This window comes from Polypterus senegalus, chromosome 1, assembly GCF_016835505.1.
Source record: "Polypterus senegalus isolate Bchr_013 chromosome 1, ASM1683550v1, whole genome shotgun sequence".
Classification (NCBI taxonomy): Eukaryota; Metazoa; Chordata; class Cladistia; order Polypteriformes; family Polypteridae; genus Polypterus; species Polypterus senegalus.
Genome location: NC_053154.1, coordinates 99,244,999 through 99,317,087, shown reverse-complemented (window position 1 = coordinate 99,317,087; position 72,089 = coordinate 99,244,999).

Sequence of the window (72,089 nt, the reverse complement as noted above, 5' to 3'; positions counted from 1 at the left end):
TATCATCATCATATCTTATCATACCACTGCTGTATCCAGGTAGGAGCGGCATCATTAGCATCCTTAAGATCTTCATTGGTGCATGGTGAGCCTTGGGAATATTTACGGAGAATGTGGTCCATTGTTTGGGTGGGTTCACCACAAGAACATTCATCGCCTATTGTGACGCCCCATACAAATAGGTTGTCCCTTGTTTTGCCGGCTTTTGACCTAGCTCGTTTAAGTGTGACACAATCTTTGGGTTGGTGCTCTTGAGGTTTAGGAAGAGCTTCATTGGGAGTGCCACAGTCAGTCTCTAGCCATTTCTCAAGCCTATTTGTTGTGGACTGCTCTGGATTGAGTGGTTCCACTGCGACAAAGTTCCGACAAGATGGTAGTCGGTGATTTACTTCCTATTGGTGGTGGAGTGGGTATCTGGAGTCCATCAATTGCTTGAAACTTTCTACTCTTGAACTGGTTTCTCGTCGTTTATGGAGAGGTGAGATCCTGGCCAGCCTGTATAAAGAAGGAAGGCATGTTGTTTGCAATTAGTTTTATGATAGTGCAGTAGTTGGTTCTTTGGCTTCATGGATCCAGTGTCCTGGGTTCATATTCTGCGCTTGAACTTGCATGTTCTTCTTGCATGCAGATTAGTTTAGCTGATGACTCTGAAATGGTCCCAATTTAGTGTACAGAAACTGAATGTTTAAAGGGGTCCTGCAATGAATGAATGCCATTCCCAAGACCCTTTCCTGGTCCCACTACACTAAAATTGGTTAAACAAGTTTGCAAATATTTGTACAGGATATGCAATTTTACCTGTATAAGAGAAAGGGGTGAATGGAATATATTACTTTTTTTTAAATTTTATTGATTTTATTGTAATCATTCCATACAAATAGATACATTTTTACAAAAAATAGGATTGAAAACAAATCAACCCCCACCCCTGAGAAAGAGAGCATGGCCAACGGAGTAAGACTTAAAGCTTGTAAAAATACATAAATTGATGAGTTTAATAGGCGGATGAAGATAAATGTAGAAGAAAAACAAATGGGAAGAGAATCTACTTCCTCAGTGCTTTAAGAGCTTATTCTAAAATATTATTAATTAGATCCTGCCAGGTTTTGAAAAAGTTATGCACAGGTCCACTAACTGAGAATTAGATTTTTTACAATTTCAAATAGTATAAAACATCAGTTACCCAGTGACTTAAAAGAGGAGAGTTAGGATTCTTCCAGTTTTACAAAATAAGTCTGCATGCCAATAGTGTAGTGAAGGCAATCACAGTTTGTTTATCCTTCTCCGCTTTAAGCCCATCTGGAAGAACACCAAACACAGCTGTTAATGGGTTAGGAGGGATTATGACACCAAGGCTGTCTGAAAGGTAATTAAAAATATTTGTCCAGAATGATGTTAATTTGGCACAGGCCCAAAACATGTGACCCAGTGAGGCTGGGTCTTAATTGCAGTGTTCGCAGGTTGGATTTTGCCCTGGAAACATTTTGAACAGTTTTAAGCGAGACAGATGTGCTCGATATATAATTTGAGTTGAATAATTGTATGCTTTGCACATATGGAGACTCAAATGAATTATCTGCATTGCTACCTTCCACTCCTTTTTTTTTTTTTTTTTTTATTTATTTATTAATTTTATTATAATCAATACATAGCAATCAAGTTTTACAAAAAAAAAGAATTATGCTAAGAACAGATCGATCCCCACCCTTGAGAGAGAGAGCAAGCCAAACGGTGTAAAATTTAAGGCTTTTAAAAATACCTAAATCAACAAATTCTCTGTGCTTTATAAAATCATTTCAAAATATTACTGATTAGATCCTGCCATGTTTTGAAAAAAGTCTGCACAGATCCTCTAACTGAGTATTTGATTTTTCCAATTTTAAATAATATAACACATCAGTTTCCCACTGACTTAAAAGAGGAGAGTTTGGGTTCTTCCAGTTTATCAGAATAAGTCTGCGTGCCAACAGTGTAGTGAATGCAATCACAATTTGTTTGTCTTTCTCCACTTTAAGACCCTCTGGAAGAACCCCAAACACAGCTGTTAATGGGTTAGGAGGGATTGTGAGTCCAAGACTGTCTGAGAGGTAATTAAAATTTTTGTCCAGAATAATGTTAATTTGGTGCAGGCCCAGAACATGTGACCTAGTGAGGCTGGGGCTTGGTTGCAACGTTCGCAGGTTGGATCATGCCCTGGAAACATTTTGGAGAGTTTTAGTCGAGACAGATGTGCTCGATATATAATTTTGAGTTGTATAATTGTATGCTTTACGCATATGGAGCTTGAGTGAATTCTCTGCATTGCTACTTTCCACTCCTTTTCTGATATATTAATTGAGAGGTCATTTTCCCAGTGTCCTCTTGGATCTTTGAAAGGAAGGGATTGTAAAAGGATTTTATATATTGTAGAGATGGAGTCTAACTCCTTGAAATTGAGCAATAATTTTTCCAGCGTGGATGAGGGTGCAAGATGAGGAAAATCTGGAAGGTTCTGTTTAACAAAGTTCCTGATTTGAAGATAGTGAAAGAAATTTGTAGCTGGAATGTTAAATTTGGAATGTAATTGTTCATAGGATGCAAAGACGTTGTCTATATAAAGATCTCTAAGCAAGTTAATTCCAAATTTTTCCAGATATTAAAACTGCATATGTTTGTGAGGGTTGAAAGAGGTGGTTCTTTTGCAGGGTGCCACAGAAAGAAGCTTCTCCGTCTTAAAATGCTTTCTACATTGGTTCCAGATTCTAAGTGAGTGGAGCACAATTGGGTTATTAGTGTATTGCCGATAACGTGTGTTTATTGGAGCACAAAGCAAGGAATACAAAGAAGTACTGCAGGATTTTACTTCTATTGCGGTCCATGCCTGTGTATGTTCTTCTATTTGTGTCCAGGTTCTTATCGACTGTATATTTGCGCCCAGTAATAAAACTGGAAGTTAGGTAGAGCCATGCCGCCTTCTGCCTTTTGTCTTTGTAGGGTCGCTCTTTTGATGCGTGGATGTTTAGAATTCCAAATAAATGAGGTTATTGTTGAATCTAATTGCTTAAAGAACGATTTATTAATGTATATTGGTATGTTTTGAAATAAAAAGGAGCTTAGGAAGAATATTCATCTTAACAGTGTTAATTCTTCCAGCTAGTGTGAGATGAAGGGTTGACCATCTATGCAAGTCTTGTTTAATTTTTTCCATGCAGACGAAATTTTGTTGATAAAGAGCTTTATGTTTACTTGTGATGTTTACCCGAGGTATTTAAACTGTTCTGCAATGATAAAAGGAAGGGTGTCTAATCTAATATTATATGCTTGAGAATTCACGGAAAGAGTACACTTTTATTCAGATTAATTCTGAGACCAGAGAGCTTTTGAAATTCTGTGAGTGCTGCTAAGACTGCAGGCACAGAATTTTCTGGGTCCGATATATACAGTACCATGTCATCTGCATATAATGAGATTTTCTGTTCCAGTCCTTCTCTGCTAATCCCCTTTATCTGATCAGTATTTCGACAATGTATTGCCAGTGGTTCAATGGCAATTGCAAACAGCAGTGGTGACAAAGGGCATCCTTGTCTTGTGCCACGTTCTAGTTTAAAGTAGTCTGAGCAAATGTTATTGATGCAAACTGAAGCTTCTGGGTTAGTATACAGTAATTTAATCCATGCACAAATGTTGGGCCAAACCCAAACTTCTCCAAAATAGTAAAAGGTATTTCCATTCAATCATGTCGAATGCTTTTCTGCATCCAATGATAATAATATTTCTGGGGTGTTTGATTTAGTTGGTGAGTATATTACATTAAACAGGCGTCGAAGATTTGAAGATAAGTGTCGGCCCCTAATAAATCCAGTTTGGTCTTGTGATATTACTGAGGGAGCACTTTCTCCATCCTTCTAGCTATGATTTTAGAGAGTATTTTAACGTCGTTATTCAGAAGTGAAATTGGTCTGTATGATGCACATTGTAATAAGTCCTTATTTTGTTTTGGAAAGACAGTGATTAGTGCTTGGCGAAAGGTTTGTGGAAGAGATTGGTTATCTCTGGCTTCTGTAAATGTTGCTAATAGGAGGGAGCTAGCTGAGCGGAGAATTTCTTGTAAAACTCTGCAGGGTAGCCGTCAGGGCCTGCTGCTTTTCCACCTTGGAGTGACTTTATAGCATCCAGTAATTCTGATAATGACAGAGGTTTATCGAGTTCCTCCACACTAAAAGCGTCAATTTGTGGTATCTGTAATGTATCCAGAAATGCATTAGATTGTATATTGTCTTCTTTAAACTCAGTAGTATATAGGGATTTATAGTAGTCTCTAAAAGTGTACATTATATTTTTGTGTTCGATGATTTTATCTCCGTTCGTGTTAGTAATTACGAGATTGCGTTGCTACATCTTGCTTGTGAATTTGTTGCGCTAAAAGCTTATTAGCTTTCTCTCCATGTTCATAATAATGATGTCTGGATTTGTAAATTAGTTGTTCGGTTTCTTTAGTTGTCAAGAGGTTTAATTCTGAATGTAGAGCCTGCCTCCTCTTATGTAGAGTCTCGCTTGGTAGTCTGGCATGTTCTTCATCTATTTTAGTAATTTCGCTTTTATCTCTGCTACTTTCTTCGCTTCGGATTTATTTCTGTGGGAAAGATATGAGATAATCTGTCCTCTTAAGAAGGCCTTAAGAGTTTCCCAGAGTATTCCTGCAGAGATCTCAGGGGATGTATTTGTCTCTAGAAAGAATTCAATTTGTTTGGATATAAATTCAGTACAATTCTCGTCAGCTAATAGAAGCGGATTGAGCGCCATCTGCGGGGTGAGTGTATGGGGCTTAGTAATTTCAGCTCCAAGATCATCGGAGCATGGTCTGAAATAACAATAGCATCGTATTTACAAGATTTAATCTTAGGCAAGAAGTTATTATCTATAAAGAAGTAATCAATCCTTGAGTAGCAATGATGTACTGGTGAGTAGAAAGAATATGTTCTTGAATTTGGGTTTAAAACCTCCAGGGATCTGATAAGTTGTGATCAGTTATAAACTTTGTAATTATCTTTGCGGTGTTAGTTGCGTTCCCCTGTGGAGGAAGTCTTATCTAAAAGTGGATTTAGAACACAATTAAAGTCCCCAGCCATTATAAGTTTATGAGTGTTCAGATTGGGAATGGATGCAAATAAATTTTGTATAAATTCCTTATCATCAACATTAGGTGCATAAACATTTATCAAAATCATTTTACAGTTAGATAAGTCTCCCATGACCATCACATATCTCCCTTCAGGATCCAATACTACATCTGATGCTACAAATGGTACTGTTCTATGTATGAGAATTCCCACCCTCTAGTTTTCTTTGTAAAACTAGAATGGAACATTTGGCCAGTCCAGTCTTTTGCAGCGGAACTGATCCTTACTTAGTAAGTGGGTTTCCTGTAAAAATACTATTTTAGCATTTAGACCTGTTAGGTGAGAAAGTACTTTCTTTCTCTTTAATTCGTGATTCAGGCCTTTAACATTCCAGCTTACGAAGTTAACTGTCCCATCATGGAGACACTGATTCTGAGTTTTTGGTGTCATATTATAGTCTTAACTGGAAGTGAAATAGTTTAGGTCTTAATTTCCTATTCCCCCAAGAGTTGTTGCCATGCAGCTTATTATTACGTTGATAGTTATAATTATAAAGATTGAGATGATAGATTAGATATAGATCAAGCCTGCTCTCTTTCTCTTCCCCCCTTAACCCCCACCCTCCCTTTTTGCCTCCCCAGGTGAGGCTAAAACCCACTTCATGCAGTCCCAGTCCTCTGACATACCCAGAGACAGAGCACGTCCAAAGCACATCAAGCCCCATGCAGTGGCGCTTTAAGGTTAAAAGATAGAGATATCTGTTACCAATATAGTCTTTAAAAGAGGAAAAAGAAAAAAAAAAAGAAAAGAATTTTGCACTTAATATATATATATATATATATAATCTTCATCAATTTTAGTGCATTAAGATGATATCCCCAGATAATAAACCCAGGTGATGGTGTTAAAGATGTGTCCAAAACAAGCATAACAAGTCTTAATGCAGTAATAGCAATAACAGCAAACCAAGGGTATGATATTGAACAGTCTCATTTAGGGTACACATGAAATAATTAGAAAAGAAAAAGAGGAGGAAAACGTAATTAAGCACAATAAAACATAAACATTTAGCCCTAGTAATACTAAGTAATGATAAGTAATAAGTAAGTAATAATAATATAAGAATATGAGAATATATGCTGATAAAAACCCGTATTTTAAAAACAAATAGATCAGACAGTAGATTATTAATCCTAGCTTTATCATTTACCGCCATGACTCACAATTATGTATCAGAATAGTCCCGGGATCAGCTTTCTTAATTCATTTTCTGCCTCCTCCTTGCTAGCGAAAACATAGAAATGACCCTGCCATTCCACTTTCAGTTTTGCGGATACAGGAGGCGTATTTGACATTGGCTTGCCGTAGCGCTGTTTAATATTATAGAAGGCGGCGCGTTTGATAGCTGTTGCTGGAGAGAAGTCAGGGAAGACGCGAATGTGGCAATTTTCATATATAATATCTTCCTTTTTCCTGAGGAGTTCCATCACCTCTAACTTAAATGATAATCGTTCAAAACGAACTATAAAAGATCTTGGTCGGGGTCTGACGGTGTTTGATCAGCGTCGTGTAAGCCGCTGCTATCTCAGATTCTGCTTTAAAGTCGCCCCGATTATTTTAGAAAAAGTTCAGTTTGCGAATTTCACAGGGTTTAAACTTTCTCGATTCTCCGGCAGGCCTTCAATTCTGACATTATACCTTCTATTCCCATCTTCTAAAGCAGCCAGTCTGTCTCCAAGTTTTTCTCCGAGTTTTTACATTCCGAACTGACATTTACTGCTCTTTCCTCGGCACTGGCAGCTAGATGTTCGGCTATTTCGATCCGATTCGTGAATGTCTCACTAAGATGCTCCAATTGATCAGCAAGCGTGCTCAGTTTAACGAGTTTTTCTCAATGCGCTCTTCAATTTTACCCAGCACCTGTCGAAGTTCAAGTTGTACTTCTTGACGCAGCCTTTCATTTGCCTGTTGGATTTCCTGTCGCAGACATTCATTGGCCTGTTTCATCTCCTGTTTTAATTCCTGTTTCAGTCTCTCAAGTGCCTTTGCCGTTGCTTTCTCATTAGCCTTCTCGCTTTTCTTTATATCTTGCGTGAGCTCAGCGAGCAACACTTTCAGTTCAGATAGCTCAAATGTGCCTTCTTGTACGTAGATGAAGCAGCAGACTCTGCTGAAGCGGTGTCCCGCTGCTCCAGTCCCGCGTAATTGCGTAACTGAAGCCGCGGACCTCCCGGCCTTTTCCAGTTTCAGGTAATCCTCTCCAATCGGCGAGCTATCCACATCTGCACTCACGATCGCACCTTCGCTCCCCTTTTCGCTCTCAGCCGGCGACGATGTAGCGGACCGTGGTCCCGAGGAGTCTGTACTTTCGCCCATCTGATCCAGGTCTGTCTCTGAGAGGCCGTATCTCGAACTAGGGCTTGCTGATCGCAGCTTGGATGTAGCTTTAGTCTTCGATTCTTTCGGACCCCCTTCTTGTTGGCCATGTTTATATGTGTTTACATATACTGTAGCGGTCCCTCTCGGGTTGAATAAATACAGGATATCTCAGAATAATAAGCAAATAATATGAAAAATAGCACCACTGCTAGCGGAGCTCCACTTCAGACGTCCATCTCTCGCATCGGACGAAACCAAATCCCCTTCCACTCCTTTTCTGATATGTTGAGTGATAGATCTTTTTCCCATTGTCCTCTTGGATCTTTGAAAGGGAGAGACTGTAAAATAATTTTATATATTGCAGAAATGCTGTCCGAGTCCTTGAAACTGAACAATATTTTTTTCAGCATAGAGGAAAGTGCGAGATGAAGAAAATTGGGCAGGTTCTTTTTAACAAAGTTTCTAATTTGAAGACAGTGAAAGAAATGTGTTGCTGGAAAATTTAATTTGGAATGTAATTGTTCATAGGATGCAAAGATGTTGTCTATATAAAGATCTCTACGCAATTTAATCCCAAATGCTGAGGTGCCACAGATAAAAGATTCTCCATCTTAAAATGCTTTCTACATTGGTTCCATATTCTGAGTGAGTGAAGCGCAATTGGGTTATTAGTACTGTATATTGGCGATAACTTGCATTTATTGGGGCAAAAAGCAGGGAATGTAAGGAAGTACTGCAGGATTGCTATTGCGGACCAAGCCTGTGTATGTTCATCTATTTGTGTCCAGGTTTTTATAGCTTGTATGTTTGCTGCCCAGTAATAAAACTGAAAGTTATGTAGAGCCATGCCACCTTCTGCCTTAGGTCTTTGTATGGTCGCTCTTTGGATACGTGGAAGTTTTCAGTTCCAAATAAATGAGGTTATTGTTGAATCTAATTGCTTAAAAAAAATGATTTATTGATGTATATTGGAACGTTTTGAAATAAAAGAGAAGCTTAGGAAGGATATTCATCTTATCAACGTTAATTCTTCCAGTTACTTTTAATGCTGCAATTGAATACAGTCATTTTATTTTCACAAGCATTCATAAATGAATACAGTCATGACCAACAACTTCCCATGATGCTTACATGTGTACAATCAGTTAAAGTTAGAAATGTGGCTTGATGACAGAAGGTCTGTTAACCAGGTAGATCTAATGCTAATCGCAGGGCATATGACAGACATAGAGCATATGAGTTAAGAGGGATATTAGGAAAGAGAAATATTGCATTAAAGGTAAATGATGACCCAAAAAGATTCATTCAATATTTTAGTGGGGAAAAAAGGTCAGAGGGTATTAATGCCCCTGGTTCTGTGATTTAAAGAAGTCAGGGTGCTGAAGCAATAGATCTGAAATTGATTAAGCCTGACAAGCTAGTTACTTCGCTATTGTTTGGCGTGGATAACTTTGCAGGACACTCCACCAGAAAGGCAGTGGCAGATACCTCTTCTGGAGAGTCAGATCAGGTTTTTCAGGATTTATTTTCTCTGTGTGTGTTTCACTATTGTGTTTTGCCAATAATAACATTTCTATTTTTGTTTATTTAATTAAGATTATTTTTATGATTTTGCTTAGCTTAGCACACAGAAGTGCTTCCTTTGGCACTATACAGATTTCTTTTGTCTATCACATTGAACAAGAGCAACATGACCCTGAGAATTTTGTTATTCTATATAACCACAGCAGTGTACTGGCACCATCTTCATGCTTAGCTGCATTGTAGAAAAATGGTTATTAATCTTTATTTTGTAAATATTAGCGTTACAAGCCATTCAAATGTAACAATTATGATTACTGTTGTCAAAAGATTTGTACAGTTTGTTCTCCTGTTTGATGCATTCGTGTGGAAACGTGCAATTAAAATTTGCCAGGAGAATAGTCTTAAGAAAAGCGGTTCATGGTGTTGCCTTTTTAGAAGAATGAAATTGAACATTAAACATTTACAAGTTTAGTTATTGTTTCATCTTTTCATTAACAGTTACGAAAATTATGATTTGTGTCTACGCCTATATGCAGTAGTCTGTGAGTGTATGACGCCCAGGAGGAGGAGAGGAGGGCTTGCGTCTCCTCCAGACCGCGAGGGGGCGTCCGTCCTGGTTATGTTGGGGGCCACGGGTACAAGGCTTGGAAGCCCAGCCCTGTAGGGACCTGTGGTCACCGCCAGGCGGCGCCCCGATGCCGGTTTACCCCGTGTGGTCTTTGGCCGGGGATGGAGCCCGGCCGGGACGCCTTGGAAGACCAGAGGAGGGCTTGTGCCTCCTCCAGACCGAGAGGGGATGTCCGTCCTGGTTATGCAGGAGGCCTCGGGTAAGGGGCTTGGAAGCCCAGCCCTGTAGGGACCCGTGGCCACCGCCAGGTGGCGCCCTAGTGCCTATTGATCCCGGGAGCCCGGCACTTCCGCCACACCAGTAAGTGCCGGGGGGAAGACGACAGGGGAGACACGGACGGCTCCGGGGTGCGCAGCCGGCACTTCCGCCACACAGGGGTGTGGCCAGGACTAAGTGCCGGGAAGCAGCTGGAGCCCATCCGGGTTCCCATAAAAGGGGCCGCCTCCCTCCAGTCATGGGTGGAAGTCGGGAGGTAGAGAGACGGAGCTGGAGAGAGGACAGGAGGCGGCCAGAGCAAAGGCACAGAGACTGTGGGCCCTGGACTTTGGGGGAATTAAGTGCCAGGGGAACTAGGGTGTGAGTGCACGTGACTTTTGACATTGGAAATTGTATATAGTGTAAATAAACGGTGTGATGGGTGAAAACATGTTGTCCGTCTGTCTGTGCCGGGGCCAGTGTTCACAATGATTATATTAAGAATAGTTATTAAATCTGATTCCTTCCAAGACAGCTGGCAACTCAAAGACTACCCATTACCAATCATTTTGTTTTGTATCATTTTTGCTGTGCTTGATGGATTTAAAAAGCTTTTATCAAATTAATACTCTATCCATCAATCCATTTGCTCACCTGCTTACCTAGTTCAAGGTCATAGGGAGCCAAACCAGTCTGGTTTGACTTGTTAGTTTAATGCAGGCCATCCGCATTCACCCACACAGAGCTGATGTAGAGTCACTTATTAACCCAATATACAAGTCTTTAGGGTGATGGAGGAAAAACTAAATATCCAGGGAAAAATCCATAAAAATGGAGAGAGTGTGCAAATTCCACAGAGACACTGACTGTGTCTAAGAGTTGCCCCCTTCTATACACAGATCATGCACTGCACGTGTGATCAGAGGACTGGACTGATATGAAGAGACCCATTGGGGGTTTGCAGACCTCTGTGATTCAGATGCTTCACTAGATAGCCAATTGGACCGCACATTTTTGTTACTTGGTTTAAATGACCTGAGCTAGATAACTCCTTCCACAACCCTAATCTTAACATCACATAACATCACTGATATATGATGCAAAGCAACAATCTCCTCAACACATTCAGCAATAGAAGTAGTAGCAGATTCCTCTTTGAACCCCAGTTTGGCTAGGAGTGGTACTATTGGTCCTGGAATTAGAACTGATGAATTAGATATTATAGCACAGCACTGTTAATCACTTTGATACTGTGCCATCCTGTGTTTTTTAACAGAAACATCACTGCCCTGTATATTTACAACCTTATAACCTCTACTCCATTTTCATCTATACCCATCTCTTGATGGATGTGCTATTAATTTATGTATTTTTGAAATACTACCACCGAGAAATTAATGTTTTTTTAATGAACATGAAATGATTCAAACCATGTAGTCGCAGGCTTTTAGCATGGTTGAGTAGTGTTGGCATGCAGCCAAATGAGTGCAATACAACAGAACTTGTAGCGTGAAGCAAAGTAATCAGCCATCTAGAGAGGCCTCTTAGCTACTGTAGTATTCAGGTGATCAGTAATTACTTTGTAAGAAAATAGAATTTTTGCAGTGCTTTTTGAAACTTGAATTTAAATGTATTATTCAAAAATAGGATAATAATCGACATACATAAATGTTTTTGGGCTTATTCCAAAGAATAGCAAGGTGCATGTCAGGTTAAGGGGAAACTCTGTACAAAGAGCCAGTATGAATGAGCATGCATTTGGGCTAGAGTCCAGTGTTGCTTACTGGCATGCACCAGACGCTGTTTGCAAAGGACGAGTGCCCAGCTTAGGACTGCTTAACGTCTTTTGCCTAAAGATTTGATGCCCCAAGTGCCTGGAACACATTTTAAATGTTCTGGCATCATTTACAGTTGCTACTAATTGATTTTATAACATGTTTATATTTTTTGTCTTTTCTGAGGAAATCATGTCACTGTTTTGTCAGTTTGTTTTTCAAAGGTGTGGCCATGCTCGTGAAGCTTGGGTCGTCATACTTTTGGTGTCATCATGTTTACATTATAAAAGTTGGCCACCCACATTAGATTGTAGCAAAACTTAAAGCTAAATTTTTAAAGCAGGGGAATCAAATTCAGATCCTGAAGGGCCACAATGGCTGCAGAGTTTGGAGTGCCCTTGACAACTTAAGTAATATGCTGATGAAACAGGCAGTGGCTCTTGAGTTTCTGATAAATTGTGCACAGTTTTGAATCTGACTTGGCAACGACGTGACTTTATGCATTCTCTACTCAATTTGCTACAGTAAAGAATGAGCTTTTTGGATAGTTATTGTCATGTTTCAGCTAAGGTTCCTCCCCTGCTGACATTTAAATTACTCTTTTATATCTTTTTTGTTCATTTTTAATTGCTTTGTTTATGTTGTCCTTCAGTATCTACAGGGGTATTGGATCAAGGACTCCCTGTGCATACTGAAATTTGCAGATGCTCAAGTCCCTTATATAAAACTAGCAAAATACCCGCGCTTTGCAGCGGCGAAGTACTGCCTCAAAATTTTTATTAAGAAGAAAAGTAAACCTTTTTAAACTGAGGGAAAATATACCAATAATTATTTGTTAAGGATCTCTTTGTATGCCACGTTGTCAGTTCGGCCCTCCAGTTGTAATATGACCAAGCTGTGCGCTGAGCTTACTCTTGAGCATGCAACATACAATTGGCCATGTGAACAGTAATCTTGTCTCAAATCTCACAGCTTGGATTGCTGCTGTCATAATGGTTTCATGGTTTGTTTCAATTAAGTTAGTATTTGTAGGACTTGTTGTGTTGAAGTGAAATTCGGCATCTGTCAAGTGTTGTAAGCATACACCCGGTTTCATTGATAACTTCGCATCCAGCTTTTGAGAGTTTAAACATTCACAAACATCAAAGTGTCCACTACTCAAATCGCCACCTGTGAATCTAAGATGTTTAAGAGGCATTGGCGGTTGTCCAAAGGTGTAAAATATTTGGCCATTTAGGTACACTTGAAAGTCGACAACCGAACAATTCAGCGGCAGCCATTAACTCACATGCAGAACCATAGGTGATGGGCTTAAGCATTTCACTCTTATAGTGCTTGTGTAGTATAATTATCTCCTGTACCGTCATCAGTCCAAACCTTGAACCTGTCCCAGTCATTCAATACATAAGACAGAATGTTCCTCCGGATATCAAGAGTGAGCCTGATATGGCTGTGCAATATGTAACAAAGAGAATGGAAAAGGTGATCACCTCGATAGACATGTTAATGGGGGTATGGTTGGAATGATAAAGAAAATGGGTACCTGAACAATGTAAACTAAGTCTAAAATACCTATAACACAATACAATAACTATAATCATAATAAACGAACAATAAAACAGCGAAGAAGCCATGGATTAAATAAAAAGGCTGCAGTTATCAGCAGGGAGACGTGAATACCGTGGCGAAGCAAGGAAGAGAATGAAGAGACCGGAGCGACGGACGGCCTTATATAGGCAGGCAGCCAACAACATGGGGGACCCAATGCTGCCTCACACAGTGACCGAGCTGCAGGCTATGGATGTATATATGTATGTAAGTAGGATTCAGTTAGCGTTGGGAACCTGCGTACCAAATTTATTGAAGATGGGCCCATAGGTAACAAAGACCATTGGAAAAGTTCGATATGGCGACTGAAAGTGGCGTCATACCACCGAAATAAGTACGTACATTTCGGTTAGCGCAGGGAAGCCGCCTACCAAATTTCGTGAAGATGGGGCCATAAATAAGAAAGTTTAACATGGCGGACGTTGTTGACCGCTATGACCGTTATGCATAGAATTTCTAAATGAATCCTGTGTATCTTTTGTAAGTAAGCTGTAAGGAATGAGCGTGCCAAATTTCAGCCTTCTACCTACATATGGGAAGTTGGAGAATTAGTGACGTTGGAAAGTTCAATATGGAGGCCAACATTGGCTTCATACCACCAAAATAAGTACATACATCGGTTTCAGTTAGTGCAGGGAAGCCGCCTACCTAATTTTGTGAAGATGGGGCCATAAATAAGAAAGTTTAACATGGCGGACGTGTCGACCTTTATGACCGTTACACGTAGAATTTCGAAATGAAACCTGCTTAACTTTTGTCAGTAACCTGTAAGGAATGAGCCTGCCAAATTTCAGCCTTCTACCTACACGGGAAGTTGGAATATTAGTGATGAGTCAGTCAGTCAGTCAGTCAGTGAGGGCTTTGCCTTTTATTAGTATAGACTCGCAAAATACCCGCGCTTCACAGCGGAGAAGTAGTGTGTTAAAGAAGTTATGAAAAATAAAAGGAAACATTTTAAAAATAACATAACCTGATTGTCAATGTAATTGTTTTGCCACTGTTATGAGTGTTGCTGTCATCAAGGATTTGATTACCATTATTTCTTTCAATCAGGTTCGTATTTGGAGGACGTGTTGTTTTGAAGTTACATTCTGTGTTTGTCAACCGTTGTAAAGATAGCAGGTTTCATTCATCGAAGTGTTCACTAGGCATATCGCTTTTCGTGAATGTAAGATGTTTAACAGGCATTCCCGGTATTAACTTGTGCTAAACATACCATGGTGTGACTTAAGGGGAGCTGACTATAAAAATGCAAGGAGCCGCATATTTTAAACGTAAAGGGAGAAGACAGCGAAGGAGCGGAAAAGTGAGAAGGAAAACTGTTTAAATAAAGAGCTAGCAATGTGAATGGAAAGAAGCAGCCAGCAGTAAAGCAAGGAAGACTTCGTAATAAGGACGGTTGGGTGCACATAGAAGGTGTAACAATAAGATTGTTAAGCCTTATGATAATGTTCCCGCACGGAGGATTTAGAGAGACGGACTGGAAGAAGTATAATCTGAACCTCTCTACACTTTCGTTTATTTTCGGGTTGTAATGTTCATGAAATTTATGTATCATCTGGTCCAGTGGCGGACTGTGCATTTCACACCTAGGCCTTCAGTAGTGCTTCATCTGAATCAACCCGCCTCTCAAAAACTAATTTATGGCTATAAAAACCATCTTAATATGCAGAAATACAGTATAAAGAGCCGCTACATTGCAGATAGATAACTCCTGTAGCCACAATAAATGCCTTTATTGAATAGACAAACCAGGGGTGAACTTGTTCCTTTCTACTGCAGCTACAGCCGCACACACATAAAAAACATCAATAATAACTCATAAACTTGCAATATTATTTAGGAAAATCGCAACATTTCACTCACCAAAAATTCGGATTATTTGTAAACAAAATTCATCCTCCTCTCTTTTCTCAAAAACAGTTCAATTACTCTGTTGTACAGATTATCCGTGCGCTTCACTTTCATCAAAAAGTCCCTTTTGCCATCGAAGCTAATGCTGAAAGTCAAACCTGCCCTGTCGTATTTCTGGCATAAGTTTTAATTCGCTTTAGGGCTGAAAATGTCCGCTCGACAGAAGCAGTGGATGCGGGAATGGTCATCGCCAAATATACCAATGTGTACAGCTGCCTCATGCTCTCATTCAGATTTTTCTGATGAAGGAAGTGAAGGAGATCAGTGGGAGATTTTCCTGCAAAATCATCCATAAGGAATGAGCCTGCCAAATTTCAGCCTTCCACCTACACGGGAAGTTGGAGAATTAGTGATGAGTGAGTGAGTGAGTGAGTGAGTGAGTCAGTCCAGTCAGTCAGTCAGTCAGTCAGTCAGTCAGTCAGTCAGTGAGGGCTTTGCCTTTTATTAGTATAGATGATTTATTATCTGCATATAACCTATGCATCGTCCCATATGCATCTTTAAATTACTTATAATACCTTATACATAAGCCAATGCCGATTCTGTCCTCATCTTTAAGTTCCTAAGGCTGTAGCACTTTACATAGCAAGCCAGTCATCATTTTCTAGCCTTACACTCCTTCCTCTTGCTTTCCTAGTGCTCATAGAAGCTCAGAGGTTTTTCACACATAATTATGTTATCAACAGAGATATGCTTATGTACAGTAATGTCCTCTGACCACACATCCTTTCTCAGTCTTTTCAAGCACTTATTTAGTAACCAGAGAGACCATTTTTGTGTTAGTAAGGTTAGTAAGGGCAGCACTAACACTAATTTCAGCTTCTTTCTGCTTTATCGTGCAAATACCCAATTCGCTCTTACCTGCCTTTGCAGCAACATGACACTGTTCAAAAGATTTATTTACTTTAGCCACGTAATTACTTATTCAGAGTCAGCAGTTCCTCACTAGACAGATGCATATTAGGGAACAGAAAGCTCACTTGTTAAAAGAGACTTCCTCAGCAGCTGAGATTGATGCAACTCGACTTGGCAACATCAACCCTGTGCCATGCAGCTGGCACACTGGGCCAATGTGTATTTTATCCCCGCTCCTACTTGAGACAAGAACGATGATGGAATCAGGATGTTTCAGCCATGCAGGCAGGTGCTCAATGCTAGATCACCTCCGTCGTCTGAGGCAAGTGTCAACATCCATAACCTCTTCTTTGGCCTTAAGAAGTAGTTGTTATTGGGGATTCAATTATACACTACCTTAGTATTTCATGCCCTAAATGTAAAACTTTTGTTTCTTGTTTTTCCAGTACCGAGTACGAGATATTTCTAGAAGAGCCCAGATAGTCATCAAGAAGCACAAAGACAGGTCTGCATCCAAACAGATTTGGCGTGCATGTCCTCTCTGACAATATCTTGAAGGTATCTATCTTTCTTTCTTGGCTACTTTCATTTTAGCAATTTTAGTCCTAATGTTTCTTATAATGCAGTGTTAGGATTCAATAATTCTGGAGTGAGTTCACCTTCAGATGTGCACTGTATTAGTGCTATAATAACAAATAATAGTCTAAATAAAAAAAACCTGGGAAAAGTGGTATAAATGTGAATAATTGAATTACTGATTTAATTATGTACTGTATTAGAATGATAACAGATTATAGATTTCATAAAAAACTCACACAAAGTGGCATAAATACAAATAACTGTTTTAGCAGCGCTACGGGGTAAAGAACTACATATTTCAGCTGCCCCAGCGGTGTTGCTCTTGTGGACATTTTCGTAGGGTGCAATGGTGGCTCGGAAGAAGACTGAGCCAACGGGAATTTTTAAAAGGGGAACTGGCAAAATACTGAGGGAATCGTGATCATTCATCTGCCTAATAAAATGACGTTTCACACATTTGGATTAGCAGTTTACTGCTTTGGATTTCTGTTCCTGTCTGGATGTATAGTCTGTGTAGTGCTTGCCTGTTTGTGTGAGTTTATACGGATTGGACATGCCTCCCAGTCACCTCATTCCACGCCAGATAAGGGGACCGGCAGAACAAACTTTAGATTGCTTACAGTGAATATTCACAGGATTTTCCACTTGCCATCATCATCATCTGTGGCCGCTACATTTGGACTGTGTTTTGGACATTGTTGTGAGTGTTTATTGTTGGGTGCTAATTGTTATTGGTCATTGCTGTAAGGGGGTAGGAAGGATTAACCGTTTACTTATGCTTTATATACCTATTTCATTTAATATACAGTATATTCTGGCACCTTAAACATGGTTTTACCAAATATTCAGCAAGACATTTTTCATTAACAATATTATCAGTGATAGGAAAATTGACTTTCTTTCACTAAGTGAAAATGGCTCAGCTCTTATGGTCCGAATTACAGCTTTAACCATTCATTTCACAAAGGCAAAAAAAAGGCAGCAGTTTAGCAAATATTTACACAAGCCAATTAAACAGTAAAAATGCCAGTTCAGGTGCTTTTACATCTTTCTAGTATTTTGCCATGGTTATTCAAGGAGTGCCACAGTCTCTCATATTGGCCGTTTATAGACCTCCAAAATAATATTTATAGAGGAATTCTAAAATTTGGTATCTATAATAACTAACTATGACAGATTCCTATTTGTAGGCAATTTCAGTTTTCATGTGGATAAGCAATGTACCCGAAAGCAGGAGAATTCATGAACTTATTTAATTCCTTTGATCTTAGTCAGCACGTCAGCCAGCCCACACATAAGGGAGGACACACATTGGATTTAGTAATTTCAAAAGGATTAAAAGTTGATGTGAGGCAGGTATTGGTATAACAGACCATTTTTGCATGTTGTTTGATATAGAAATACTAATAACTACAATTAATGAGAAGTGTATTTTTAAAAAACATTGTATTGATACATCAGCAGCTTCAAAGTTTGCTAATATTTTTTAAAAATCAATGCAATTGTAATGCTTACTTTAATAATACTAATAGTGTAAACAGTAAGGTAGAAAATTTAAATACTAAGGTTAGGGCTGCAGCTGACATACAGTAGTGGCCCCTAAAAAGACTGCTAAGAAATCCTCCAGCACTATTATACCTTGGAAGACCCAAAGACTGTCTGATTTAAAGAGAACATGCCAGAGAGCTGAGTGTAAATGGAGAAAAACTAAACTGATAGTCCACTATGAAATATTGAAGGCACAAATAAATGAATAACAACACAGTCCACTTTGCGAGGCCGTCCTATTCCTCTAATATTATAAACGACAATGCTGGTAATCCTACAGTACAGTGTTATTCTCAGCTATTGATTGTTTTCTAAATTCAGCACACTCAATGGAATGCATCCTAAAAACTACTAGTGAAACTTGAGGCTTCTGCTATATTTTTTAAACACAAAATAAATATTAATAAATAATATAGTACATCCGCCCAACATTAATCCCGTTGAACTCTAGCATGTCCTTTTAAGGAAGATATATATTTTCACTGGAATAGATCCACCCAAACTACGTAGAATGATTCCTCAGCTGAAACCATCCACCTGAGTCCATGACCCAGTACCAACATGCTTTTTAAAAAAAACCTCAGAGGTCCTTACTGATAAGTGTGCTTGACATAATGAACTCCTCATTTGATATGGGGGTCTTCCCTGACTGTCCAATGATTGCAGCTGCTAAACTTCAGTTGTCTTCAGCAACTTTAGGTCAATTTCTAACCTGCCTTTCTTAAGTAAAATGATTACTTAAATAGACATTCTTAATAAGTTTCAATCAGGCTTTAGAACAAATCATAGTACAGTAAATGCACTGGTTAAATTAGTAAGTGGTTTGCAAGTTAAGGCTGTATATTTGTTCTTGTTCTCTGAGACTTCAGTACAGCATTTACAGTGACACCACTGACCACAGTATTCTCATAAATTGCCTTAAGCAATGGGTAGGTCTCTCCGGCAATCTCTTAAATTGGCTTCAGTTTTACTTAACAGGTAGAATATTCTTTGTTAGTTGTGGTGATTGTACTTCAGAACCCCATGATTTTGTATATGTTGTACCACAAGGATCTGTTCTGACTCTGCTGCTTTATTCAATCTACATGCTTCCATTAGGTCAGATTATCTCAAAGCATAAGGTGAGCTACCACAGCTATGTAGATGACCACGACTATATTTATCGATATGACCCTGACTAGACTACAATAATGAACTTTTAACTGGACTGCTTAAGAAAGACATCAATCAGTTACAATTAGTGCAGAATGCAGCAGCCAGAATCTTAACTAGAAAAAGAAAATCTGAGCACATCTCCCCAGTTTTAGTGTTGTTACATTGGTTTCCCATGTCATTCAGAACTGCTTTTAAAATATAATAATAATAATAATAATACATTTTATTTATTCTTAGGAGCCTTTCTAAACACTCAAGGACACCAAATAATAGATAAAACACAGATTATAAACAAAACAAAAAATACAAAAACTTAAATCAGACAGAGCAATTGTAGTCAAAGAGAAAAAGCAGTCTTAAACAAATGAGTTTTAAGATTAGATTTAAAAAGTGAGAATGATTCATGACTAATGATTTATAAACCCTTAAATAATATTGCTCCATCCAATATTTTGGAATGCTTTCCAACCCCCCCAAGCCGTAACCTTAGATCTTCTAAAGATGGTCTGCTTTTAATTCCAAGAGCCAAGTTTAAGCCAAATAACTTTCTCTTTGACATCTTATAAAGCACTTTAAGCTTGTTTGTTATGAAAATGTGCTATATAAATAAATGCTGTTGCTGTTAATGAAAAGCATAACACAAATAAGAACAAAAAACAAAATAACAGAAAGGCCTCAAAAATCAATTAAAAAAGAGAACAAGTACATTCAGTGCCTGTAGATCCTGCCACTTTGTAGTTACCGTAGAAGCAGCCCAGACATTTATTAATTTCAATTTTCTACAGGCCACTGAATTATGATAATTGCAAATACAATTATGTTTAATAAAATATGTCAATGTGAAGAAGATATTACAAGTGTTGGTTATTTTCACTTTCGAAACATCAACAGAACACCTAATTGCTTAATATAGCTCTTTTGCCACATAACACTCGCTCTAATTATTTATATAATAAAAATCTTACCAAATTCAAACTGGATGACACCTAATCTGTCTCTGCTGCTCAGTTATGGACTTCTATTGTATTGCAGGACTAATTCCAAACAAACGGCAAGAATCATATTAATTTAATTCATATACCCTGGTGATGAAAAGAAAAATATGAGTTAGAGTCACTTTCACTGTGAGTCAGACTGTACAAATTGTTTTTGGAGATCATTCATTAATCGCCGATCTGTCTCTATCAAAATAATTTGACATCTTAAATCATCACATCAGTGAAAAGAGAGAGTGTTAATGTCTTATTCAGGTCTTGATTACCATTATTCAAAAGATTTTTTCAGGCACAGTAATGTATAGCATAAGACTCAATCTGGTGCTAGATGACCATTAATTGCAACCGATCACAAAACGAATGTTTTGTTTTTACAACGTCTTTACACCTTCCTCCTTTCTGACATGCAGAGATACATATTAACTGATTATTCATTAAAGTGAGAGAAGATGAGAGCATAACACAAAGATAAATAAATATTCAGTTTCAGTGAAATTGGGGTATACAGTTATATAGTTTGTGCAAGCAAAATGTTGTGGAATTAATATAAACCAATATGGTGGTTCAACAGTTCAAGCAACCTGGGTCACTTTTTGGCTTTAATTTTTTTGTTCAGTTGTAGGGGGCTACTGATGAATAACAGCCAAAAATGCTGGGCTTTAGAATGAGCCCTACAGTTTTTTTTTTTCCCTCAGGTCCTGTCACCAACCCTGTTTGACTCCTGTCCAATCCAAAATGTTGGGACTGTACTGCATCAGATTGGATTCCTTGTTATTGTCTAATGTAAAATTAAGAAAAAAAAAACTACAGAAAGCCCCCTAAAAACAGAACTTTAAAATAAAAAGTAAATCTTAGTTTTTAAGTTTGTGCTAAAAACTACTGTATATCAAGATGCATAAAAGATTTTTGAAGGTAATGGAACTGTACCGCTCAGTGAATATGCTTTAGATCAACATCAAACAGATGTCCTTAGAGGAACACCTAGAGCCCATGATAATATGTCACTCTTAAGTTCACGTTCCCGCAAAGATTTCACATCCCTAAAATCTGCACTTCCTGTAACATTTATTTGTTTGCAGGGAAAAATGTTTATTCTACTTACAAAAAAGAGTTTAGAAAATAATAACGAGTTATATAATCTTTTGTAAGTATACTGACCTTTTACTCTATCTATCTGTTTTGTTGTTAGAAAAATAATGTTAATTTTGCGATGTTGCCATTTTGTATTTTGTTTTGCCACCTTTTTGTGATTATTCTTAGTGGTGGTGGCTATTTTGTTGTAGTAACAGTGATCACACGTGTGTTATCTGCAGCATAGAGCATCATTCTGACTCCAGGCTTTTGGAAATTACAAATCCACCAAATCCCCACAATCTATAAAAAGGATTACAAAGCATTTTGACCTTGTAATGAAAAAGCACAAACAAGTATAAAGAGTTGGGGCACCCGCAGGCAAACCCTGTGTAAGTGAAGAGAAAACACAGATTTGAGTCTCCAGAGTGACTGCTCCCAAGATGGTAACACTTCTTGCTAAGTACAGGCCAGGCAGAAAGGGGCGGGTCCAGGTAGACGGACACTGTAAGTGATGTCAGTGGTGGTAGGGCTGTTGATCATTCGGTCTGTTTAGGGAGGAAACACCGTTAGTAAACCACACCATCTTGTGTAGCAGTGAGGGATTACCACCACCAGAGCCTTTAAGCTGTCCCTAAGGCTCACATGTATGACACCCTTCAGCTTTTACTTGGTGTATGATGATTTCCCATTGACTTCCTGGTTCATAGATTTTGTCTGCTGATTTCACGATTCTTTTGCCTGGTCCTTTTCAATACCTTCATTTCCTGGTCCACTCTATTTTTTATTCTTCTTCTGTACATTGTTATTCAAATCACAATCATCCAGCACAACTCATCATTGTTATCCTTGTTATCCCAGAATAACATTTCTGCTTTTTTCACCTTCCTTTCTATATTTTCTCACTTTCTTTTTCACTTTTCTGAACTTTCTCCATGCTTGGATAAGTGACCAATTAAATGCAGTAGGGAATGAATAACAAAGCAAAGTAATTTAAATAAATATTTACATTAACATTGCATCAACATAAAAGAAAGTTAGAATTTAGTATAATTCAGGAAACTTCTTCCTTTTATTTGGCAAGTATAAGAAAAATATAAATAAACCTTATTTATAAGGAAAACTAAATTTATTGCATATCATTTGAGCAATTACATACAGTGCATCCGGAAAGTATTCACAGCGCATCAGTTTCTCCACATTTTGTTATGTTACAGCCTTATTCCAAAATTGATTAAATTCATTTTTTCCTCAGAATTCTACACACAACACCCCATAATGACAACGTGAAAAAAGTTTACTTGAGGTTTTTGAAAATTTATTAAAAATAAAAAAATTGAGAAATCACATGTACATAAGCATTCACAGCCTTTGCTCAATACTTTGTTGATGCCCCTTTGGCAGCAATTACAGCCTCAAGTCTTTTTGAATATGATGCCACAAGCTTGGCACACCTTTTCTTGGCCAGTTTCGCCCATTCCTCTATGCAGCACCTCTCAAGCTCCATCAGGTTGGATGGGAAGCGTTGTTGTTTTTAAGTCAGATGTTTTAATTATTTCACATTTTGTTTTAAACAAATAATAATCAGCTGATTATTTTGTTCATTGTTCCGATAAGGCATGACCCTGTGGAAGTGTTGTGTCGTGAAGCCTGTATTGCAATATTTATTGTATTATGATTAAGTGCGTCTCACACCTATTAAGGATATTTAGTGAGGCGGGTTGGGTGGCAAAAATGCATCATGCTCTCAGTGGCAGCATTTAATGTGCCAGCCCTGACTAGAGCAATACTTATATTGACAGTTGTACGAGAAAATCTGTACAGGGACAAACTTTAAATGCAACTAAAAAATAAATCAACAAACTTGTAAATCAACAAACTCAAAGCATATTCTCACACTGTGAGTTAGAAGAGATATCTCAGTCACTTCACGTATGAAGCTCTGCTTCAGCATGGGTACTCCTTTAGATTTTGTGGTGCCTTGTTTTGGTGGCTATGATTCTATAGACACTGGCATTTTGTTTTTCCCTTCTTTATTGGTAGTATACTATCACCCTAAGTTTTTTAAATGTATAATTTGTATAATTGTATAATCTGCTGAACTACATATTTTTAATGTACATATAAGGTGTTTTTGTATTTTGTCGTATATTACAATTTTTATTATCTATGCTATGTAAACTGTAATTTATTTGTATAACTTATTAAACTCTAATTTGAAATCTTTCCATTTAGAAGCTTTATCCAAAACAAATGCTTATTCCTTCCTGATGCAGCTGATTTTAAATAGCTCTTAAGGTTAAAAACAGTAGTGAACAAGTAACCTAAAGAGAAACACAGAACTGTTTTGCTGTTCCAGAAGACATCTTCCTACTTCAAAGTAAACACCTGGGGACTCATGCATGACGTAAGCACAAAAGCTGAAATGTACTTACGCACAGAAAAATTCAGATGCAGGAATCTGTGCATTCGCCAGCTTCCATGTTCCTCTGCTACATAAATCCCGGTCAGTATTAGCCCACCATCTGAGTTTCATATGAAAGCTTATTAGGGCACAGAGAAAAAAAAAGGCACACAGTGGGGAAAAAGCATGAAATGTCAACTTCAATCTCGAAATGTCCACTTTAATCACATAGTTTATTTTGTCATTAAATAGAACATCATAAACTTCATCTTAAAATCTTTTAATTAACTAGTTTCTCAGATCACATTGTAAGTAAGTTCTTGTGCTCTATGTGTGTGAATCACTACGTGCTTCTTAAACTGGCTTTCTCTGCCTCTGACAGGACACAGAATCCATTACATTCATGATATTACAGCTCTCTGAATAACTAAAATACTGATATGTATACGTGATATCATTTTCATGATGATAGGAGTTAAAGCACGTTATTAAACGTGAACACGGTGGCGCAGTGATTGTGCGCGACCTTCAATGAAATAATTTATTGCAGCAGTACTCAGGGGCAGCCCTGGGCAGAGGAAGAATCGGTGGCTCCTTCTCCCGCCAATGTCAATATGGTATCTTATGCACGGCGGATGGCCACATCCGTTGCGGACACTGCATAGCCACCTTGTGCTCATGACACAAGTGTTTAACTTTTGCCGAAATTTGCTGCTGCGTTTTTAGCTGTGTCGTTATTTTCTCTTTCTGTTTTATATTCAATATATATTGGTGTGACGGCCCTGTGCAGTTTCCAATTCCTGTCCTTATTGCAAGTAAGTAATCGCCTCACAATTAGCTCTGTAATGGACGTTAAGCCATCTGTAAGCTTATAACGCAGATTCTTCAACTTCTTCAACTTTTAAGGAACATTGAAATATCTTCATAATACATATTTAATTATTCTATTCTTCATGCCAGTCCCAGTGAAGCGTACAGTGCGAGCGGAGCGCCAGACCCTTGCTAGCGTAGCAACACCGTGTCCTTTAATTATTAACAATATAGATCATTTAAATGAAGTTAAAGTTTTATCTGTATAATATAATAAACATATTTTGCTCCATTTCATCTTAAGAATGATATTGTCATCATATGTAAATACACTTTATAAAGTGGCTCAGGTTGTGCAATATTATAACTGTACTGCAAGTTTACAGTGAGGTAACTGTACTAATAAGTACAAACAGTTCTACAAGGAGCACTTGATTGAGTGCATTTAGAGTTCTTGGGATGAAACTGTTTCTGAACCGTGAGGTCCGTACAGGAAAGGTTTGAAGCGTTTGTCATATGAGAGCAGTTCAAATAGGAAGCATGGCTGAGGCAGCTTGTGCTTGATGCTGTATACTGATAATTCTCTTTCCGATCAGCTGCTCCGAGTGGTGCAGTGAGAGTAATATGGAAAAAGATGATCCGCTGCGGCAACTTGTAACGGGAGCAGCTGAAAGAAGAAGAAGAAATTGCAGTGAGAGTAACAACGTTAAAGCAGCTATGGTATGTAGAATAGTTTGACCATTCCGTGGACCATTATATTTTTACTGGTTAATTACAATCAGATGCATTAAACTAATAAACAATATGCGCTTAATTTCAGTGTATTTATAAAGCCGCATCAGGAAAAGAAAGGATAACCACACAGGAACAGTAGCACTGCTATGATGCTGGGTGCCGCCAGTCTGCAAAACCGAGCGGAGAGTTTGCGTACGACAGGGTATGAGGTACCATGGAAATGTGTGTGGCTTTACGCCAAGTTTAGGTTTTATACATCGAGATTTGAATGTGGAAACGTTCTTATGCAGCATTTCTGTGCGTACGCACTGTTTATACATGAGGCCCCAGTTGTTCTTCCATTCATACATGAAAATGTGTCTTTGTTTTCACTTGAGTCCATTAGTAATTGAGTTACATTGAGCTGCGCTCTGCAGACTATGAAGTAATAAGCTCTTTTGTGTCAGTAATTTCATGCAAATACGTTAATAAGGCACGACAATGTGAATTCTAGGCAGACATTTTGTAGTAGAAAGAAAGCAGTTTAATTAATTTAAAAAAGGATTTTGTAAATTATTTCAGATAGTCTTTGTAATGAATGAGTTTCTATCAAGCCTTTTCACATGGGACTGCAATGTAATCTTGTGTGTGAAAACATGAACACAAACATTATGTTTGCAGTAGGCCCTGGTAGCCACAATTTGTGAAAACAATACCATTTTTTTACATTCAAAAATGTTCACATTATATTCACTTAACTAATAATGTTGTGCCTCATATCATTTCATACAATGCACAAGAAAAAGCCCTCTGTTAAGCTATGCCTTCTAGAGACAACTTATTTCATCATACTTTTCTGTACTTATTCCCAGGGTATGGATTGCTTAGTTTTCTTTCAAAACATGTTGTTTCTCCTGCTTACTACCTTGTATCATTTCTAAATGTACATCACTGTTAAAACTTAAGCTTTTTTGTTGGCACAGATTATTATGCTTTGAAAGCTGAGACTTAGTACATATCCTTAATTTGTTTCAGCTGTTTGTTAGTGCTAACTATGATACCCCACAGGAGAGAAGAATTTATAGCTGCATACTGTGGAAAGAAAAATATATGAACCCTTTGGAATTACCTGGCTTTCTGCATTAATTGGTCATAAAATGTGATCTGATCTTCATCTAACTCACAACTATAGACAAACACAATATGCTTATGTCAATAACAAACAAACGATTATATCATTCATGTCTTTATTGAACATACCAATTAAACATTCATAGTGTGCAGTGGAGAAGGTACAGTAAGTGAACCCTTGGATTTAAAAACTAGTCAACCTCCTTTGGCACCAATAACCTCTGACAAGAGCTTCCGATAGCTGTGAATCAGGCCTGCATAACGTTCAGGAGTAATTTTAGACAGAATTGTTTTTGTTAACATTGCCTTTGTTACAGAACTGCCTTAGCTCAGCTATAGTCTTAAGATGTCTGGTACGAACGGCTCTCTTGAAGTCATTCCACGGCATCTCTACTGAGTAAAGGTCTGGGCTCTGAAAGCGCCACTCCAAAAGGCAGATTTTCCTTTTTTTGGAGCCATTTGTAGTAGTTTACTTCAGTGTTTAGGGTCATTGTTCTGCTGCATCACACAACCTCTATTTAACTTCAAGTGGCAGATGGCTTCACTAACATTATCCTGTAGGACACCTTGATAAAACTGCGAATTTGTTTTTTTCATTTATGATGGCAAGCTGCCCAGACCCCGAGTCAGCAAAGCAGTCCCAAATCATGATTCTCCCTCCAACATACATCACCAATAAGATGAAATTTTTATGCCATACATACTGCTGGATATTCTGAACTGACAAAAATCTAAACTTCTTGAAGTTACTTTGTAAACCTTTCAGGTTTCATGCAAATGAACAATTCTTGATCATAGATCTTCTGAAATCTGTTTTTTTGCAAGGCATACATCACATCAGCAGATGCTTCTTGTGAATAGCAAACACAAAATGGTTGAGTCTTTTTTTGGGTCAAAGTATCTCTAAGCCACACCCCAGACTCCAATTAACTGTAGCTGAAATCATTAGCCTAGGGGTTCACACTCTTTCTCTGACCCATATCAGTGAATGTTTGAATGCTGTATTCAATATATGCAGGAACAATACATTAAATTGTGTGTTACTAGTTAATACATCTGCGGTGGGCTGGTGCCCTTCCCAGGGTTTGTTTCCTGCCTTGCGCCCTGTGTTGGCTGGGATTGGCTCCAGCAGACCCCCGTGACCCTGTAGTTAGGATATAGCAGGTTGGATAATGGATGGATGGATAGTTAATACATTAAGTTAATTTATTAGCTAATACAGTGAGTTCATTTTTGTAATTTAGATGAAGATTGGACCATATATTAAGACAAATTTATACATAAATGTGATTATTTCTAGTGGTTTCACACACTTTGTCTTTGCACTGTGTGTAGCTGAAATGATAAATTTTAGTGTCTCTTGGGCCTGTCTGGCCTGTTACCTACACTCAAAAATCCCTTTTTGCACCAGTTTAGCTAACCAAGGTCATCATTTATTAACAATGTCTACAAATCTATCACAGGGTGCACAACTAAAAATTTACAGATGTTTGTGTTCCATCCTTACTAACAATCTGCCATGCTAATGTACATCACCACAGCAGTGACAGCTGGGATGAAGCCTCTTGAATTTGCAGGACGGTTTTTGCTTTAGAGATATTGTTTGGATCCCATCTCTCTATATATAAAATCCAACATCTGTCCCTCTCTATGTCTGGCCACTTTTCACGAGAGAACTACTTAACAGAATTAGATCTGTTTTTTTCTATAATTTGCTTGAACATTCCAGTTGATTTTGGAACTTCTGTCATTGCACTACATATCATAGTTTACTTCTGGTACTGATTTATTTGTGCGAATCCGAGAGACACGCAGAGGGCCAAGGGCAGGGGGGGTCACTTACATCCATTTATCTAGGGAATGAGAGAACTACTTAATGGATTCAGATCATGTTTTTTTTATAATTTGAACATTCTGGTTGATTTTGTAACTTCTCTCATCATGCTAAGAATCATAGTTCACTTGCAGGAGTGATATATTCATGCTAATCCGAGACAGAGGCTGCAGGCTGAGGGCAAGGGGAAGTGTGATGCCAGGAATAGGAAAACCTGGCAGGGCCCTCCTCACTGTCCTGTTTCATTAAAAGAATGAATAAACATTAAGTACACCTAGACTTAAATAGAAATAGTACATTGAAACTGCTCATGAAGACAGGCATTAGTCAAAATATTTTCTTTGTCAGTTTAATGTGAAGTACACAAAAGAGTGTAAGCACCCTGATTGGGTAAGTTCTATCGATGGTAACCATATTTCTACTATACTCTTAACTGCCTGGTAATGGGATTTGTGAAATAATCTATTTTTAACTAAATGGAATCAGACTTTGGGAGTTTACAAAAAAAAGCAGATTTACATTGTATCCATCTGACAACAACCATCTGTTGAAAAGTTTCATGCAGGTGAATTTTAAACATTAATTACTAATATGCAGGTGTTCACATAGTAAACAGCAGGGAGTTTTTTTTTTTTCTTTCCAATTTGTAACAACTGTTTTCTTAACCAAACTAGGGAAAATCAGGTAAAAATAGGAACCTCATCTTGTAAATGTAAAACAAGTGACATCATAGAGTGCGTCTATAAAATAGATGTGGGCTATGGGAGCTAACACAGATTTATATGTTATAGTTTATATAGATTGTGCTTCATTAATGGGTGGAAATATTAAAATACACAATTGATTGCACTAGACCTTCTGTGTTTATGTACCTAGACATTCAACAAGTCTTCACAACGCAACTCATTAAAGACTAATCAGTGAATTATAAGAAACAGGGATATGGCGTGCATCAGCTGTTAATTTTAGGTATGTTGTTTCTGGGCCTAATATGTTTTATTGTTACAACTTTAACTCTTTCCTTTTCGTTTTATGATGGCATAAGTGTATATGAACAGTGGGGTGGTGCCTTGATCATGTTGTTTAGTGGACAATGTATTTGTGTGTTATGTTTGTATGAGCTTTACAAGCTGGTATAGCTGGGTGGGAGACAATGAATCAGGAGTGTTAGAATTGTTTGTTGATTGGTTGTATTTGGGTGGGTTTATGCATAGACTTATGGAAATAATGCCTGGTGTGTATCCTTCAGTGGAGTGGGGGCAGTGATGACAAGTAGGGGCCTTGATTTCTTTTTTTTATTCTTTTGCTTTACATTTTTCCTCCTATATCCCCTCTGGTTAACTTGCTGGTCTCCTTTTCGAATGTTTATGGTCTCGGGTAAAATGTCAGTGTAGCAGAGAGGTTGGGAGCAAGCACTGACATAGCACCTTGATGTTTCAACCACATGATGAACCACCACAGGATCTCAAATTAGGACCAATTGAGTGTAATGGTTGACACCTCAGCACCACACTAGTTCAAATGGAGCAGTATGAGGTTTTTACAGTGGCTGGAGTGGCAATCGTGCCACCAACCCAGACGTTTTACCTGCAAATTGGATGACCTGCTTGCAGGGCTGGATGCAGGTTAACATCACACCCAGGATGGAGCAATTGCAGGTTAAGGGCCTTGGTAATCTTGTGAAGAAACAAAATGGCAGCACCAGTGAAACCAAAATAGAAAATGGCAGTAAAATTATATGTAGTGGAAAAAACGAAACAAAGCAAATTGTCAGGATTGTTAAAATGTGACCTGTTTGCTTCTACTTAGCCATCAAAACCAAATCTGGATTCATAAACAGTAAATTTATTGAGATTGAAAAAAATGCATTCTCAAGGAAATGATTTTCTGAAAAATGCAGTCTCTTTTGCTCTAAATTTAAATCTTTTCTAGAAGATCTGGACCTTCTCAAGATAACTGAAAAGAAGCCTTTTAATTATACTTTCAATGCCACTTTCACTGCCTTAAAACTACAATAAATAGCAATAAATCATTGAAACAGCCATTTGAGTCTGGCACACACGCTGTGTCTGAGTGTATGTGTGTTATGAAAAGCGTCTGTTGTGAGTGATGCAGGTCAAAAGTACACAGTGGTGTGACTTTTGCTTCTACATTGTATGTTTTAAGAACAAGATGCATTAATGTGTGTTGGGGCACTCATGGTCAAACCCCATATAACTGAGTTTCAAAGAAGAAAGCAAAACACGATTGACAGCATTAAAATAGGACATCTTTGCAGAGGGGAGTCTGGCTCTGAATGATCAGAAAAAAGCACAGCTTCCAGTAATGTGGACTTCCTGCAGGACACTGGAAGTGACATCAGTGGTGGAAAAGCCATCAGTCTTCAGAGTGAGGAAAAGAGAAGACGTTATCACACAGCGCCAACCCCTGAATTAACATCACCAGAACCATTAAACTGTCCATTATGCACAAGTCTTTTCATGATGTGATTTGTCTGCACTGCCACAGGATGGAAATCTGCAGGCAAAAGTTAGCAGCAGATGAATCATAAGTTGGAAAGCCAAAACAGGAGGTCAATGCCAGACATTGCCTTAGAATAGAATGCACCTGTGCTGTAAGACATGATGCTAAGATTTTATATGGTAAAATTAGCAATATTAAGTTAATTATGACTTTTTAAACATGCAGCTAATAGTAACGGACATTGACACTGTAGTCCTGTTGAAACAATCAATTCAAGTTTGACTAAGGATACTGGGTTAAATAATAATGCTTGTTTGGGGAATGCAGATGGTGATCAACAAAATTAAGAGTGCATTATGAATTTTTTAAGGAGTTACAAGGAGTATTTAATGATGTTGTTAATAAAAGCTAGGGCAAATTGTTTGTTTTTTTTTTAATGTAAAAATTACCATGATTCAAGGTTTCATTTAATATGAAATCTCGAGTTCATAATGCAGTTGCTAACCCTACTTCTGGTAATTGGAATTACATTTTTTTAATTTCTTGATGAAATAAAATTATAGATGTTAAAAACTGGATTGTTCAAAATGGACAGCCTGTTTTAGTTCTTCTTTGCCTGTTATTGTCATGTTGAAAAAAGTTGCACCAGTGTGTGTAGACAAACTTGTGAAGATTATGTCCACTTTAAATTCTACTCATCCAGTGCAGACAATGTGCCGAAAAACCTATTGAAACAAGTCTGTCATCAATAATAGCTTCCTAGTTCTTTCTTATTTTAAAATCTGGTGTAATACCTCCATTATTAAAAAACCTCATTTAGATCTTGACTATCTGAATCATTTTCATCCAATCTCTAGACTGCCCAAGATTTTACAAAAAGGTGTATCTAATCAGTGAATGAGATTTAGTCCAGGTTTTGTGGATAACATAGTACAGATAGAGTATTAGTAAGAATAACAAACGGCATTCAAATAAACACTGATGTGCTGTAGTACATGGGCTCCTACATTCTTATCATTCTTGTTCTTTCAATACTGTTGACTATATTATCTTGGTTGACCAACTTTTAAGATGCAGAAGGTATCTCTGGCACAACTCTACTCTGCTGTAAGTCTTACATTCGTTAAAAACCTGAGTTTAATGCTTGCATTGGCATGGCTTGTTTTTCTGCATTGTCTAATATTTGAGGTGTGACTCATACTGTAGTTAAATTTTGTGGTCTTTCCTCATTCCTATTTATTTGTTTATGTGAATATAAAGCCTAATGATAATTAAAGTCTTAATACAGTATATTGATGAATTGTATATCTCTGTTAGGGAACATATTCTGCAAATAAAGCACGAGTCACCATTTTAAATAAATCTAAAGATGGATATTTTATCATGACAACCTTGAAGGAATTGGCTAAATGCACTAAATCAGTTTACTACAGCTGACTTATTCAAGTGACAAAGCAATTGCTTAAAATAAAAAAAGTTTCCTTTACATAACACAGTTTAAGACGCATTTTGATTTAAACTAATCAAAATAAAGATAAATGATATATCCTTAGAATACTGCGGTGGGTTGGCACCCTGCCTGGGATTGGTTCCTGCCTTGTGCCCTGTGTTGGCTGGGATTGGCTCCAGCAGACCCCCTTAACCCTGTGTTCGGATTCAGCGGGTTGGAACATGGATGGATGGATCCTTAGAATATGTCAATGGCTTAGAATTATCTAAAGGTCCCAAAATAGTTAATCAGTCTATGGGAAATATTAGGTTCATAGTACAGGACTACTTATATGTAGTTTTCTTTTCAGAGAACAAAAGAGAAAGTATTAATGAATCATTATCTTGTTATTCCCCTGGTAACTTGTGCTGTGTACAAATGCTACAGAATGTCTTAGTTAAACAGGCAGGCACAGTCTGAAGCACTTTACAAATAATACAGTATGTTCTTCCCTTACACTGTGACGTTAGGTGCTAGATGTGTTTAAAGCTAATGAATAGAAAGTCAGAGATATGCATTTTTGGCCCCAAAACCAATAAGTCAGATTAAGAGCAACTGGTTCCTAACGATGGCGTCTATCATTTACATCGTATAGGTTTACTTTCACTTACAGAGGAGAACAACTCCTACTAGTAATGCTATTTATAGTAGCCTGTCCCAAACGTTTAACAGAATGTCTGCAGATGATTCAAAGTCCAGTGGCATGACTGTGGATAAGGTCAAATAAAACAGTGTGTGTCTCGCCTGTTCTTAAGAAATTGCTTTGGCTACCTGTGAATTATTTCTTACTGTAGAAGGTCCTACATGGATTAGCTCCTGAATATTTTAGAAACTGTCTAACTCCATATCAGACCAAAAGGAATATTTGTTTTAGTTGGGCTTCTTTATTAGCAATTTCCTTAGTTAATTTTAAAGAAAGATCTATGTCAAGAGTATGAAATATTTTACCTCAGAAGCAGAGAGACTCTCTTACACTTAATAGTAATAAATTATTTTAATAAGTTACTTTAATTATTTTTTTAGATTTTTCGTAATTTTAAATTAGAATTATTTTGTTCACCTGAGTAAGATTTTAAGTTTATTATTTTTATGTATTTAATAATTTTTGAATGTATACTGCACGGGTGGGCAAAGTCCTTCCTGGAGGGCCGCAGTGGCTGTGGGTTTTTGTTCCAACCCAATTGCTTAATAAGAAGCACTTATTGCTCAAGTAACACTTCTGCTTCATTTTCATTGTCTTGCTCATGTTCAACTCTTATTGCCTATTGTAATCTTAACCAGCTGTAGTCTCGGTTTTTAATTGCTCTTTATTAGCAATAAGATGCAAATGACAAAAGAAACCAGCAGTTCTCCATTTAGTGTGTTTCCATTTACCTGTGTATATTTATCATGAATTACTTGGTTTAATTAAATACTTCGAAGGAAAGTGAATAGAAAAAAGTGAAGGACTGAGAATTACTCATCTGGTTTTAGACTTGAAATCGTTTGGATGATATCCTTAGAAAGGGGGAGAAAATCTAGGATATGAGAATGACCTGACATGCCAGAGTTAAAGTAATAACCAGCAATAAAATTAAATTATTGGCAACAATTGTTTTCTAATTAAGCAAGTGGGTTGGAACAAAAACCTGCAGCCACTGCGGACCTCTAGGACTGACTTTGCCCACCCTGGTATACTATTAGTATTAAAATGTTCTTGTGTGTGAAGCAACCTTGTGATGCAATTATGTACAACATGTGCTGCATATTTTTTAATATTATGGTTAATTATTAATTAATAAATTAATTTTCTCATTTTTTTACTGGTCAAGGTCTAGAATTAACAGTACAGAGTTCAGATAAGAAGCTCGCCTAACAAGGAAAGCAAGTCTGTTGCAGGGTACATTTACACAAATGGACTCAAAAAAAGCCAGTTTCCTTCCTTCCATTAATCCATCTTTTCATTGTAAAAGAGGACAAACATGAAGATTTTGGGCAACGCCATAACCACAAATATTGTAAAGGCAAAATGAATGTCTCCGAGGGCACATCTTAAATTAGACTATCCAAGATGGCGACACTTCTGGTTAAATACAGGACAGGCAGGAAGAAGTGGGTCCGGGTGGACGTAAACCTGAAGTGATGTCAGAGGCAGCGAGGCTGTCAATCATCCAGTTTGCAGAGGGAAGAAAAGAAGAGGGATTACAATACAATGCCATCCTGTGAATCTGTGAGGAATTATCAACAACAGAGACTTTAAGCAGTCCCCAAGGTGCATGTGTGGGACACTATCCATTTTCTTACGTTGCTTATCCAAAATCATCTTACTGTATGTCTTTGAATTCCAAATACTTCAAGAAGGCAAACATAAACTCAGCATATAGTGAAATTTGTCCAAATAGAGTCCGAGACTTGTTGGGCAGTGTCATCTTTCAGAAATGACTGCAATATAATGAACAATTATATGTATCATTAATGTTATATGTACATTGCAAATAAGAAAGAAAGAAAATAATACTGACAACTGCAAACAAATGCTATCAGTAATAAAATTGTACCCACTATTTGAGTTGAAATAGTGGTGGTGTAGTAAGCACTAATGTTGCATGGATCCAGTTTTCTAAGTTGGAGTCTACGTGTTTTGTGTAAGTCTGCAGAGATATTTCTGTGGCTTCTCTAATGTTCTCTAAAGTGTGAGTTAGATTACTTGGCAATTATAATTTGGAAAAGTATTGAAGATGGTGTGCACATAATTGGAACTTGCAATGGACTGATATAGCTATGGTGCCCATCTTGTACACAGTATATCTGGGATATACTCTGGCAATCCCAAATACTATAAACAATTTAATTGTTTAAGAAAATTGACTAATTATTGGTAAACATTAGGAATTAGTTAATCAATTTATAATTGCTTAACCATCAATTACTGACTTTTCTGTTTCCATGTTACCTAACATATTTCTTAACCTATGGCAATTTTCTAATCATAGATTATATTTATAAAGGCAGGTCTCAGCATGCTGCATTCTTGAAATATAGAGTACAGCTTATTACAAATGAAGAGGACTTTAATTGTAAATATGCAGTTTATGTTTATTGATTGGTTTCTATTCTTAAGGGGCCATGTGTATGAAGAGCTTTTCTGCAGTTATTTTTTTTTCCCTCTGCCTCTTCGTTTGCTATGAATTCACTACTCAGGTTAGTTATGTGTTTCATTTAAAGGGATGCTAATCATCAAGGATGATTCCGTTAGGTCAGATTATCTCAGGTTACAATGTGAGCTACCACAGCTATGCTGATGACACACAGCTGTACTTATCTATAGCACCTGATGACTCCGACTCTTTCGATACACTAACACAATGTCTTACTGGTATTTCTGAATGGATGAATAGTAATTTTCTCAAACTAAATAAAGAGAAAACTGAAATTTTGGTAATTGGCAATAATGGATTCAGCGAGGTTATCAGAAATAAACTTAATGCACTAGGATTAAAAGTTAAGACGGAAGTAAAAAATTTAGGGGTAACCGTTGACTGTAATCTGAATTTTAAATCGCATATTCATCAGACCACTAGGACAGCATTTTTTCATTTAAGAAACATAGCTAAAGTTAGACCTCTTATATCATTGAAAGATGCTGAGAAATTAATTCACGCTTTTGTTTTCAGTAGACTAGATTACTGTAACGCACTCCTCTCAGGACTACCCAAAAAAGACATAAATCATTTGCAACGAGTGCAGAATGCAGCTGCTAGAATCCTAACTGGGAAAAGAAAATCCGAACACATTTCTCCAGTTTTGATGTCACTACACTGGTTGCCTGTGTCATTCAGGATTGACTTTAAAATACTGCTTATGGTTTATAAAGACTTAAATAATCTCGCTCCATCTTATATATCGGAATGCCTGACACGTTATATTCCAAATCGTAACCTTAGATCTTCAAATGAGTGTCTCCTTATAATTCCAAAAGCTAAACTTAAAAGAAGTGGTGAGGCGGCCTTCTGCTGCTATGCACCTAAAATCTGGAATAGCCTGCCAATAGGAATTCGCCAGGCAAATACAGTGGAGCAATTTAAAACACTGCTGAAAACACATTACTTTAACATGGCCTTTTTATAACTTCACTTTAACATAATCCTGATACTCTGTATGTTCAATTCTTCATAATAACTATTCATGGTGGCTCTAAAATCCGTACTGACCCCTACTCTCTCTTCTGTTTCTTTTTCCGGTTTCTTTGTGGTGGCGGCCTGCGCCACCACCACCTACTCAAAGCATCATGATGCTCCAACAATGATGGACTGAAAGCCAGAAGTCTACGTGACCATCATCATCAGGTCCTTCCATGAAAATATGATGATTTATGTTAGGTAGAATGCCCAGAGGGGACTGGGCGGTCTCTTGGTCTGGAACCCCTACAGATTTTATTTTTTTCTCCAGCTTTTGGAGTTTTTTTGTTTTTTCTGTCCACCCTGGCCATCGGACCTTACTCTTATTCTATGTTAATTAATGTTGACTTATGTTTATCTTTTATTGTGTCTTCTATTTCTCTATTCATTTTGTAAAGCACTTTGAGCTACATTTTTTTGTATGAATATGTGCTATATAAATAAATGTTGATTGATTGATTGAAGGATCTTCACTACAACTTCAAGGCATTTTTGATTGCTTCATTTATAACTTAATTAATCTTAATTAATATATCATTTTAATGAAGAACTCAATCCTTTATTGACCATTTTTCTCTTAATTGAACAAAGCACTTGATCAATTAATGAATAACTTTTTTTTTCATTTATGGTGATTAGTAACGTAGAACATTTCTAATAAATCTTGACAAGTGTATATTGTGAAAGATTTCATGCTGTAAAATATTATTGTCAAATTAGTACTAGTACCTCGGATTTAGGAGGAACAGTGTGGTTTTCGTCCTGGTCGCGGAACAGTGGACCAGCTCTCCAGCCTTAGCAGAATCCTGGAGGGTGAATGGGAGTTTGCCCAACCAGTCTACATGTGTTTTGTGGACTTGGAAAAGGCGTTCGACCGTTTCCCCTCGGGGAATCCTGTGGGGGGTGCTCCGGGAGTATGGGGTACCGGACCCCCTGATAAGAGCTGTTCGGTCCCTGCACAACCGGTGTCAGAGCTTGGTTCGCATTGCCGGCAGTAAGTTGAGCCCGTTCCCAGTGAGAGTTGGACTCCGCCAGGGCTGCCCTTTGTCACCGATTCTGTTCATAACTTTTATTGACAGAATTTCTAGGCGCAGCCAGGGTGTTGAAGGGGTCCGGTTTGGTGGACTCAGGATTGGTTCACTGCTTTTTTCAGATGATGTTGTCCTGTTTGCTTCATCAGGCCGTGATCTTCAGCTCTCTCTGGAGCGGTTCGCAGCTGAGTGTGAAGCGGCTGGGATGAGAATCAGCACCTCCAAATCCGAGACCATGGTCCTCAGCCGGAAAAGGATGGAGTGCTCTCTCAGGGTTGGGGGTGAGATCCTGCCCCAAGTGGAGGAGTTCAAGTATCTCAGGGTCTTGTTCACGAGTGAGGGAAGAATGGACCGTGAGATTGACAGGCGGATCGTTGCGGCATCTGCAGTGATGTGGGCTCTGCATCGGTCTGTCGTGGTGAAAAAGGAGCTGAGCTGTAAGGCAAAGCTCTCAATTTACCAGTCGACCTACGTTCCTACCCTCACCTATGGTCATGAGCTATGGGTACTGACCGAAAGAATGAGATCGCGAATACAAGCGGCTGAAATGAGTTTCCTCCGCAGGGTGTCTGGGCTTTCCCTTAAAGATAGGGTGAGAAGCTCAGTCATCCGGGAGGGGCTCAGAGTAGAGCCCTTGCTCCTCCGCATCTAGAGGAGTCAGATGAGGTGGCTCAGGCATCTGATCAGGATGCTTCCTGGACGTCTCCCTGGTGAGGTGTTCCGGGCACGTCCAACCGGGAGGAGGCCCCGGGGAAGACCTAGGACACGCTGGAGGGACTATGTCTCCCGGCTGGCCTGGGAATGCCTTGGGATTCTCCCGGAAGAGCTGTAAGAAGTGGCCGGGGAGAGGGAAGTCTGGGCCTCTCTGCTTAAGCTGCTACCCCTGCGACCTGACCCCGGATAAGCAGAAGAGGATGGATGGATGGATGGAAATTAGTACTAGACAGTCAAAAACTATGGACACTACAGTTGAAAATCATAATAGGTTCTTTGAAAAAATTTGATATTTTTCTTTACATCAGTATCATATTTACAGTGCATCCGGAAAGTATTCACAGCGCATCACTTTTTTCACATTTTGTTCTGTTACCGCCTTATTCCAAAATGGATTAAATTCATTTTTTTCCTCAGAATTCTACACACAACACCCCATAATGAGAAATCACATGTACATAAGTATTCACAGCCTTTGCCATGAAGCTCAAAATTGAGCTCAGGTGCATCCTGTTTCCCCTGATCATCCTTGAGATGTTTCTGCAGCTTAATTGGAGTCCACCTGTGGTAAATTCAGTTGATTGGACATGATTTGGAAAGGCACACACCTCTCTATATAAGGTCCCACAGCTGACAGTTCATGTCAGAGCACAAACCAAGCATGAAGTGAAAGGAATTGTCTGTAGACCTCCGAGACAGGATTGTTTCGAGGCACAAATCTGGGGAAGGTTACAGAAAAATTTCTGCTGCTTTGAAGGTCCCAATGAGCACAGTGGCCTCCATCATCCATAAGTGGAAGAAGTTCGAAACCACCAGGACTCTTCCTAGAGCTGGCCGGCCATCTAAACTGAGCGATCGGGGGAGAAGGGCCTTAGTCAGGAAGGTGACCAAGAACCCGATGGTCACTCTGTCAGAGCTCCAGAGGTCCTCTGTGGAGAGAGGAGAAACTTCCAGAAGGACAACCATCTCTGCAGCAATCCACCAATCAGGTCTGTATGGTAGTGTGGCCAGACAGAAGCCACTCCTTAGTAAAAGGCACATGGCAGTCCGCCTGGAGTTTGCCAAAAGGCACCTGAAGGACTCTCAGACCATGAGAAACAATATTCTCTGGTCTGATGAGACAAAGATTGAATTCTTTGGTGTGAATGCCAGGCGTCACGTTTGGAGGAAACCAGGCACCGCTCATCACCAAGCTAATATCATCCCTACAGTGAAGCATGGTGGTGGCAGCATCATGCTTTGGGGATGTTTTTCAGTGGCAGGATCTGGGAGACTAGTCAGGATAAAGGGAAAGATGACTGCAGCAATGTACAGAGACATCCTGCTCCTGAGCGCTCTTGATCTCAGACTGATCTTTCAGCAGGACAAACACCCTAAGCACACTGCCAAGATATCAAAGGAGTGGCTTCAGGACAACTCTGTGAATGTCCTTGAGTTGCCCAGCCAGAGCCCAGACTTGAATCTGATTGAACATCTCTGGAGAGATTTTAAAATGGCTGTGCACTGACGCTTTCTATCCAACCTGATGGAGCTTGATAGGTGCTGCAGAGAGGAATGACCAAGGATAGGTGTGCCAAGCTTGTGGCATCATATTCAAAAAGACTTGAGGCTATAATTACTGCCAAAGGTGCATCGAGAAAGTATTGAGCAAAGGCTGTGAATACTTATGTACAGGTGATTTCTCAGTTTTTTTTATTTTTAATAAATTTGAAAAAACCTCAAACTTTTTTCATGTTGTCATTATGGGGTGTTGTGTGTAGAATTCTGAGGAAAAAAAAGAATTTAATCCATTTTGGAATAAGGCTGTAACACAACAAAATGTGGAAAAAGTGATGCGCTGTGAATACTTTCCGGGTGCACTGTACATAACTGTTTGTGGAGAGGCGATTTAATAGTAAATAATGGGATTAAGAATTTTTAAACAAGCCAGGAATTATTTTTAGTATATTTCTCTCTTAATTCTTATCTTTCACTTCAGTATCTGGTTTGTTTCTATTAGTATACAGTTATACTAGAAAAGCACAGAACACACATTCTTTACTGGAAAAAAAAGCTGTTCACTTCCTAGATATTACAGGAAACTGCATTTGTCCAGAGTCACTTCCAATATTACAGAGTCACCCGTTTGTTTTACCTATTCTGTTAGCTTTTTAATTATTGCTCCTGAATCCAAACAGTCCCATTGTGATTTTAATAATATAGTAGTAATCCTGCAGCCTGGCAATATCTGAAAAAAGCAGTACTTTAAAGAGACATAAAGAAGCCACTTGATATGTTTATGCTTTGCGTTAATGGAATTGGGTGCATTATGAACCAAAGAAGAATAGGGCACCAGCTGCAATCAAACGTAGGCTTTTTGTGCAGTATGCTGATGCTTTTCACAGTCTGGGGCTTTTTTTCCACAAATATGCTTGGACCCACAGGCAGATTTGTTGCTTTTATATTTTAATGATCTGTGAATTTATAAATCTTTGACTCACCGTCTGTTCTTGTTCTGAAAAGGTGTATTGTTCAAAGAAAATGGGTGAGCTTTTCATGTTTGAGATCCATTAAACTACTGTAAACTTTCAGTGGTGCTAGGGTGAAGTGTAAATTCAAAAAAAGTCCATTTGTGCTGACTGTCATCACTGTACAATGCCCAAGAATAAATATCAAGAACTAATCTATAGACATAGCTGTAATACTCCAAGATGCTGACAGGTACATGCTGCTTTACAAACACATACATTACTAAATTTTTGCTAAGACATCACCAATAGCAGCACAAAGCAGTCAACTTTAATAGATAGATGTGGATGTGATGTGTTTAACACAAAGCTTTGACTATGTGGTTGGAAAGTCTTCAGAGATAGATGGGAGTTGTGAAATTTAGTACAAGCAGGAACAGTAAACATTGTGTCATTACAGCACCCAATTTAACACTACAGTCATATGAAAAAGTTTGGGAACCCCTCTTAATTCTTTGGATTTTTGTTTATTATTGGCTGAGCTTTCAAAGTAGCAACTTCCTTTTAATATATGACATGCCTTATGGAAACAGTAGTATTTCAGCAGTGACATTAAGTTTATTGGATTAACAGATGCAATATGCATCATAACAAAATTAGACAGACATACATTTGGGCACCCCAACAGAGATATTACATCAATTCTTAGTTGAGCCTCCTTTTGCAAATATAACGGCCTCTAGATGCCTCCTATAGCCTTTGATGAGTGTCTGGATTCTGGATAGAGGTATTTTTGACCATTCTTCCATGCAAAATCACTCCAGTTCTGTTAAATTTGATGGCTGCCAAGCATGGACAACCTGCTTCAAATCATCCCATAGATTTTCGATGATATTCAAGTCAGGGGACTGTGATGGCCATTCCAGAACATTGTACTTCTCCCTCTGCGTGAATGCCTTTGTAGATTTCGAACTGTGTTTTGGGTCATTGTCTTGTAAGAATATCCAACCCCTGTGTAACTTCAACTTTGTGATGCTTCAACATTAGCCTGAAGAATTTGTTGATATTGGGTTGAATTCATCCGACCCTTGACTTTAACAAGGACCCCAGTCCCAGAATTAGCCACACAGCGCCACAGCATGATGGAACCTCCACCAAATTTGACAGTAGGTAGCAGGTGTTTTTCTTGGAATGCAGTGTTCTTCTTCCGCCATGCAAAGCGCTTTTTGTTATGACCAAATAACTCATTTTTTGTCTCATCAGTCCAAAGCACTTTGTTCCAAAATGAATCTGGCTTGCCTAAATGGGCATTTGCATACAACAAGCGACTTTGTTTGTGCCGTGAGTGCAGAAAGGGCTTCTTTCTCATCACCGTGCCATACAGATGTTCTTCGTGCAAATTGCGCCTAATTGTAGAACGATGTACAGATACACCATCTGCAGCAAGATGTTCTTTCAGGTCTTTGGAGGTGGTCTGTGGGTTGTCTGTAACCATTTTCACAATCCTGCGCATATGCCGCTCCTGTATTTTTCTTGGCCTGCCAGACCTGCTGGGTTGGTGTAATAGCAACTGCAAGCTAATCCAACTAATTTGGTGTTGCAAGTAATCAGTATTGAGCAGTTACATGCATTCAAATCAGAAATATTACAAGGGGACCAACATTTTTGCACAGCCAGTTTTTCATATTTGATTTAATTTCATAAAACTAAATACTGCTTCACTAAAAATCTTTGTTCGAAAAACACCCCAGTACTCAGATGTTCGTAGGAAATGAAAGACATACCACTGTTATCTTTTTTGTTGAAAGTAAATTATTATGTAGGCAGAGAGGGTGAGAGGTTCCAAAACTTTTTCATATGACTGTATCTGTATACCCCATACTTATATATAAATTATTTTGCATTTATGTTATATATAGTACATTAATTTTCACAAATTCCATTCCATTTATTGACAATGGATTTCCTACTGGTTTCTGAAATTTAACATTCAAGTTCATGTTGCCAGTGTATACAGTACAATGAAATTGTATAGTGGTAATAATACAATACCAATAGGATAGTGACAATAATACGATACCAACAAACACACAGATAAAGAGCATGCATGCACAGACTGAAGCATACTGTATATATACAAGTGTATAGAATATATAAAGTACATACCGTACAAGAACATGTATAGTATTTGTCATTATTATCAGTGGTTAATGATTGTATAACCTGTGAATAGAAATTAGTGGAAATGAGAAAGGTCCTGTAATAGTGAAAAGTAAGAATAGCAGCAATGTAGGAAAGCCAAGATCTTTAATTATAGACAAAGCAAGGCAGCTTTATTTTAGAGTGCCTTCTATAATGTAAAGTTATTCAAGGGAGCTTAACAGATAAATATAAGCAATAGAAGTTACAATGTAAAACTAAAAGCAATTAAACAATACAACAGAAAATAGTTAAAAATAAAATGTGATGCTAAAAATAATACACAAAATAATTAAATTACAAGTAAAAAGTAAAATGTCAACAGCAGAACAAATAAATCAATAAACCATGTCTGAATTCAAAGTTCATAAAACAAGTACGAACAGTAAAATAAACATCAGAAAATGTTCAGAAATAAAAACTAATTAAAAACCAAACTAAAAAGATATGTTTTAAGCTTTAGATTTAGAAACTGTATTAGTCTCAGCATTACAATCCAAAAGAGGTAAACTATTCCTTAATTTTGGGACCCAGTATGGAAAATTCTCTTTCACCTGCTGAGATTTTATTGACTTGAAGCAAAAATCACAGGTTAGCGTCCAGTGATCTTAATGGCTGAGAAGGGTAATTAAAATGTAATATTTAAATAGCTAGGGACTAGAGAATGAATTGCTTTATTAGCCAGCCAATGCAAGGCAACTAGGACAGGATTAATATGTTGCCTTTTCTTAGCTCTAGTCAGAACTCTGGCAGCAGCATTTTGTGCCTCCTGAAGTGTATGAATCACCTCAGTTGAATGTCCACCCTGAAGTGGATTATAGTAACCAAGTGTTGAAAAAGTAAGAAATATTTCATAGCTGAAAATGGTCAGTTTTGCAGATCTAAAGTGAATATGGCTTAAAAGACAAGTTTGAGTCAAAGATAACATCTAGGTTTTTAACTGTTTTATTTAAGACAATAGTTGAATTGCTGAGCTTACTTCAAACATTCATAGAACCAATCAATGAAGTCTCAGTTTTATCAACACTGAGAAGGAGAAAGGTTTGTTAACATTCCAGCCTTAACTATCAATTACACTGAAAATAGAAAATGTCCATTAGGTTTAACAGAAGGATAAAGCTGTGTATCATCCACATAGCAATGGAATAGTACACCATGCTTATGGATGATATTCCCCAAGGGTAAGTCCCAGTATCAACCCCTGTTGAACACAATACTGGACTTTAACCTTCTTAGAGCAACTATTATTAACACAAACAAACTGCAACCTGTCCTTCATACATAACTTAAACCAATCAAGAGCCTTACCACCAGTTTACCAAATTCTCCTTTCTGTGTAGCTCAGGGGTTCCTAAACATTCTTGCCGCATTTACCCTGTGGCAACTTTTACCCCACCCCATTTTGTTCAGTAATTTGAGTTAATAATTTAACCATAACAACGTGTTCGACAAAGGGGAAATTTTCAGATACTGTGTTTAATTTTTTCATTTTAAGTTCAAATAGCAATAACAGTAATAATAGCACATAATAATTCTATTTCACAAAATAGGCTTACTTCAAATTTTCTTCTTTTTTACATCCAGAGTAGGTGAATTTTCCTCCCATTTGGGAACCTTTTATGTAGCTAATGTTATGATCAACAGTGTCAAGTGCAGCACTTACACCTAGAAGAACTAAACAGGGAAGCACAGTCAGCATTGTTAGCTAATAATGTCATTTGCATCCTTTACCAATTCTGTCTCGGTGCTATGATATGAACTAAAACCAGACTGAAAGAATATCATGGGTTATTTCCCCGCACAAATGCTTTCTAAGGCTGGGTGCAACTACCTTTTCCAAGACCTTTGAAAAAAAAACTGAAGACTAGAAATAGACCTATAATTGGATATTGAAGTTCTAGGTTACTACATTTAATAAATGGTTTATTTGCTGCGATTTTAAAGCAACCAGTCACCTGACCAATGATAAGAGAAGAGTTAACTATATTAATGAGTGGCTGAATTATAATCTGAAGGAATTCCTTTTCTAATTTTAAAGGGATGGGATCAAGACTGCAGGATGAAGATTTTGATGAGGTAATTAAAGACACTATCCCTGAGTCAGAAATGGGAATAAAGGCTATTAATCTCTCTCCATTTAACCTAGCAGGCTCAGAGAAACAGAATGGGGTTGTGCCAACACTTAACATATTTTGCATAGCAGCATGAATTTTGTCTGTCTTGGTGCTAAAAAAGGTAAAAAATTAATTACTGTTAAATACAGAAAAATGGTTTAGATCCAGCTGATTAACAGTTAGATTAGCAATTGTGTCAAAAAGGAATCTCTGGGTATTTTTTTTATTATCCTTGATTAAGTAACTATAATAATCTATTCTAACCAGAGAAAGCTCATGTTTATAGCTATAAAGATTTTCTTTCCTGGAATTTTTATAAAGCATCCAATCTGGTAATTTACATTCTGTTTTACAAACATTTCACTTTTTTATTTTATTGATTTTATTAAAATCAAACAACATTTCATGGAAATAAATCAAGTTTTACAAAAATAGGTTCCACAAACATTTCACTTGTGAGTATGTGTGCATTTATTATGCCATTGAGCTGACTTAGATCTCAGCAGCTTCTTTGTCTTCAAGTGTGCAACTATGTCTAATGTATCTCTACAACTGTCGGGTAATACAGATGGCAATAACAGTGGGGCGAGATTAGTTAAAACCCACATACTTGGCCAGGATTTTCTCTGGCCTGTCTAGAGATAAGCCTAACTCTAGGCAGCCTGATCCCAAAGTCAATGGACAGGCTTTGGCCTTCAAAGGCTCAAATTATGGCTTGGCTTTCACAGTTGAAAAAATATACTTTAAATGTTCTAGAAACACACAAATGCCCTTCAAGGGAGGAGAACAAAGCTAATGATGAATTTTTACTAATGAACAATTTATTTATATTAGACAAACACGTCCAGTCTGTTATCCAGTAATTAGCAATTCCAAAACCAGAAAAACCTGAACAATTCTCACAAAAAAACTACAATCTCCTTAACCTGAATATAATATGGATGATGGTCCCTCAGAGGTGACATCATGGTGTTGAAGTTCACACAACTGTGGCATGCTACATAATACATACACCAAAATAACAATATTAATAAAAATTACATTAAAGAACCAAAAAAAAAAATAATTAAATTAACAATAAACCGGAAAATAAACATAAGTCCAGGAGGAAAACTTGAATGTAGCATAAACCTTACTCGTTTTAGGAAATTAACATTTTTGATAAACTCTGGGAGGATGTTTGCACACTTTTCCCAGAGTGTTAAGGAGACTCTAAACATGTTTTAGTTCACCCAGTCAATGCAGTCCTGCTATTTTTCCCATGCTTCTTTAGTACAGCACTAAACTAATTTTCCACCCAGTTTTTTATGCTTTAATTTCTGACAGGTTTCTTTTATTGAGATATAGCAGTGATTCAGGGTGTTAGCACCCAACATGCTACAGGTTATATTTAGAGTAACATTCCTTAGGTTTGCTTTGCTAAACTCCCCTGCGACAATAAAACAATCCATCAGAATGTAAATGTTCATATTCTGTAATAATGTTGTAGAGATTGTTCAACACATTGTTGGTGGTATAAAGAAATGACAGCAACCATGAAAACACTTGAAACCAACCATGAAAAATAAAACAGATCTAAATGCACATGTTCAGTACCCTTTTCCTTGGCTTAATTCTTACATTATGCATGACAGTTTCTCTTTGAGTTTGAAGCATGTAGCGTTCAACGACACTGTAGGAAAGAAAGTATTACTCATTTAGTTAATCAAGCTGCACAGTCATTAGTCAATACACAGGTTATGGCACACAAAAGCATATGATCAAAAAATCTAAATTTCTCAGAGTCTGGACCTTGGTAATTAGCTTAGTTGTCCTGTTTTTGCTGTATAGGGTGGTCCAGATCTAATTCTGTAATTTTTATTATGCTATAACTTATAGTTTATTACATAGAAAATCACCCAAAAAATTCCAGACCATTGAGAAGTGTGCAAACTGATGACATGAAGAATCGTCTTCGTGCTGAATTGGAATCGTCCTTGCATAAATCAAAGTCATCCAGATGATCTGGATCTGCATAATTAGATCTGGACCACCCTGTATATTTGTTTCTGTCTGTATACATCTTCACAAATTGAGTTTGACTGTTGTCCTCACATAGGTTGGTTCCTGTATGGTGCTGGGTGCTTCATTGGTACTTTTGGGCTTCCCAAGTACTGAATTAGATTAAATAGGTTCAGTAACACAATAGACAATATGAATATGTATTTAATAACAAGTATAAAATACTTTTCAAAGCTATCAAGTAACTATTGTAAATCTACCAGTTATTCAGCTTAAAATGTTTCTTTTTCTTGTTGCACACTAACTGCAGATACTAAAAATTTATATGTTCTATAGCAATGTCGCTCCTCTAGTTAATCTGACTACTTTCATCTAAGGTCTTATCCAGTCAGGCTATGTGGAAATTAAAGATCTCTACATGTAATTAAAACAGTTCCCCAGGTGACAGCTGGATTTGTGCACTGTAAATGTGGCACATTAGTCACCACAGCTTCGGAAATTTATTAAAAAACAGTTCAGAAAACAGATGCTAGTTAAATTAGAGTTATGAAGGTAATGAAAAGATGGGCGGGTGCTTTCTGTACGTCATTAGTTTAGGAGCAGCTGTTATTCTTCTCCTAATGACTGAGTCATCAATAGAAGTGTTGCCCCACAGATGAACACTGTGCTTCAAAGTACCAGTTTACTGCTTGTTCTCTTCATTTCCTTACATGACAGACATTGAGATTCCAAACAAGGAGAATATAAGCTTGTCAGAGAGCTCCAGAGGTCAACCAAAAACTCTGCCAGAGAAGTAGGAAAAAGTATGAAAAAACTAGGAAGCAAGAGCCTTTAATTTGTTCTGATTCAACCTTAGACTTATAGAGCGTAACAAGAAGTAAACAATATAAATGGCAATCTCATGAGCATTATTACCCTGAGACATGTAGGTCTTTCATTTAGAGAAATTGCAAAAAAAGTCAGTTTAAAATGCAACAGAAGAGCATATTGTATTTTAGTTCCTGTCCATAGATCATGTGTCATAACTAAAAGCAAAGCAAACATATTGCATTTCAGTTGGCAGCTGCTCTCTGTGTATTGCATATCAATTTAAGACCAATAATGGCTAATCATACCAAAACTGGATCAGCATTAAAAGGTGAAGCAAGGTGTGTCAACAACTGGGTAAAATTTATTCCACTTCTAAACATTTCTGTGTTCTGGTTGTGAACATAAGCTTTATCAATGTAGAGAGTAATTTTAACAAAATACCAAGTTGGGGTCCGACAGGATACCCAATTTAATATTAACTTCCAAAGGACAAAATGATGGCAAACATGTGCCTAAACAAATATTAGTAATTGGCATGATGCTTTGGGTTAAGCAAGTAACTGATTTTTTACGACGCTGGTCAGTCAATGAACGCCACCTTCTGGATGTCTTCCAAAATATATGTCACTGGCACCAGAATGGGTGGGACTTTGTCTTTAAGAGTGGTGATGTGAACAGTCCACCACAGTTTTCTCCTCATCAACTCTAAGGAAACAGACACAACAAAGTATTAGTGGTGGTGTCACAGCTAATTCCTTCCTTCCCTATATTAGTCAGGCACAAACCCTTAAAACACTCCCAAGGCTCACGTGTCCAGCACATGTCCTCCCCACCTCAACTTTGCCAAAGAGGGTCAAGCAGATCTGACCAAGAGGTTGTGAGCATGGGAGAGGGTATCCACATTGGCATACATGAGCCCCTCACATTGGACCACTTGAACATATAACCCTGGAGGTCAAAGAACCAGCACAGGAGTTAGAGTCCTTATGTTTAGCAATCCATTGAAGGTATAAACTTATGTCCCAATAAATAGTATTTAGGTGTTAAGATAGCCCATTTAATGGCAAGAGTCTTCCATTCCACCGTGGAATACCTTGTCTCTCGGTCCAGCAATTTCAAGCTCATATAAAGTATGGGATGCTTTGCACCATTGACAGTCAAACTTAACACAGCACCAAGGCCAGTTTCAGATGTGTCTTTGTAGAGGGTGTGGTCTATGGCCAGCTTGTCATCACGGCCAATACCCCCAGGCCGCAAGATGGAGCTCTCCCTGCAGCATGGAGGTGCCCCGGATACCAGCAGGGAATTATGGACTTTGGAGTTTTCCCTTACAAACCTGCTGGATACCCCAGGGGCCAACAGAGGACGCTGCAGGGAGGCATAGAGAGTCATATGTGCCCTATAACCCGGAAGTGCGTCATAGGCAGAGCGAGTTTTTATCTGACCCGGAAGTGATAAGGATCACATGAACTGGGGATTGGAACACTTCCGGGTCAGGGATTTTAAAAGGACTGTGACAGCTCCCAGACGGCGAGCTGAGCTGGGTGGTAGGAGGGCAACGTGTCTGGGAGTGATGGAGAGTTTATTGTATCGTGAATTTGAGTAATTGAATGAGTATTGTGGAGGAGAGGGTGCTTTGTGCACTGTGCTGTGTTAATAAAGTCAACATTTGGACTTTTACTTGGTGTCTGGAGTCTTGGACAAGGGTTCAAGGGAGCGATACTGCTCCCTATCTGTCACAAGGGTAAAAGGCAAAGTGGAGCTAGGATAAATAAGCAGAGGTGCAGTAGTTAGAGCCTGCTTGAGGTTGTGAAATGTTCAATCTGCCATTTCATTACAGACAACATGGTTAGGTACTTGGTTCCTTGTCAGATTCATTAAAGGCATGCTCTTGGAAAAGGCAGGTAGAAACCTCAATCCTAGAAAGGCTTGCATTTGACTATTAGTCTGGGGCCGGGACCAGTTTGTACGGTTGCGATTTAGGACCACTGGGGCTTAACTTTACCCTGAACCACAAGATAGCCAAGATACTTAGGTTCAGTTAGGTCAAAGTAAAACTTTTTGGGATACAGTATATACAAAATCCTGCTTATAGAAAGGTCTTCACTACTGCCAAGACATGTTGTATGCGATTCCTTCCATGTGCAGGAAAAAATGATCACATTATCAAGGTAGGTTACACTAAAGGCAGTAGAGGGTCCATAGCAGTTTGTCCGCCAGATGCTGGAATGTGGTCAAAAGGAAGGATGCAGGACTGCCAGTGGTCAATAATGGTGCTAAAAGCTGTTTTAAGATAACAAGCAGGTATGAGTTTCTCTAAAAAATCATCTAACTGGGGCATCAAATAGGCATCAAACAGTGAGTCTCGATTCAGTTGCAGGGAGTCATCACAAAAATGATATGTCCTGTCGGGCTTAGGTATTAGATCAAAGGGATTAAAAAAAGGGTTAATTTTCTTTTCTTTGACCCCTGATTGTAACATGTTCAACCTTCGCTTGCATTGCCTCAAAAGTGAAAAATGAAATACGGAACAAGCGCTGTCTTTACTTTAAAGCACTTTGAGCTACTGTTTGTATGAAAATGTGCTATATAAATAAATGTTGTTGTTTTTTTACTAGTGTTCCTGGTTCAGTGATCATAGGATGGAAGATGAGGGTGGTGAGTCCTGGTTTGCCATATACAACATTGGCCACTCATGCTGTTTTTTGCTTGAGTTGAGCCTGTTGGTCAGAGTTAAGTGTCTTCCTGACCTGAAGATCTTTCAGGTTCAGCAAACAGCTCTAGGGAAGTGAACATAGTGAGAGAAGTCTCCACTCAGTCCCTGCTTTAGGAGATATATATTATACACCTGCTCTGCAGGGAAGCAGTTTGATTGTTTAACTACATAATCTACCAGTCCTTTATGCTTCTTTACTTCATAGTCCTCACAGGTGGTGCAATGGTAGTGCTGCTGCTTTGTAGTAAGGAGACTGTGGAAGATTGTGGGTTCGCTTCCCGGATCCTTCCTGTGTGGATAGCGCTTTGAGTACTGAGAGAAGTGCTATATAAATGTAATGAATTATTATTATTATTATTATAGGTCCCTGCCAGTTAACCAAAAAATCGGAGGAACTCTTAAGACCATTACATGGCCATGAGTTCACCATTAACAAACACAACAGTGTTTTGGATGTGCTTGAGGGATTTACCATTTCATTCTCCCCTCATAAAGATAGCTGATAGTAACTGGAACTGTAAGGCTTCAATAATGTCTGGCCATTGGTTCTCGCTGTGGTCTGAAGGTGCAGCCTTGAGATCATTGATGCTGTTTTATTCTGAGGCTTGCACCGGAGTACAGGGGTTTATAATGCATTGAATCAGTAATTCTTGTGTGACTTTTTTGGTCATAAAACATTCTGTGCACAGAGTGTCAAGAGTTTTCCTTACAGCCAGTATCTAGAACTATTTTGTGTAACTAATCCTGCGCTATGATCACAGGGGTTGAATTGTTCAGTAGTACAGCCACAGTGTGGCTTCTCATTAGACCCTGGAAGTAAAAGGAACACATCGCATGTTGATATGTCCTCACACCTCTGTGGATACAAGTATGTTTTTTTTTTATCTTTTGTGAATACAGTATATTGTTGCTGTATCAACAGCTGGTGTGCAACAATAGTAGTGTTGCTACCAGAGTGAAACAGAACAGTAACTGGCTGGTCATTAACCCAAGCAATATCTGAAAAAAAGTGATAGTCTGCTACCACGCAGTTTAATCTGTTCCTAGTCCAGCTGCACTTTATTGGCTCTTCTAAGGCCGGGCAGTTAGGGACAAAATGTGCAAACTTCACCTCAATTGTAGCAGTGTGGTTTGGAAGGAGAGATCTCCTTTCAGCAAGCAGCAGGATCAGTCTCTTTTCGGGAGGCTGTAAACCCCTCCTTAGGCTCTTGTGTTTAACAGATTTGATTAACTGAAACAGTGAGAAGTATGTTTTAGGATTTACTGAAAAAGTTTACTTTTATGTTAAGTTGTCTAAGGAATGTGTTATGCTTGCATTGTATCATATTGTTCCATTCTTTTTCTGTTAGTTCTGACCAATGCTTCAAGAGGTTTAGCAAAAGCTGATACTTTCATCCTCATCTGCAGGCATTTACAGTATAAACAATTTATAGGAATGTTTGTGTAAAGACACCTCAATTAATGATCTACATAATTTTACATAATTGTTTGTTGCAGCCCTTTGCTTTTGAAATCTTTCTAAGGATATTTTGGAAATTCTTCTCCTGCTGCTTCTTCTCTTACACCAGCTCTTTCCATCAACCACTCAACATGGAATGAAAGTGAAATTGCCATTTACATTGCCAGCTTACATCTGCTCATTGTGACAGTGTATCTCCTACCTTAACTTACTATTCTTTAGCACTGGGAAATTCACTTGTGTTTGGAATGCCTCTTACCCAACTGCTGACATAGTTTGCCCCACCTTTTGATGATGATTGGTCATTTGATTACATTCAGTTTTAGCAAATTGAATGTGTGGCCTTGAATCAAAATGCAATGCACTCGGAGTAGTCACTAAGTGAAATGCATTACATTTGCTTTGCTTTTAGTTATGACATATAATCTATGGATTAAAAACCAACATGCATTTGTATTACATTTTGAAATTAAATTTTATGAAAATGCATGCCATAGTGAAAATCAATCATTTAGTTTTTAATTATGACACGATGAAACTATTCCAAAATGAAATGCAACATGTACATACGCATTACATTGAATTTTATTAACACTTTAGATTATATTCACTTTTGGCATGAATAGTCTTCCATAATATTGTTTTATTTCAAAACGAAACTAAAAACATTTAGGTTAACAGATGTTAGCACAAAGTATCTGTAGCAAGAAGGTTATTTTGTGCCAATATAAGCTGTGACATTTTATTTCAAAGGCATGCGATTCACCACAACTGGAAGGAGTCTAGAGATGATGGAAGCAGTCTAGAGTGATGGACAGAAAACATGTGAGGGACACACAAGCAGGCTATTTTAAAAGTTCTGACATCTGCTTGACCAATATGGTTAAAAAACACAGTCTACTATAAATGATGAGAACAGGTGAAGGTGTTATTTGGGTTTAGTCCAGAAATGAACAGCCCCTCCCCATATCTGACAAAGATTTTATGAATATGTAAATATGTGAGTGGTTATAATGACAAGGATCCAGCACGAAGTCAGAAGCAACTGCATGCTGTTGACATTCCTGCCAGATGGGACATCTGGCTGTCAGGATTCTCCCACTTGGCTGTGTTGTCCCTTGACTTTTCTCCAGTATGAATACAGTATGTATGTATAGATGACTATACATTGTATTATGGGAATGAAAGCTATCTTTTAAAGCAAGTTAAATACAAATATCTCTTTTTGAATCACAAAAGGGATGGTATTGGCTCTATCCTATTCTGCATCAAGGAACACATCCCAGGGGAAAAATAGCACCCCCTGCTGGATACAATATCCAATATATTTCTGAATGAGGTGAGACCAAGATGGACTGGTACAAAGTCACTATTTGTAAAAATAAAACCCATCCATCCATCCATCCTCTTGCGCTTATCCAAAATCGTGTCACGAGGGCAGCAGCCTGAGCAGACATGCCCAGACTTCCCTCTCCCCAGCCACTTCTTCTAGCTCTTTCTGGGGAATCCTGAGGCGTTCCCAGGCCAGCCGGGAGGCATAGTCCCTCCTGCGTGTCCTGGGTCTTCTCCTGGGCCTCCTCCCAGTTGGACGTACATGGAACACCTCACCAGGGAGGCGTCCAGGAAGCATCCTGATCAGATGCCCGAGCCACCTCATCTGACTCCTTTCAATGCGGAGGAGCAGCAGCTCTACTCTGAGCCCCTCCTGGATGACTGAGCGCCTCACCCTATCTTTAAGGGAAGCCCAGACACCCTGCGGAGGAAACTCATTTCAGCCGCTTGTATTAGCGATCTTGTTCTTTCGGTCACTACCCATAGCTCATGACCATAGGTGACGGTAGGAACATAGATCGACTGGTAAATTGAGAGCTTTGCCTTACAGCTCAGCTACTTTTTCACGACAATGGACCGATGCAGAGCCCGCATCACTGCGGATGCCGCACCGATCCGCCTGTCGATCTCACGCTCCTTTCTTCCCTCCCTCGTGAACAAGACCCCGAGATACTTGAACTCCTCCACTTGGGGCAGGATCTCTCCCCCAACCCTGAGAGGGCACTCCACCCTTTTCCGGCTGAGGACCATGCTCTCGGATTTGGAGGTGCTGATTCTCATCCCAGCCGCTTCACACTCAGCTGCGAACCAATCCAGAGAGAACTGAAGATCACGGCCTGATAAAGCAAACAGGACAACATCATCTGCAAAAAGCAGTGACCCAATCCTGAGTCCACCAAACCGGACCTCCTCAACGCCCTGGCTGTGCCTAAAAATTCTGTCCATAAAAGTTATGAACAGAATCGTGAACTAAGGGCAGCCCTGGCGGAGTCCAACTCTCACTGGAAACGGGTTCAACTTAAAGCCGGCAATGCAGACCAAGCTCTGACACCAGTTGTAAAGGGAACGAACAGCTCTTATCAGGGGGTCTGGTACCCTATACTCCCGGAGCACCCCCTACAGGATTCCCTGAGGGACACAGTTGAACGCCTTTTCCAATTCCATAAAACACATGTAGACTGGTTGGGCAAACTCCCATGCACCCTCCAGGACTCTGCTAAGGGTGTAGAGTTGGTCCAGTTCCGCGACCATGACGAAAACCACACTGTTCGTCCTGAATCTGAGGTTTGACTATCCAACGGACCCTCCTCTCCAGGACCCCGAATAGACTTTTCCAGGGAGGCTGAGGACTGTGATCCCTCTGTAGTTGGACCACACCCTCCGGTCCCCCTTCTTAAAGAGGGGGACCACCACCCCTGTCTGCCAATCCAGAGGCACTGTCCCCGATGTCCATGCTATGTTGCAGAGACGTGTCAACTAAGACAGTCCTACAACATCCAGAGCCTTGAGGAGCTCCGAATGTATCTCATCCACCCCTGGGGCCCTGTGACCAAGGAGTTTTTTGACCACCTCGGTTACCTCAATCCCAGAGATGGGGGAGCACACCTCCGAGTCCCCTGGCCCTGCTTCCTCATTGGAAAATAAAATTAAAATAGAATACCACGTGCAAACTAAATGCATAATGAAAGCATTTAATATGAATTAAACAAAATAATTATATGCCCAATGTGAAAAAAAGCAAAGACAAAGCAGAATTAAATTAAAATTAATTTCTAAACAATATTTATGCATTATATGTACGTAAATATATAAACCATATGTAAATTTTAATTAGAAAGAAACAAAAATGCAATTAAATGAAACTGCAAAGACAAATACAAAAAATACTTAAGTTCTACATATCAACACAAATCTTACAAAATGTATACAGTGATAAATTATAATTTGTATTATTATAAGAGTAAGTATATCCCTAGACATTTATGCTTGCAAAAAGACCTACTGTTTTCAAAGATAATTCATAATTCATATCCCAATTGTATTCTTTCACAGTAAGTGCGCTTTAGGTCTAATGATACTTATTACTGAGAGGTAAGCAAAGAGTAATAGTAATCATTGAATACAATTCTGGATGACAATAAGAACCTTGCCTCATTTCAATTAAACCTTATTAATAACATACAAGATACAATTCTTAAAGACAATGATGACTATAATTCTATATTTGTTTGTAAATGGCTTTCCTCTCCTACATGAAATGTTTTTCAATACATTTTTTGATCTTCTTCTTTCATCCTCTTCCTCTTCAGTTTCATCTGTTATTTCTGTCTCAAGCCTCAGTACTTATATAGACTGAAGACCTACTCAGTTATCCATCAAACACTAAAAAAGCCCTTTTTTAAGAAAAAATAGTTTATGTGCATTTTTCAACAAACTCTACCAGGCAGGACAGAATGCTTATCACATGCACTTGTATTACTCCTGATACTCTTGATTCAGTGGTCAAAATGTTTTTCTGTTTGGTTTACAAATAGAATACATACAAAATTGATCTGAAGAATAACTCTAACTGCTGATAAAGGTGGCACTGTTATAATTTTGGATGACACAACTGTTAGTATTTAGAAGAGGGCTTAAAACAACTCACAAGCTATCAACTTTTCAAACAGGATTCTACATTTCACATTCCCCTATTTATCACCTCAGTTGGAGAATAAAGCCTGGGGCCTCATGTATAAATGGTGTTTACACACAAAAATATTGTGTACGCCCATTTCCAAGCTCACGTCACAATGTGATGAACAGATCCTGATGCAGGCTTTATCAAATACAATGAAATTAACTGCATATCTATACTAATAAAAGGCAAAGCCCTCACTCACTCACTCACTCACTCACTCACTCACTGACTTACTCACTGACTCATCACTAATTCTCCAACTTCCCGTGTGGGTGGAAGGCTGAAATTTGGCAGGTTCATTCCTTACAGCTTCCTTACAAAAGTTGGGCAGGTTTTATATCGAAATTCTACGCGTAATGGTCATAACTGGAAGCAGTTTTTCTCCATTTACTGTAATGGAGATGAGCTTCAACGCCGTGGGCGGAGTTTCGTGTGACATCATCACGCCTCCCACGTAATCACGCAGCACATAGAAAATCAGGAAGACCTCAAAAAAGCGCTAAAGAAAACATATAATTGAGAAGGCAGCGAAACAATAAGAAGCGAGCGAGTGACATATACAACCATATTGATGAGTTCTGCTACTTCGGAAACAAAGCACGATGTAAACCTACACTTTAAATTAAGTTCATAGACAGGCTGCCGCTGGCGTTTGTAATTTAGTGCCTGCCCATATAAGGCCGTCCGTCAGCGGCAATCCAATAGCAAACTCCACTAAATATTCACGGGTTAAGGACTGTGCTTATGCAGAGGAAGATGAGATGGTCAGCGTGGTGTTTGGCACAAACTCGGCGAAACTGCGAGAGAAAGTTTTAAGTGCCAGGACTAAGGTAACATTAAATAAAGCTATGGACATAGCACGAGATGGCACCAGCACAGCTGGGAACCTTCGATGCAAGTACACCGAGTGGCTCACGTGAACTGACGCAGTGCACAGATAAAAAGCAACAGTTCAAAGAGCGCTGAACAAAACCGAATTACACAATTGAAAAGGCAGCAAAAATATGAAGCGTCTGATAAGCATATTCATAAATGCAGCTACTGTGGAAACAAAGCACACGGTGGAAAAAGTCAATGTCCCGCTAAAGGAAGACAGTGTAAAAAAAACCCGTGCATGCAGTGTGTCAGGTCTCAGATAAAGAAGAAAACGAGCTGCTTATTGATGCAGTAAGAAACGAATCGATGAATGAAACCTGTCATCTTTACAACGATTGACAAACAGGGAATGTAACTTGAACACAACACATCCTACAAATACGAACCTGATTGAAAGAAATAATGATAATCAAATCCTTGATGACAGCAACACTCAGTAACACTCACAAAACAAATACTGTATATTGACAGTCATGTTACGTTATTTTTAAAATGTTCCCTTTTCTTTTTCTACCTTTTTTAACACACTACTTCTCCGCTGCAATACGCGGGTATATATATATGTACTGTATATATATATATCCCGCTCTACATACTCGAATAATGGATACTTTATTCGCCATCAATGATTGTTTTGGTAAAGCCATACTCAGTGTATTCATTAGATGAACTGTAAAAAAGTAAGAGCGAGGGGAGGATGACTCATTGAGGCATGCAGGCTGTAGTGCGCGTCAACTCTATCTGAATTGCGATCACATTTGAAAAATATATCTTTTCAAGTTCTATTTAGTCCATATGTGTCAAACTCAAGGGCAAGATCATTTTATATACTGTATTATTGTTATTAAAGCCCGGGTATATGAAGCGCTGGTAACACAATAAACTACAGATCCCATAATGCAGCGCTTCAGCTGCCTTGCCGAACACTTACCACGTTAATCAAGTCTACCTTATGATGCTGCAAGTTATTGCGAAGCTACAGTTATTGCACACTGAGTTTGCACGGCGCTTTGGTGACTTTGAAGAACAAAAAAAGTCCTTCTACATGCGGCTCGAACCTTGTGCATGTTTGGTAGCACATATCTGTGTGAGAAGCTCTTCTCAGTGATAAAGACTAACAAAACAGCACACAGCAGTCGCCTCACTAATGAGCACCTGCAATCCATCCTGAGAATCTCCACAACACAGAACCTCACACCAAACATAAACGAACTTGTGGCCAAAAAAAGATGCCAGGCGTCCAGCTCTAAAATGACATATGAGCAAAGACAACTGAATGATTTGATTTGTTATTGCACGTAAGAGCGGAGTCAACCGTTTTAACAAACAGCGTATTGCACTGATCTGAAATAGCTGTGTGTGTATATATGTAGATATGTATGTATATGTATATATATGCTTATATATGTGTGTGTGTATGTATGTATATATATATATATGTATTTCTGTGTATATATGTGTGTGTATGTATGTATGTATGTGTGTGTATATATGTAGATATATATATGTATGTATATATGTGTATATGTATAGATATGTATATATATACAGTATATGTTTATGTGTGTGTGTGTAAATATATATATATATATATATATATATATATATATATATATATATATATATATATATGACAACAACACTCAACACTCACAACAGTGACAAAACAATTACATTGACAATCAGGTTACGTTATTTTCAAAATGTTTCCTTTTCTTTTCATTGCTTCTTTAACACACTACTTCTCCGCTGCGAAGCGCGGGTATTTTGCTATACTATATAAAAGAAAAAGGCAACTTTCCTTTCTTTACACCTTTTTTCCTTTTATCCCAAACCAAAGCCTTTCTCTCTTAACACTGCAGAGGACACAAAACTAATTTTCTTTAAATGCCGGTAAGGCACATTACCAGAGGCACAAATTTAAATGTTCACATAGAAAATGTAATTTCAATGTACCTGTACTTCTTAAAACGTTAATGTTTTACTGTTTAATAACTTATAGACTATAATTTATTATTTTTCCCTTGCACTCAGTGACCAAACCTATACACACACATATAGACACATACAAACATATACACAAGTATATGTATGTGTATATATATACACACACACACACACATACATACATACATACATACATACACACATGTATATAATTTGTGTGTGTGTATGTGTGTATGTATGTATGTATGTATGTATGTATGTATGTATGTATGTATGTATGTATGTATGTATGTATATGTGTGTGTGTGTGTGTGTGTGTATATATGACAGCAGCAATCCAAGCTGTGAGAAAACAGTAAAAAGGACGCGTGTCAGACGTCGTGGTACATTTTCTGATGCAGCTACCGAAAACAACTTCGTGACGCTGCCGCCAAATACACAAAACAATTACTTTGACAATCATGTTACATTATTTTTAAAATGTTTCCTTTTCTTTCTCTTTCCTTCTTTAACACACTACTTCTCCGCTGCCAAGCGCGGGTATATATATATATAGATAGATAGAGAAATATATATATAGATAGATATGAGAACAACACTCATATCAATGACAAAACAATTACATTAACAATCATGTTACGTTATTTTTAAAATTTTTCCTTTTCTTTTTCGTACCTTCTTTAAAACACTACTTCTCCGCTGCAAAGCGCGGGTATTCTGCTAGTCATTTATAAATTTAAGGCACCTGATTGTAATCAACCTGTAACAATATAATGGTGCAAGGAATGGACAAGCTATTCCAAATACCACAGCTGCTTTAGTGTTGCTATTCTCATTGCACAACTCAGAGTATTTTAACCCATTGTATCTGAGTGTGGAATCACAGCTCTACTGCAGATGATTGGAAAGCTTTACAGCAGATTGTGTCAAGAGTGCAGAGGATTATCGGGATACAACTTCCAGCGCTGTGGCACATTTATAGCACATGATGCATATGGAAAGCCACCAGCATCTGCATGGATTCCACTCAGCCATGCGCACAGTCTATTTGAACTCTTCTTATAAATGCTTCAGAGCCTTTCCTGTACAGACTTCGAGACTCAGAAACAGCTTCATCCCAAGAGCTATAAATGCACTTAATCAGTCCACCAAGTGCTCCCGGTAGAACTGCTTGTACTTAGAATTACTATTACCTCACTTTAAACTTGCACACTACATCTGCAATATATCACAACCTGAGCCACTTTACGAACCATCAGCACAACATGTACATGTGCAGTATATTGTACTTATGCTTTCATACTGTATAATTTTCATTGTTTTCTATCATATTATTGTTATTATTGTTATTTTATCATTTTATAGGAAAATAAGTTTATGGATGTTTTGCATATTGGATCTTATTGTAACATACAATGACAATAAAGGAATTCAATTCAATTCAATAGAAGACAACGTGTGTTTGCAGATGATGATGACTGGCTTCTAAGTCAATTTAGATTTCCAAATGCTATCCTCTTTTGAGCTGTGTGCTGTTAGAACACTAAGATGTATACTTCAAATAATTTTTCAGAGGAAATGCATTAAAGTATGCATATTACATTATACAGATAAATTGTTAACTTCATTTAAATAATATACTGTATATTGTTAATAATTAAACATGTGGGGTGCAGTGGCGCAGTGGTAGCGTTGAGCTGGTGCCTTGTCCAGGAATTGTTCCTGCCTTGCGCTGTATGCTTGCTGTGATTGGCGCAACCCTGAATGGATAGATTGATGGAATAATTAAACACATATTACAAAGATTTTTGAAAGCTCTTTTTGGAGAATCGGTATTTTAAGCTTACAGCTGGTTTCACATTTATTACAGAGCATATACTGTGGAAATTGGTTATGTGGAAAAAGAAAATAGAAGGACAGGAATTGGGGGTTGGTACAGAAACAGTATTGCTTCAATTAATTATTTCATCGAGTTTTGCATGTGCTACAGCAAGCATCTTGCAGGAGGTAAGAACAATCCCTGGATGTGAGGCAGCTTATCGCTATCGCTGCACCACCATGCCCCCATGTTTAATACATGTTTTAATGCATTTCATTGTGAAAGTGACATCATAGTATTCTAAAATGTTCAGAGAGCTGTAATATCATGAATGTAATGTATTCTGTATGGAGTTCAGTGCTTGCGCGCTCCTATCTACAAAAGAGAAAGCCCATTTAAGCATGTAGTGATTCACACACATAGAACACACAGAATAAATAAACATTAATTTAAATGACGAAATAAACTGCAAGATTAAAGTGGAAATTTCAAGATTAAAATTGGCATTTTGATCTTTTTTTCTTCACTGTGTCCCTATTTTTTTCTTTTTTTCTGTGCCCTAATACGCTTCCATAAGACATTCAGACAGTGGTCTATGACTCGCCTGTACAAGGCAAATTTTTTATCTTACTGCTTCTTTTTTATCTTGGACACTGTGTGTCTTTTTGAACTTAGACTTTCTAGTCAGTATCATTCAATCAACTTCCTTTTATTGCTTATACTACTGCTTAAGCCAACAAAATAGTACATTATACCTTGCCTGTACTTCACATTTGCTGAAATTCCTTTTTCCCCATGCTTTTGCCATTGTCATTTCACAAAATGCTGAACTAAAAGGTGCATTTATATTGATTTGCAGATTCAAAGGGATGTAAATCTGGGAGAAGTGTGGGTGGGGTGGCAAACACGTGTGTTACTTTTCACACTGGCCAGTCAGCATTTTTAACATGTCCTTGGAGACATGACAGGTTGTCACAGTATCACAGACTACGACCACCACTTCTAGATACACAACGCGCTGCATCGTGGGTTGAATGTTGCTAGGCCAAACGGAGTGTTGCATTCATGGTCTGTACTACTGTAGGGATTTATGTTGGAAATTTAGAAGGCTTGCTAAATGTGTTTTTCTCTTTTTTGTCTCTGCGTTTCTGCCAGGACCACAGGCTGGGCCACTCTGAGGTTGTTTCTGGGCCCAATGTGAATAGGCCAGTCCCCATGAAGCCTAACCCTCACCTTAAACTAATTCTAGGGCTTGGCCTGGAAGTCACCTTGGGATAGAATATATTTTTGTTTTTTGCCAGGCTTAATTAAACTGGAGTAAGGAGAAACCTTTGGGTTGAAGATTCACTTATTAGAGTAAGACACATTGTCATGAATAAAAGAGAACTGGAACAGTGGTGGGCAGACTAGCCCATTGGACAAAAGAATACTAATAATAGGTCTAAAGGAATACGTTTCCTTTTCTTGAATCAATTTTTATCTGTTATTCTTTGTGTTATTTTGTCTTGAATGTGTTTTATTATCAGTAAATTCACAATTTCTGAGATTTATTCAAGCTGTGAAGCAATACAAGAATTTTGTTCCCTGTTCACACTTTGCGGGAGAGAATGCAAATTCTGTTGAAGTTTCTTCTTTCATTTGTCACTGTGCTTTTCATGTATTGTGTACAGGAAGAGATGGGGATCTTTAATGGTCTTCTACATCTAGTATGCATATTTGTTTACAAATTAAGTAACGATGAGGGTGTGCAGAACACATTTTAAGGTCTTAGTGAATCTTTTAAAAAAATGTGTTGTTTCCATTATTGTTTGCTGTCTTCTATAAGCACCAACATTTCTTGAGCTTGTTGCATAGGTGCCACTGTATTTAAGTGAGAGTTATGTGAAGTGACATCGCTAAACTTTTGTTATTAAGTACAACAGCACCAACAAGGAAGTGTCTGAACTTCAACTTATAATCAAAGAATAGCTCCAAAGAAGGAATATAGTAAACACACAATTATATGCACAAATGTTTGCATTGTATATGTTTTTTGCATGTACATCATTTAATACTTACATTTGCTTTAAGTTTTGAAATGAAATTAATATTCTCATATTTTTTATCATTTTGAATTTCATCATGTATGTGACCCCTTGGTGCTGGTCATGTATCTGTATTATTGTGCTTGTGACATCATGCGATGTTACATATAAATACGACAGCAATTTTGCATTCAGGTCATCACAGTACACAAACTCTTTCATTATTAGTGACAGCTTTAAAAGACGTAGGCCCAAGTGTCAGGTTTTAATCTTCTGGTTTTAAATCCATTGTCTTGCTTCTTTGGTTGGTCCATTTCTATTTTGCTTCCAGTGTATATCAAACGATGCTCATTGTCTTAATAGATTCACATCATATGTCTGCCCTTTGTTTCATTTGTTATATTTTTTAATGATTTTATTTAACTTGATTCTTTTGTCTGTTTGTTTGTCTGCGTCAAATCTTGCAACGAATTTTAAACACACTTTTGGCAAAGCGAATTTCTTGAACTTTTGCATACTTGTTCAGTATCGATGACAATACAATAATCCATCAAAACCGATGCAGTTACGTAACAAATTTTGGTGTAATTAATGGTTATGCAATTTCAATTAACGCACACACAATAATGATGGAGACAGAAGATAGTGAAATATAGGAGTATACAAGTGAGGCATTAGATTGTCCCCACTTGCCTTTTCCAGTGAGTGGAGTGGGTAAATACACATGCTGACTTTACTTGTTTACTCTTGTGAAGGAGAAGTGTTGATGATCATGGTGAGGAAGTATTGCTGAAAGCTTGTTGTTTTGTTGGCGATATTTTTTTATCTGCAGAGACAGACTGCTAATCCCATAACAGTTTGAGCAGAAAAATAGAGACCAAAATATAATTGTTTTTAGTATTCAAAACTTCTTCTTCTTCTTTTGGCTGCTCCCGTTAGGGGTTGCCACAGCGGATCATCTTCTTCCATATCTTTCTGTCCTATTCATCTTGTTCTGTTACACCCATCACCTGCATGTCCTCTCTCACCACATCCATAAACCTTCACTTAGGCCTTCTTCTTTTCCACTTCCCTGGCAGCTCTATCCTTAGCATCCTTCTCCCAATATGCCCAGCATCTCTCGCCTGCACATGTCCAAACCAATGCAATTTTGCCTCTCTGGTATTGTCTCCCAAACATCCAACTTGAGCTGACCCTCTAATGTACTCATTTCTAATCCTATCCATCCTTGTCACACCCTATGCGAATCTTAGCATCTTTAACTCTGCCACCTCCAGCTCTGTCTCCTGCTTTTTGGTCAGTCCAACCATCTCCAATCCATATAACATAGCTGGTCTCACTACCCTCCTGTAGACCTTCCCTTCTACTCTTGCTGATACCAGTCTATCACAAATTACTCCTGACACTCTTCTCCACCCATTCCACCCTGCCTGCACTCTCTTTTTCACCTCTCTTCCACAATTCCCATTACTCTGTACTGTTGATCCCAAGTATTTAAACTCATCCACCTTCACCAACTCTACTCCCTGCATCCTCACCATTCCACTGACCTCCTTCTCATTTACACACATGTATTCTCTCTTGTTCCTACTGACCTTCACTCCTCTCCATCTCTCCAGGGTCTCCTCAACCTGCTCCCTACTATCGCTACAGATCACAACGTCATCAGCAAACATCGTAGTCCATGGGGACTCCTGCCTAATCTTGTCTGTTAGCCTGTCCATCATCATTGCAAATAAGAAAGGGCTCAGAGCCGATCCCTGATGTAATCCCACCTCCAACTTGAATGCATCCGTTGCTCCTACTACAGACTTCACCACTGTCACACTTCCCTCATACATATCCTGTACAACTCTTATGTACTTCTCTGCCATTCCCAACTTCCTCATACAATACCATAGCTCCTCGTGAGGCACCCTGTCATATGCTTTCTTCAGGTCCACAAAGACGCTATGCAACTCCTTCTGGCCTTCTCTAAACTTCTCCATCAACATCCTCAGAGCAAACATTGCATCTGTGGTGCTCTTTCTTGGCATGAAACCATACTGCTGCTCACTAATCATCACCTCACTTCTTAACCTAGCTTCCACTACTCTTTCCCATAACTTCATGCTGTGGCTCATCAATTTTATTCCCCTGTAGTTACTGCAGTCCTGCACATCCCCCTTATTCTTACATATCAGCACCAGTACACTTCTTCTACACTCCTCAGGCATCCTCTCACTTTCTAAGATTCCATTAAACAATCTGGTTAAAAACTCCACTGCCATCTCTCCTAAACACCTCCATGCTTCCATAGGTATGTCATCTGGACCAACAGCCTTTCCATTTTTCATCCTCTTCATAGCTGTCCTTACTTCCTCCTTGCTAATCCGTTGCACTTCCTGATTCACTATCTCCACATCATCCAACCTCTTCTCTCTCTCATTGTCTTCATTCATCAGCCTCTCAAAGTACTCTTTCCATCTGCTCAACACACTCTCCTCACTTGTGAGTACATTTCCATCTTTATCCTTTATCACTCTAACCAGCTGCACATCTTTCCCAGCTTGGTCTCTCTGTCTAGCCAATCAGTACAGGTCCTTTTCTCCCTCCTTAGTGTCCAACCTCTCATATAACTCATCACACGCCTTTTCTTTAGCCTTCGCCACCTCTCTCTTCACCTTGAACCTTATCTTTTGTACTCTTGTCTACTTTCTGCATCTCTCTGACTATCCCACTACTTCATTCCCATCTTCTTCCTATATATACGCTCCTGTATTTCCTTATTCCACCAACAGGTTTCCTTTTCCTCCTTCCTCTTTCCAGATGTCACTCCAAGCACCGTTCTTGCTGTCACCCTTACTACATCTGCTGTAGTTGCCCAGCTTTCTGGTAACTCTTCACTGCCACTCAGTACCTGTCTCACCTCCTCCATAAACTAAACCTTGCAATCTTCTTTTTTCAACTTTGGTCATTTGATCCTTGACTGATCTCTTTTCCTCTTCTTGATCTCCAACGTCATCCTACAGAACACCATCCTATGCTGCTTAACTACACTTTTCCCTGCCACCACTTTGCAGTCTTCAATCTTCTTCAGATTGATTCTTCTGCATAGGATATAACCTACCTGTGTTCATCTTCCTCCACTTGTGTACGTCACCCTATGTTCCTCCCTCTTCTTAATATATGTATTCACCAGAGCCATGTCCATCCTTTTGGCAAAATCCATTATCCTCTGACCTTCTTCATTCCTATCCTTGACACAATACCTACCCATTGCCTCCTCATCTCCTCTGTTCCCATCACCAACATGTCCATTGAAATCCGCTCCAATCACCACTTTCTGTCCCTTGGGTACACTGTTCATCACTTTATCCAACTCACTCCAAAAATCTTCTTTCTCACCCATTACACACCCAGCTTGTGGGTCATATGCTGTCTATCTATCTATCTATCTATCTATCTATCTATCTATCTATCTATCTATCTATCTATCTATATGCACTAACAACATTCATCATCATACCTCCAATTTCCAGCTACATAATCATTACTCTGTCTTACACTCTTTTCACCTCCAAAACACTCTTGATGTGCTGTTCCTTCAGAATAATCCCTACTCCATTTCTCCTCCCATCCATACCATGATAGAACAATTTGAATCCACCTCTGATCCACCTGGCCTTACACCCCTTCCATTTAGTCTCTTGCACATACAATATATCAACCTTCCTTCTCTTCATCATATCGGCTAACTCTCTCCCCTTACCAGTCATACTGCCCACATTCAAAGTTCCTACCCTTAGTTCCACTCTCTTTACTTTCCTCCTCTCCTCCTGCCTCTGGACACATCTCCCCCCTCTTCTTCTCCTTCTTCGGCCAACAGTGGGTCAATTTGACTAACAGTACTGGTGGCAGTCATTGTTAACCTGGGCCTCGACCGATCCGGTATGGAAATTTGTATTGTTGTCCGCATATTGATTTGGCAAAATTTTACACCGGATGCCCGTCCTGACATAACCCTCCCCATTTATCCGGGCTTGGGACCGGCACAAAGAAATACACTGGTCTGTGCATCCCCTGTGGCTGGGTTAATTGTTTTTAGTATTCAAATAATTCTGCAAATTAATAGAAATGTAATACTTTTAAAGAAGCTTTCCATTCATGAAAAATGATTAAATCATTTGCAAAATACTAAAAAATCGAAAAGTAAAAAATAAAATATATAAAAAATATAAAAAAAAAATATATATGTAAAATTGTTTTTTTTATATACCCATTTTATTTACTTTAGTTATAAATGCATTAAAAAGCAAAAAATAAGTTTTTCTTTAACCACAATGTTCATGGTTATATGTGACTAAATAAAATTGCGTGGTGCACATATATTAATTAATTCAATCAATTAATAGAATACCTACTTTCATCATAAAATATAAACAAATCATAGTAATTACCCACCAAGATAAACAAGTTTCAAAAACTGTTTGAAACAATTTAGAAAATACTCTCTTATGCTTGCCCCTGGTGTCCTCAGATCCACGGACGTTCAGTTGCCCACATAAGACCAAGTCTGTTAAGCGGTTTCTCAGCTTTGCATTCCTTTAAGGGGAGAGCTTGGTTTCATGTATTCCTACTTCAGATCATGTGCCCTCTAGTGTGTAGATAAGAGTGTTCCAGATCAAGCAACCTGGCCACAGCTTCTCAGCTAGTGACCAAATGCCACCATCCATCAGACAGGAGATTCTGCAACTATTTGCTTGCCCTTTCTGCCCTCTTTTCCTCTAAACAGAGGGTCAGGCATTCTTGGACAAGAACATCTGTGGTAATGACAAAAAGTCCCATTAAAGAGCTAATAATGGTTACTCTCTAAAAATTAACTGATAAATAAATTAAAGGAGTTTAATTTATTGTAGTTGATTTGTCTGTAAATCCTGAAATGCAGGTGATAAAAAACATTACATAGTAATAATACTAACCTTAAATTGTGTTCTGAAAGATGACATATAGACAGTGGAGGAAAATAAGTTACATTTAGTATTGTTGCTGTATTTGAACAGATTATGTAATTAAAACTTATTTAATTACATATTTTAATTACAAATAATTTATTCTTTAAGTAAACCAATTGATGCCATAGTGCTGCATTTATCTAAAATCATACTGTATTTGAATTGAGCCACAATTGATAAAAAATAAGTACTTCTGCTGATAACACCTTTACCATGTGCCTTCATGTTTTTCCTTTTTCAATGCCTCATGCACTTAAGAGAGTGTGTAACAAACACAAGAATTTTACTGTTATTTGTTCATCTTTGTTCCACTGTGAAATTTAGAGATAAAATTAACTGTGCTCTAATTTAAAGTTTTATAATTTACTTCTGTACAGTGGTGCCTAATGTTAACGTGACTATGTCATGTGAATGTCAGCATTGTTTTCATTTCTTTATCATTTGCAAAACTGTTTCTCTCTCCACTCAAGTCTCTGATGTCTCAAATTAAGTTTTATAACTACAGACTACATTGTTAATTATTATTTAGAAATGAGTTTGACTACTTTTTCATCATGCTTTTTTTGTAATTATGTCATTGCATGTTTTAGTATTTGAAATATACTGATCGTCCAGTAATGTGCACCTTTAGTATCGCTAAGGTACAATACAATTTATTTTTGTATAGCCCAAAATCACACAAGAAGTGCCGCAATGGGATTTAACAGGCCCTGCCTCTTGACAGCCCCCCAGCCTTGAATCTTTAAGAAGACAAGGAAAAACTCCCAAAAAAACCCTTGTAGAGAAAAAATGGAAGAAACCTTGGGAAAGGCAGTTCAGAAAGAGACCCCTTTACAGGTAGGTTGGGCATGCAGTGGGTGCAAAAGGAAGGGAGTTCAATCTTCTTATATAATACGCTACCGTGGCTGTTCGTTGGTCTGTCCAGGATTTTAAATCACCTGTAGCTCGCAAACTGTTTCACCTATTGACTTGAAATTTGGTACACATATACTATGTGACGTCTACTATCCGCTTTCGGGGTGATGATTTTTATTACTTTTTTTATCTTTATTTTATTTTATTGTAGAATCAACTCTCAGCAGCGTGCAGCAGGCATATGGGCGCCGTTCTCATTTCCTACCACCTTCGCTAATCATTCTTGAGGCAGATTGAAGACATAAGTGCAAGCTTAACTGAAAAATTAAAGAAAACGTACTAAGTAATTGCAACACAAAAACTAACTTAATCAGTTTTAACGCGAAAAGATGAAGAGAAGTAGCGGGCCGCTAGGGTGGAGAAAAGAAGAGCTGCTCAGGAAACAGCAAGTGCAAACGAATGCTAACATACAGAGAAAGAGGATGAAAACTAGGAATGCTTAAGTCAAGTGTATTCACTGCACATTATCGTGCAGTGTGCCGTTACTGGTGCAATATAATACATAGAACAGAACAAATCCTCAATACAGTATAAAAATAAAAATTTTACAAGTACGGAGCAGAAATTAACAGTAGATGATATCACATAATATGATTTGGATTGAACATAGTTGTGTGTTGCCAATTACTTTTTAATATTAAAGAATATGGCAGCCTTACTATTTTGATTACATTACTAATTGCAATCATTATGAACATGTATAATAAAAATATGTTGAGTTTTCTTAAATTTAAATGTCATGCTGGGGATGGAGAGTACTAGGTAAAGGTCCAGTTTGCGAAACACACTTTACACATTAATAACTATATCCTGAAACCAACAAAGCTGCTGTGCTGTCCATTTAGATTTCGGTTTGAAAATAAAATGCTTTTATACGTTGGAATCGAATCGAATTAGAAAGCTGCATAAAAAAGGATGACACTGGGGTTTTCTGTTGTATGTTGTATTTGTTTTATGTTTGGGATTTTGACATAAAATTTGTAACACTAAAAAAATGTGACAGCTGCAGTATTACATTTAAAGTTTTCGACTGAGTTTATGCAAATGGAAAGGTTTTTTAAAACAAAAGCAAAATAACTGAAATAACAGACTTCTTTAATTAATATTTTAATTATTATTATGCACTTCTGGTAGTAAAAATATGTGGTCAGTGGAGTGGAGTACAATGTGATTTGCAATTAATGATGATTTTAGTGTACAAGAATAATTACAGTTTTAAACCAATAAGGGTAGCTGCTTTGTGGTTTGATTAGTTTTTGTAATGGCTATTTTTGTATCTTTTTTTAATTGCCATATTTGATTAGATTAGGTAGAACTTTATTTGTCTCCAGAGGAAATATGCAGTACACCCTTTCTGTTTTCTAAGTGTCCATATACAGTATGTGTGTGTATGTATGAATAGAAGCCAGTGTCTGTGATATGGTTTGCATATTTATAGTGTGACGTGTGAGTCCCTGTCTTGGACCCCAAAACACGAGGCCGAGTCTCAGTGCTTTAGCAAAACCAACTTTATTCAGCTTGAAACAGGAAGAGCACAGATATTTATTGTAGTGGGATCTACCACTCTCCTATACACAGACACAGCAATCAGGCAGAGTTGTTGCCAGTTTAATGGCCAAGTAATACTGTTCCCTGCAGTTATAATGTTCCTTGCATCAGCCATCGATGGCAGGTGCTCATAGCATGACCACGATCTTTTCGGATTTGTTTTTGTGGTGAGCTGTCACAGCGCTGGGAGCCCACATTTGCCCCGGCAACCAATATGCTATTTTCCGCAGATGTGGCGATTGTGCTACGGGACGCTCTTTGGTTTGTCATCCCATTGGGGATAGTCCCAAAAGAGTTTAGAACCTTACAATAGATAGAAATCCACAAAGAGAGAATAAAGAATCACATATCTTAAAATTCTTAAGTTTTCAATACATATCAGGTATCATCATCAAAGAAAATAGTTAGACATTGTGATGGATGGCCGGTGTTTCAGTCTGGCCAGGACATCCCTCAACTGAAGAAACCCACCTTTTCAGGGCACTACATCCCTCGGGACGCTAGATGGCAGCTTCCCTGGATAGAAATGGTTCCTCGGATTCCCGCAGGGCAGTATGAGATATGGAGTCCATCTCTTCAGCCATGTTGGGTGCCATGGGTGCCGCCAGGGGCAGCTCACCAAGGACCCGGGGAATATTACCATGATGCTAAACCGGAAGTAATTCAAAGTCATGAGAACAGAAACCTGCAGTACTTCCGGGACACCTGAAGAAGGCGTTTGACCCGGAGAAGGAATACTTCTGGGTCATGGACTTTAAAAAGGACTGTGGGAAACCCAGCAGATTGAGCCGGAGTTGGGTAGGAGTGTGAGGGAACTGCTGGGAGTTGGAGGATTGTGTATTATTGCTTATTGGAGAATTGTGGACTGTGCGGTGCTTTGTGCACTATATTTGAAAATAATTATTAAAGAATTTATTCTTGGTGTTTTAAATGTGTGTTTTAGATGTCTGTCTGGTGGGTTCAACGGGGCAACAGCGCCTCTAGCATCCACAATTGGCATAGTCATGGCAGGATTCTGGCCGTCTGTTTGGTCAGAAAACCTTTTAAAATTTAACATGGACCGAACCCCCAGACAGCGACACATGTAACCGCCAGACCCGTTTTGATCGTTCGTCATGGGAAAGTAGAAGTCGATGAAACCGACTGTCTATACTGAAGGAAGCTCGGTGCATGACATCCCCTTTGAAACCAGAAGCGATGTGTAGGAAGAGGCGTGACCTTGAAGTGATGTTATTGGGTGGTTTCTTCAGTTCTGCTGGGAGAGAGGAAAGAAGAGTTAGAGGGCAGCGCCAACCCGCGGTTCAGTGGGTAACTGCATCTATTGGAGCCCGTAAACTGTCTACCAAGCACATGTGTGTGACAACGGCAAATAAACTGAATTGTTAATATTATGTCTAGGTTTTTTAAGTGTCCCCCAAATTAAATTTGCACACTTTTCTCTACTGCAACTGTCCAAGATGGAAAAAGCAAACTACAGGCTGTGCCATTGGGAAAGAAGTTCCAGGGATTCTGGCAAATCTTGAACACCTGATTGAATGTGAACACATTTTTACCTCAGTTTTGTCCTGCATTCAAAGTATTTGCAGCCCCTAAAATATCTGTGAAAAATTGTCCAAGAAGTATTCCACATTTAACGTTTTTCTCCAAAAGGTATTTTTGATTCAGTTCTTTTTTATTATGTGTGTTATATTATGTAAAACACCTGCATTAAAATGTATATGCACATATAAACCATTTTTAAGAAGTCATTTTGGGAGACACAAATGGGTCAGAAGAATTCCTCCCGTGGCGACAAACGTGGTTCATTAATGTATTAGAATATATTTAAGAAACAAACCTACACGAAATCTACTTTCTTCTGAAAGTGCAGTTAATGAACATCCGTTAAACATTTTTAACAGACCTATGCCAATTTGTAGTGGAAAGGTAATATTAAACTGGCTGTTCTGGTTTTGTGTATTTGCACCAAAAGGATTTCTTCGTTGTTTGGTGTTGTTGGGCGCATTGCACTATGTCTCTTGCAGTAGTCATATTGTCTTCCACATTGTTTTTTCATGTCTATGTTAGTCTCACTGGACTCTGTATTACTGCTAAAGCTGATTGAACCGGCACTATTAGCCATTTTTACTATCTGTT